Source organism: Dendrobium catenatum, unplaced genomic scaffold, assembly GCF_001605985.2.
Source record: "Dendrobium catenatum unplaced genomic scaffold, ASM160598v2 fragScaff_scaffold_133, whole genome shotgun sequence".
NCBI classification, from domain to species: domain Eukaryota; kingdom Viridiplantae; phylum Streptophyta; class Magnoliopsida; order Asparagales; family Orchidaceae; genus Dendrobium; species Dendrobium catenatum.
Window position 1 is genome coordinate 2,648,000 of NW_021318595.1, and position 63,408 is coordinate 2,711,407.

Here is a 63,408-nt window from a genome sequence, read left to right on the forward strand (position 1 = left end):
CATAGAAAAGGATCTTTGGGGAGTGGGTGTAGATCAATCTGATCAAATCACTATAAACATCTATTTGTATTGTCTTGCTTTTTCAAACTTTACTTTTCCTGCATTTTATTTTTATCACACTAAGGGGTTGATTTGGTTATCTTGGAAAAAGAGGCATTTTGGTGATTAATCATTCGTTCAATCTTATTTTGAAAATCATTAATGAAAAGCAATAAAAATATATTATTTGCCTTCAACAAAATTGCTTCTACAAAATCAAAATAAAGCAAAAAAATATTTATTTGATGTTTTAATCTCTGTTTTTAAATTATTTATTTTTTTAAAGCTTCAGCATTTTAAATTTATTTTTAAGACAAATTTTCAAATATTTGAGAAGGTTTTTAAAAGATAAAATGTGATGTTTAGCCTACTATGGGATGTGCTAAGTCAAAACAAATAATATTTTGAATAGTGTGATTTTTATTATTATATATTAGGATTATCAATGAATGCACAAAGAATGTATTCATTATTAGGACAATAATAGCATAAATAAGCAAGATAAATACTTAAGATCAATAGGAATTAAATTCTTTCGGAATTTCTAGCAAAACAATTAGCAATAAATAGGATATTCTCATGTCAAGTAATATGAAGAAAGGGGGAATAATTTCAAGACATTCCAATCTTCTATCATATTTTTTGGTTTTAACCATTTGATCGTTAAAATTCTTCGAGAATTAAACGTATAATTATTCGTACCCAAAGGGGCTTATAAATGGAAGAATCAATACCAAGAAGTGTGTTGAGCAGCTCATTAATGTTTTAATTATCATCATAAATAAAAAAAATTTGACTTTAACTTAACGAGAAGTTTATGGGAATATAAATTTTAAGAATATTAATATTCATTCTGCAATCCTCTCAAAAAGAAATTATACATCCCCTTATAAGCCAGAATATATGATTCTTAACCTTATTCTTACAAGAATAGAGCCGTTTTCGAATTGGTGAATTCAATAAATGAATAATTATGATAGAAGAATTTTTATAACCAATATATTTAGCACATATAAATTTGGGCTAAAAATATTTTTCAATGTGAATATTAAAAATGAAAGTTTAAAGGAGAACATAATAATGAGATTCAATAATCTCTAAAAGGATAAACCCCCTTAAACAAATGAAAAGTAAATTTCCTCCCCATTGATCTAATGAGTTGGTCAATTACTATTTGTATTACTTAAAAAGAACTTGTTAAAACAACCTTTTTTTATATAAATTAATGTAATTGTATTATCATAGCACTTGAGACAAGTAATGAGGCATAGCACTCAAAAAAAATCTTCAAAAAAATGAAATTCTCCCTCCAACAAAACTTATTTATGACCCATCCAAAAAGTATATTGTTGATTTATTAAGCAAGACATCAAATAAAAGACTATCAACTTATCTTAAAAAATAGATCCTAATTAATCAAGAGGTAAGGGTTTTCTATCAAATTTAGTAATCTCTCTTATCACATTTGTGATTAAAATTTTATTTGGGGCAACTTTTTCATATTGATTTTTTAAATAATTTTTAATAAAATATTTATAATTAAAAAAATTACTAAAAATTATTTTAAAAATAGTAATAAAAATGTCACAAACAAAGCTTAAATTTAAAATTTTATCAGAGGCTATAAATCAAATAATAAGAGCAGATAAATTTTCAAATAAGTTGGGATTGCCATAGAAGCTTTTAGTATAGTTCACTACCAATAATAAGATTAACTAAGCCATCAACAAAAGCACATGGATAACATTAATGTCAAATTAAGCTTTCTGGGTGCACAATAGGATATTGGATAGTCTTTTTTGAAGATTTTTTGTTAAGTGATCAAAAGCAATAATAGATAAAGATAGTAAAATAATGTCATCTTTTTTCTTTTTCTTTTTTTACTTTATTTTAGATGCAAAGAACTCTAGTCTAGCACTTATAATAAGAATAAAGAACAGTTGATAATATATTGGTTGATAAGTTAGATCAATTTAGAACTAAAACCATACAATTACATCACCTTAAACAATTCTATAATAAACCTTATGCATATCTAACTCAAGCTTCAATTGAGACAATTTTTTTACTGTTTCCTACAACAATTTTCTAGCATTTTTTTTTTTAAAGCAATGAAAAATTTAAGACTAAAAGCTATCCCAAACAAAGCTTCAAAGGTAACATTGCAACCGCTAACTGCATAAATAATTTTGAGTAAATCCTTCAAAGGAAAGAAGCGGCATATTTGAGACAGTTTTTTTATTGATTTCTAAAACAGCTTTCTAGTAAAAAAAAAAAATTAAACTAAAAATTTTTGTAATATGGAGATATTTTAGATAGATAAAATCCAGAGCAAAAGTAGGCAGCCTGGACAAACTGTGCTTATTATTATTTATATTGTATTCATTCACAGCAAACATTTTATACAAACCAGAGTTTTATAGATTCATCAAGTTTGACAGGCTATTACAATTGGAGGAATTTATTTTCTTTTTAAGTTCAGTAGAATAAAACCTTGAGAGGATTAGTGCTTGTTCTTGTGCTTGGGCTTCTTCACTATCATGACCGTGCAGTGTGCATGGTGAGCACAGTAGTCATTCACACTCCCCAGCACCGCCCTGCATGGCAATCGATAAATTAAGAATCAGCTCAGGATTCAACAAATTAAAGTTTCGTTTGGAACGGTTTTCTTACAAATTCTTAAAGCAGCTTTAAGAAGCACCGAGAAAGCCGTCCCAAATGAAGCCTAAGGGTAATAAAAAGAATCTTTTCATAAACAGATCTATTGGAGTGCAATAGGGATAAAAAAATCTAGCATTTGATTTTTTATGGAGAAAAAAATATTATATATCAACAAAACTTGTCAAAAAACTCAAATTTTCTCATAATAAATTCACAGCTACACAAAAATTTATGTGATAAAAAAATATGTTCACAATCAGATGAACAGGAGTGGTGGCCATAATAAAGCTGTTGATAAAATTTTTTGCAGGAAATATGTCTCTATACCTACAATAGTTTTCAAAAACCTGACTTTCTCACAATAATTTTACGACTAATTACAGGCAACTATAATCTAATCATCCCAAAAGGAACCTGAACCTTAAACACCATAATTTTTTTAGTAGTTTTTGGTTCACTTTAATTTGAAAATTTCCATTTTTTCTATATGAAAGAACTTCAAATGTAATTTCTCATGTTAAATGTAATTCTCATGGAATATTTACTTTAAACAAATAACTACGAGTGGTGTGTTTTTCAAGATAAGATGTGGCCAATTGGATAAATAAAGCAGGGCTTTAAATACAGATATATTGGAAGAGTCGTGACTTATTTGCTTGGCTATCCAAAGGAAAAGCGAGAAAGTTGGAAGAGTTGGACAGTGGGCATAAGCAATTTAAGTGGCCAAAAAAAAAAAAGTTAGCGCATGAGCTAAGAAAATATTTGGGGAAGATGCAAAGCTTTTAAGCGTGAGTAGGAATCACTTATGTGAATTAGTCATAGGTCAATTAATTAAAAATATATTAATTAGAATTTTTTAGAAATTAATCAGTTTAATCAATGATTAATTAATATCATTAACTTATTAATTTAACTAATTAATGCTAATAGTATTTATACATTAACATGTAATTAAATATGGGTTAAATTGTTAAGATAACTATAGAAATAATTCAAATGAATTAATAAAAGAGTCATAGATCAACTATTTACTAAACTAAGAGACACCCAAGGCCCATGTTGATTTTAAGGCTTAAAATTGTTAAAATTTAACATCCACATGCACGCATAGTCAATTTTAAATTTTGGTTATTCTAGTGATGTATTACATGTATTTGATAAGATAAAATTTATTTTTGGAAAATTTGAATTTTAATATTTTCTTTCATAGAATTAATCTAAATTATGATTTATTATTTTGAATGATTCTTTATCGAGTTCTAATGAGATTTGAAAGGAATGAATTAGTCTTTTAACTCTTTCATATTTTCAATATGCTTTATTACCAAATGTTTTTAAACTTGTTTCAAATTTAAAAACCGGTAAATCAATTTTGGATACTCTTTTCTTTGTTTGTGGGATTTATCAAAAGATAAAGAGAGAAAAAAAGAAGGAAATGCAACAAAGGGATAACTTTGTAAAGCCACAAAAAATGAATCACACGGACAATCCTCCAACAAGATAGATAAGAAGAAGAGTGACAAGAAAAAAAAAAAAGAACAAAGAGACACCCAATACCTACGTTGCATTTGTTCATGAAGTTGAATAAAAGGAAGAAAGGCACTCTCCACAACCTCAAGCACCCAATCATAATTAGACTACAAAAGATAGAATGGTTTACTTAAAATTTCTTTTAGCACTTCTAGTACTTGTTGTCATGATGATTTGAATGATAGAATTAGAACTTTAAAAGATGAGAATACTAGCTTATCAAATGATTTATTATCAAAGGTATTAATCTTTTATATAATAAGATGAACGATTTAGAAGTTGTAAATGTTATCTTGAATGTAAGTTTAACCATTTATCGATTACATCTATCACTGCTTACTTTAGTTCTTGTATGCACACTTCATGTTATAAATCTCACATGCATGCTAGTTCTCTTTTTTAGAAGAAAAAAATAATATAATTGTTAAATCTTTCATGCATGCTCTAACTAATATTAAATATAGTTTTTAGTTTTTTACTCGTGCAAGTGAGTCAAGCCAACTCGGGCTCGCCTCGACAAATGGCTCATGAGCTAAGCTCGATGAGCAAATGAGCAAATGAGCAAAAGCTTCAATCAGCCCCAACTCGCTCATTAACTAGCAAACTGACTTGTTTAAAAAATATTAACATAAAATACACTTAAAACCTATTAGAATTTAAGAGTTTAAGTATAAAATTGTTTAAAAGATTTAAAAATTATATATCACTTCCTTATATCAATCTATTTATTATTGATTTACTTTTAATTTATCATTTTTTATCATTTTATTATAATAATTGGTTGAATCAAAATTATTCTCTCTATCATAATAAATGAGCAAGCTCATAAGCAAACTCAAATTCACAAAATTAAGCTCGAGCTCGAGCTTACACTCGATTAATTAAATAATAACAAGATCAAGCACAAGCAAGGGGTGACTCGAGCTCAGCTCGACCCGTTTACACCACTAATAGTTATTGTAATATATTAGGGCATGTTCCATACATAAGTTTATTTAATAGATCCGTGAAAATGAATAGTTTTATCACACCCCCTTGCATTCCTAAAGGAATAATTAATTTTCAAAACGGACACTTTTTTTAATCTACTATTAGTCAACCCAAACTTGTTGAAATCTAAGGAGAGAGTTTATGTTGTAGGTACGTCTTTATGGAAGATCGTTGAAGATTTGCATTACATGCATTTCAAAATGGTTCAAATCAAAGTTTGAAAGGGATGTCATAAGGTAAAAATTTTGATTAATTTTAACATTTTTCATATGTTAATTTTTATTCCTTTGATTAATGAACTCTTAAAAAAAAAAGCACAAAACTTTCATTGAAATTGAAAATTCATTTACCTAATATTAAATATGGTTATTGTGGTAGATTAGGGCATGTTGGATGCATGAGTTTATTTAAAAGATTCATTACTAGTTTTACTATACACTTGGATTCCTAAAAGCATAACTTAATTTTCACCATTGACACATTTACACAACTTTTTTAGTCTAACTTCTTCTAATGCTTAGACCTTGATTTATTTAGATCTAGGAACAACATAAGTGAGCATTTCTTTTGTTTCATGAAGAATCTTTCTAATTTCATAATGAATTGCTCATTATATATCACAATGAAAAAAGAAAAATGAAAAAAAAAATTTTTTGGAAGACTGAAATTAAAAAAAGATTTTTTGCAATATTAATAAATAATGATAAAAAATATATGTAAAATTTTCTTACCGTCTTACAAACTTTTTATTGCAAATAGATGTAACCTTGTAGAAGTCTCTTTGCATTGCCAAGTTTTAACTATGTTTCATCAAGTTTTGACTATGTACCAAATGATGGAGTGGTGGTAGACTTTGAAGAAAATGAAGAAGTATTATGTAATAAGATAGAGGGTATTGGAAATAGTTTGCCAAAAAATTTTGAGATCTAACTACTTAGGATGGTCGAGAGCAATAAGAAAGGGAAATGAGATTTAGATCTTAGCCGTGAGGGCGGAGCATGGGTGATTGAGTTGCGAAGCTTAGGATGAATTGAAAGCTTAAGTTGTAAAGCTTATAAATGGCTTTGGGCTTGAGTTGACTAACAGTGAGCTTGCTTAGATGACCACACTTGCATGAAACAAATTTCACCACATACTATTTCAACATAACTCCAAATAATTATATCTTACAAAAAAAAAATTGAACCATAAAGTAAAAGTGTTATAAATTTATTTAAAATCGAACTACAAATAAGTTGGTATAGTTGTAAGTGGTGGCCAAGCATCCAACATAATCATTTTTCCATTTTTCACTACCTTCCATAAATTTCATCATACCAATTAAATGAGTGGTGGTGGGGGTGGACTTATGGGTGACTATTTATTTATGATGTAGGTGAATGGAAAAGAAGCAATTGGAAGTAGTTTGATGTTCAAAAGCCTTTTGGAAGTAAAACATTAAAAAGGGGAAGTGGGACTAGATATTGGCCGAGAGGGTGGAACTTGTGAGATGGATATGTGGAGCTAAGGGTGCGTTAAGGGCTCTACTATGGCTTCTTTGGGATGCGGTGAGATATTAGAGATAAGGATTTGAGGTTGTCAAGGGTTGATTAGGTGTGTAGATATGGTGGAAAAGGCAGGGAAATAGATTTGGGCTAGTTTGGGAAGGGTTACAAATGATGAGTTTTCCTTCGCATTGAGTAGAGGGAATTTGAAGAGCAACACCATATCATGAGAGGGGCTATGGAGATGCAATAGATACTAACAAAATAAAGATAAATAACATATAACAACTTGTGGGCTCCGAAAATTCGTCCCCGGCCTCCACTCGCGCTTTTCTTTTGGCGAGGGAGTTTTAACGGATTAAGTTCCAGGGTAAATTTTGGAAGGCATATGGGTTTGTAGATAAGACACTACCCAGAGATTTAGCCCTCATTTTGTGAGGACTTTATGATCTGAGTTCTGGTTTCCTATAGGCGCAAGCCCCTATAGTTAATTACCCCTCCCGATCACGAGAGAGAACTTTCGATTAAGGCTAGTCATCAATCAGATATGTAGAATATACGTGTTATCTGGTATATAGTAGCAGCATGAATTTGGATTTTGAAATTTGGAAAGTATTGAAAAGTTTGATATTTAAAATATGAAATTTCACCACCTAGCACTTAAAGCGGATGGTGGGGGAATGGATGATGGACCCGATCAAGATCCCATGGTTCCGTCGTCCTGGGCCATCGTGATCCCTGGTCTACTTAGTCAGAGGAGGTAGTCGACCCAACCTGACAGAAGGATCCTTGTCGGCAGCCATGGGTTGCTTCGTCCAAGAGGACCTTGTAGACCGGGTGTGAATGTTTGTCTAAGGGGACAAATTTGAATCCACCTTAGCTAACAGAGGGCTTTGTGCCCTATCGATCATATCCTATTGATTCATATCTCAAAGATTTGATGCCAACAAGGAACGTATTGGCTCTGGCCATAACCGCTATCCGTGGTGCCATTTGGCGGCAAAACCACTCGGTTCAGAGGGCCGGACACGTAAGTAAGCTCTCTCTTTCTCTCTTTCTCTCTCTCTCTCGCTCTCTCTCGGCTTCTCTGGACTGAAGGAATCTGGATCGGGAGTGAGGGAGTGGAGCAAGGCAGCGAGCAGTTCGCGTGTGTGGAAGAGCAACAGCCGAATGATCCCTTTGAGTCGGTATTTAACGATGCGAGAAGGAGTGAAATCGAGGCCGTCGTCGCAGGTTTTACACAGGAATTCCGGGAAACGACTCCAACAGCGCCGATTTCAGCGGGATTCGCGGATGTCTTCGACAGATACGAGGTACAGAGCGGGATATTCGGAATTCAACAGAGCGAATGTATGATTTCACTCTCGTTTTCCTTTGGATATTATTCATTGGTCAACACAACTCTCACCAAAAAATTAGGTTCGAGATGACCAAGTCAATCTCCAAGAGTTATCTTTTTTGCTTTAGTCATGGATGTTCTCACTAGACATTTGCAAGAGGTTGTACCCTATTATATGCTTTTTGTTAAAGATATTCTTCTTGTTGATAAGACTATAGAGGGATTCGAAGGTAAACTTGAATTATGGAGATCAACCCTAGAGTCTAAAAGTTTTCATTTGAGTAGATCTAAAACTGAATATATATAATGTAATTTTAGTAGTGATAGTCTGATAGATCTAGTGGGGGTATTGTGACTTTGAGCGGCAATTCATTAATAATAGAACATGTTTTAGATGTTTTGGTGTATTGTTCAGAGTGATGGTGAAATAGATGAGGATATTTGATGGACCGGTCCCTCCTGGACCAGCCAGGTTTTATGACAGGTGGGAATCCCTCCTACCGCTTGGATGAAATCCTACCCCCTTGGGGTGGGACCCAAATGGAGAGGGCTAGGAGGGAAAATTCAAATGCAGAGGGTTGTTTTGGGATTTGCTAGGTTATTATATGCTTTAAGTAGGTTGTTTACCCTATGGTTCAATTTTTTATGATTGGTTTTGCTGAATTTAGAATTGATTAGGTTGAGAGGGCTCTAGCTTGCAGCTAGGGATTTAGGAGAGCAGGACCTTCCTCTCCAATTGAAGATCCAATTATATCTTATGTTTTCCTTTATAGATCTTTCAATAAAAAAATATTCTTGTGTGTTCTTCTTCCTAGCTTTTCTCAATTTTTGCATCTACTTCCTATCAAACTGGTATCAAAGCATAAATCCAGGTATCTATGATAGGAAGAAAAGTAGAATTATTGGAAGGGGAGATCGGACAATTGAAATTTGATTTCAAAGAAAAATTTCAGATTTTGAAACTCAAATTTCAACCGTCCATGAGAATATTGATAGGAAGTTTGTCATCATAGCGGAGATGATGAGGAGGATGCTCAATATCCAAACAAAAATAGCGTCGTCGGAGGTGAGGGGAGCCGCCAGCAGCCAAGGGAACAGAAAAAATCTTAATCCGTTAAAGAGAGGGGAAGATCGAGGTGAAAATTTTGGAGAGAAAAGAGAGAATGCCTCCGCTAAAGCCTATTCCTATGGAGAATATAGGTAGAGAGTATGGAGAGAGGCATGAGGGGTTTAGATATAAGCGAAGGAGTGCTGAATTTGAAAAGGAGGGGTTGATTATGACTGGAGGGGTACTAAATTTGAAAGGAATATGAGGGCATTTTAACAAATGATTTGGGTATGAGAATAGAAGGAATTATCTGGACACTTGGAGGGGCCACCCCCTTGGGGAATGGGAGGTTATTGAAGAAATAGGAGGCACAGAGGAGATCCGAGAGTAAGGAAGCTGAAGATGCCTATTTTTGAAGGAGATGATGCACATGGGTGGACATATAGGGCGGAAATGTATTTTGTTGTCAAAGGGTTGACGAAGGAGGAAAGACTGACAGCGATCGGGCTGTGCTTGGACTGTAAAGTGTTGTCATGATACCAATAGAGGGATATGAGACAGCCCATACAGACCTGGAGAAGTTTAAGCACTGCTTTTTGGAACGTTTTTGAAGCAACAGGGGGGCATCTAGTTATTGGCTCTAACGCAGGAGGAGATAGTGGTGGAGTACCATAAGAGGTTTGAGCACCTTGCCAGTCGACTGGACCAGCTTTCAAAGACCATACTAGATGGGAGCTTTATGAAAGAGCTCAAGCTAGAGATTCAAATTACAGTTTTAGTGATAAGGCCTCGTGATTTGGGAGAGGCAATGGAGCTAGCTCTGTTAGTGAAGGATCAGAGGTACCTAGAGAGAGAAACTAGAGCCAACAGGTCAGGAGGTTCATACATGATGACCATCACCTTTTTGGCACCCAAGGGGCCGACACTGAGTATTCTTAGGGAGAAATTGAGTATTCTTAAGGAGACCCCAAAGAAAAAGACTATAGGAGGGAGACCTGGGGGAAACTTCAAGAAGCTCATTGAGATGGAGTTGCATGAGAAGAGCGAGAAGGGACTATGTTTCAAATGTGATAAGAGGTATACACTAGGGCATAGGTATAAAGACCCAAACTCTTCAGATTCTCATTGTCTGTGATGACGAGAAAATTGAGGGAGGTGGGAGTGAGGTAATGGTGGAGGGGGAAGAAGAGCTGCATTTAAATGTTGTGGAGGTCTCCTTAAACTCAATTGTGGAATTCACTCCAAATTACATCATGAAAGTGAGAGGAAAGATAATAGACAGGGAGATAATGGTGTTGATTAACAGTGGGGTCACCCATAATTTCATCTCCAACCAGATTGTGGTCTAATTGAGGGTCAAGCTAGTGGACACAGGGTGCTACAAGGTGATGATGTGCAAGGGGAGGTCTTGACCATACAAGTGGTCCAAGTGAGGGAGGACTTCCTCCCATTGGAGTTAGGGAGCACTGATGTCATCCTAAGGATGAAATGGCTGCATACCTTGGGAGACAACCAGTCCAATTGGGGTGCACTGATGATGGAAATGATGGTGGATGGAAGGAAGGAGGTGATCCAGGGAAATGGAGAGTTATCCAAAGCCATGATTTCTCTTAAAATCATGATGAGGACCATACGGGAGGTGGGGGGAGTATTTCTGATGGAGTTGCAGAGCTTGGAAGGGATCATATTGGAGGAGAGGGGAGACATCAATCTTTCAATACAACAGCTTACACATCAGTCCAGTGAGGTTTTGTAGTCACCTCAAGGATTGTCATCACCGAGGGAGCAAGAACATGTCATCACCTTGAGGGAGGAGGTGTCACCAGTTAGTGTCAGACCCTACCAATACCCTTAAATTCAGAAGGATGGAATCGAAAAACTGATTTGGGAGATGTTGGAGGCAGGGATCATCAAGCCAAGCATGAGTCCTTTTTCTAGTCTGGGCTTAATAGGTCAAAGGGAACAAAATGCAATATCATGCTTAAACGAATCTTTGAAAATTGATAGTTACATACATCTGATACATGTTTCAAGAATGGACATTTGAATGTGGAGAAAATGGATTTTGAACTTCTTTGGCCCTTTTTTGACTTGCTTAAGTTGACTAGTAGTGAACTTGCTTGCATGGCACCATTGTGTTGAATACATTACACCACTGAATACCATAAATCACAAATATTTCAACATAACAACATATAATTATATTTTTTTAAATAAAAGTACAACAATAAAATAAAATTACTATTAAGTTTATTTAAAATTTAGCCTTGTAAAATTTGGCAATGTTAGCATTTGAAAGAGACCAACCATCCAATCTTCTTAATTATCTTCCACAAATTTCATCATTATGTGATGCATCACCAGGATTCTTCCAAATCTAGCACTTTCATATCAAATTTGATCTGAAACACCTAGGATTTGTAGGAAGATACTCGACCAAAATGTCCAACAACATACAGAATAATAATATGGATTCCTGACTTGAGAGTGATTAATCAATTTTTCTTAAGGAAGAAACTAAGTCAATACAAAGGAGCAAGAAGAAATCATCCTTGAATCCCCTTTCTAGTTTTCTAGTCATTCCTACTCTGAGACTCTCAATAAGTTCTCTCATTTCTAATCCTACAGATTCTTAATTGATTTCAAATTCTCCCACTACATTTATTTATACAGACAGGACATGTTGGATATAATAAAAGAAAAAAAAAAATCTTATAAGATATTATGAGCCAAATTTATGAAAGTTATGAGGTTGGATAAATTTTTTGACAATTGGAGGCTGGAGCCAAGCTAGCATTAGAAATTCACAACAGCAATCTTCTGAAAAACGGTCAAACAGCACTTGGAATATTCTTCCCAGGAAATTCCCGAGTTTCACTCAGCCTCGCCATTTCTTCTTAATTTCAATACATTTGTCGCTGCAGCAAGCAAACTCTTAGGGTTTATTAAATGATTAATTCACAGGGAATTAATATAACTAATTCCTACTCAAGCTTAAACTTTGCAACTTAACCCAAGTATCTTTTGACTTACGCTAGAATAACTTTCTGGCAAACCAAATAGCGCAAGTCTATTTAAAACCTAATCTCCTAAGCTTTTCGCTAAGCTTATTCTTACTTGAATTATATAGATAGGCAAGCAACAGAAGAAATCGAAACCATTTAATTTGCATGTTTTATAAAACTTAAAAATATAAATCGATGACCTTGACTCATTATGTCATGTACATAACTGAATCAAAGACTAATCATTATTTTGAACTGAAGGATTGCATACAAAAGCCAATATACCTTTTTATTACTCCATAGCCATGGCTGCCCACAACAAGCACATCAGCATTAAACTTTTCGACAGCATCACAGAGAACGTTCCTTGCATCTCCTTCCACCACCTCAAATACAGCATCTTTTATCTTTGCATGACAAAGATATTATGAGAACAATATTAACAAAGAATATTAGCAATCAAACAATACAAATAGCACCCAGATTAGAGGCATTGTAGATTGCTAACTAACAGAAGAAAAAGTAATGAGAGAAGACGGTTCAATTTTAATCATTTCAAACCGCAAGGAGAACAAAAGATTGGTTCATACCGAAGCATCATATAATTCATTGCTAGTTTTGTGCAGTTAACTAAGTGCCTCCTATGCAATTTATGTCAAGCAGCTCATTTGTGTTGCTAAAATCTTATTCATATGAAATATTTAATTTGAACAAAGTGATGTATAACTTTATGCTGTATTAAAAATAGTCATCAAGGTTTAAGTTCCAAGTAAGGTAGTTAAAGATTGGCTCATCATTTGGCAATCTACAAGTAACAAGTGTTTTCCATAGAAAAATCCTATAGGTGCTATTTTATAAAATGTCTGATAAATAATTAAATATTTTGGATAGCAATTTTGCATGGGTAAGAATTAGACTATCCTCAAGACAGCTTGTAGGAACAAAATCAGTATTAAGTCATGGTTAACTGCACACCATGGATAGTGGCTCTGTTTTATGACCTAGCTATGATTTCATCCACACGGTAACCTAAACTTGTTTCCAGGTTTCAGGATAAATCCAAATAGCTAACATGCGTGAGCCAAACAAGCCAGCTTGTAGACAAAATAGCATTCTAAAACAATTATCTAAAGTCATGTACATAGATTCCATCAACATTCAAAGATTTTTTAGCATCTTCCCCATGCAGAGTAATTTGCAAAGAATTCGTTCGAGTAGATTACAAGCAAACTCAAGCACTTGATTAACACTGTATTTAAGCATATTCAATTAACACTGTTCAATTGGCCTGAAATGATTAACCAAAAGTCAGAATACATATAACTGTATAAAGAAAGAACTCAGTAGCATACCGAATTAGCAACACAAAGCTCCCTAGCCTTCTCAATCACCCTAGCAGCAATTCTCTTCAAATCTGACTCTACATAAGGAAGGACATTTGCAGCTCCTGCGTCCATAATTATTATAAGAAGAAGAAGAAGGGACTTTATCCAACTCTATATCTCAGAAATAGAGAAAAGGACTAAAATTGTCCCTTTGACTCTTTATAAAAGATCAAAATAGTCTCCAATTATATTAAAAGACTAGTTTGCTCAACTCATTAAAGAGGAACCAAAATTTTGATTCATTTTTAAAAATTTATGGGATTAAAATGATAATTTAATATAGTTGGGGATCATTTTGATCATTTTCTCCTCAGCAATATTGATGATCAAATTGTAGATAAGTATCTACTCATTTGAGTTGCAAATTTAGATAAAAAAAAAATACTACAAAAGAGCTTTAGGTAGATCGATAATTGAAATAGCAAAATTAAAAAACTAATTATTTAACTAGTTTAGTAAATCCTAAACATATCATTTAGTCGATCTCGCTGGTTATGACTAAAGGAAGTTGACTAAATCTAATGGATAACTTCATTAGGAGCTTATCTAATGTCCGACTCAGTATGAAGTTGCAAATACAGGATATAATTAACGACTTACCATCCAATAGTTACTCAGCAATAAGCATACTATATTAACAGTTAAGACTAACAACATCTAAACAAGCGAGTATAGGCCCATTTAGAAAATTTTGTGAGAAAATTCTGTAGCTTGACCTTTTGATGAAAAATGAAAAATACTTTTCTAGTTGCAAATAAATTGTTTAATTTCGCAGTTTTTACAAATACTGACAATAGTTTTTGCTATATTTTGTAAAGATTTACGTTCGTTATTCCCCAGCAGTTATAAACCTCTTCACCAGCACAAGTGGTGAGAACCACACTTCTGTAATTAAGAACAACTATAATAGACCAATCTCAAGTATTTATGCTTGGTTTTCCAATAACGTAAGCAGTAATGGCTAGGTTGAAATCCTACTAGGCTTTGTAAATAAGAACAATGGTTTTCCAATCTCAAGTATTTATGCTTGGTTTTCCAATAAAATAGGCATATGAATAGCTGTGCTTAGTTTCCAGCACTAAGACGTCAACACATCGGGTTTCCAAACACCCAGATATTCATATTAGGATTTTGCGAAACTAGACATTACTTTGTCTAGGTTGCAACTCAATCTCAATGTTTAGATTGCCTCCTCAGAACCAAGCCATTGCAAGTTCATTGAATTTTTAATCTAGATCTATAACCATAATTATTGCAAAGTCACATCCTCAACAGCACGCTCAAGAGGAGGAAAACAAAACAAGTAAAAAAGTAACTGAAGCCCCTCACTGTACATAAATGTAATTGAGAACTCATCAGCCTTGATTATCACTGTGCAAGTCCGGCCAGCTACATAAATATTTTTTTCTCTATTTTGTCCTGTTAAAAGTCAAATTTTCATTTAAATCTAATAGAAAATTGTCATTTGTAATACTTTCTAACCAATTATTTTTTGATCTACCTCTACCTTTCTTAATATAGATTAAATCCAATAAATCTACTCTCATAGCCGGATCATCCGAGAGTCGATGCTTTATGTGACTAAATCATCTGAGATGACTCCCTCTAATATTAATTGCCATTAGAGATACTCCAACATTTTCACGTATATAGTATATACTCATTTCGCATTCTGTCTCTAAGAGTGAAGAGCCACTCATCCACCTGAGCATCCTCTTCTCTGCAACACTTAACTTAATTTTATACTTCTCTTTTAATGGCCAACATTCTGTGCCATAAAGCATTGCAGGTCTCACCACCATCTTATAGAATTTTTCCTTAAGTTTGAGGGGTACTTTTCTTTCACACAGCATGCCTGATGCATTCCTCCATTTCAACCATCTAGTTTGAATTATACTAATAATATCCCCATCTATTTCACCACCATTTTGAACAATAGACCCAATATATCTAAAACATGTACTCTTATTAATAATTAGATCACCCAAAATCACAGTCCCCCCACTAGATCTTTTATTACTAAAATCATACTCCATGTATTCTATTTTAGATCTACTCAAACAAAAACCTTTAGACTCTAACGTTGACCTCCATAATTCAAATTTTCCTTCAACTCCCTCTCTTGTCTTATCAACAAGATTAATATCATGAGCAAAAAGCATACACCAGGATACATCCACTTGAGAATGTCTAGTAAGAACATCCATGAGTAAAGCAAAAAAGATATGGACTTAATGCTAATCCTTGATGTAATCCAAATGAAATAGAAAAATACTAGTCAAACCACCACCTTGTGTTTGAAAACAAGTAACAACTTTTGCATACATGTCCTTAATGACTTGATTATAAGCATTATTAACTTTTTTCTTTTCTAGGGCTCTCCAAAGCACTTCTCTTGGAACTTCATCATATGCTTTCTCTAAATCGATAAATATTATATGTAGATCCTCCTTATTCTCTCTATACTTCTCCATCAAACCTCTCAATAAATATATGGATTCCATTTTAGACCTACCCGGCATGAATCCAAATTGATTTTGAGAAATCTTAGTATCATGTCATAACATATGCTCAAAAACTCACTCCCATAGTTCTAATGTATGACACATCAACTTAATTCCTCTATAATTCAAACACTCTTATACGTAACCTTTTTTTTCTTAAAAATAGGAACCAATACTCTTTCTCCACTCATTTGGCCTCTTTTTAGTCTTCAAATTAATATTAAGATGTTTTATAAACCAAGAAATTCCTTTGTCTCCTAAGCATTTCCACACCTCTATTGGAATATCATCAAGTCCAACAAATTTTCCACACTTAATTTTTTTAAAACCTATCTAACTTCGATTTTACTAATACGATAATAAAAACAAAAATCTTTATTTTCATTTAGTATGCTAAGTTCACTAAAATCAATTGTATTCTTACATTTTTCATTAAAAAGTTTATCGAAATATCGCATCCACCTTTGTTGAAAATCCTCTTCTAATAAATAAATATTGTCAAACAACAAAAAGAAAAAAAACTTAAATACACAAAAGCTTAAATCAGGTATTCTTGGTTACCCCCGCTACACAGTAGATCACGGATTTACTAAATCCCTCAATTGGAGCAAATTTAACGAATTTAAAATAGGAGAAACTCGCATCTATGACATCCTCATGATCCCCTCATGAATAGTGTGCCTCCATAAAAAAGATACCTCTGATCTTCCAAGCACACCACCATCTTGAACCCACTACCTTCCTACTTTCCTTATCGGTTGCATCCCCATATCAATCGCACTCTTTGACTCCTAAATCAGTGCTGCTTCAAATCTCGTAGAAAAACAATGAAGTGGCCGCCATCATATCAAAGTTATAAAAGATAACATAAAATAAAGTTGGCACTTGGCTCAATAATGACGAACCAACATTAGTGCGTGCTTGAATGAGAAAGATTTTGTCACTACTTTACATTCGAATTGGGTCTAAAAATGCCAGATGGCAATAGAATGGAATTAGAAAATATATTCATCAATTCTTATGTCTACCAAAATTTCACTAAGAAAATGATCCAAACGCAGATATTGAAAATCAGTTTTTCTTTTTTTTTTAATATGTCGGTAGAAAATAACCTATTTATATGCATTTGCATTCATATGAACAATGATGCCTACATACATAAAATAAATATGTATAATATTTGTTTAAAATATGTTTTATATTCTTACAAAGCAATCTCAAAGATTTTACCGATATGCCTAAGGCAAACAACTCCAAAACAATGCCTTGGAACACCCACCAAAGATTCTTATTTAATTTGCATTAGGTTTTTTTTTTTAAATTTGGATCACTGTTCTGTTGACCTGAAAATGTGAGTTGGTTCAAACAAGTATAAGAAACTCACCCAATATAGAAACATGCAATAGAAGAAATATACAAGAATTGGATGCTTGTTACACATGATGTACCTTGCATTCCTTTCAAATTTATTCGGTATTTTTTTTAGCATTCATATTCTAATAGAGAACTTTGCTTTCTGTAGTCATCATGCTAAAATGCATTGTATGTTAGAACAGATTTTTATCATGTATCCTTGATGAGTTGCAATAATGTTGTTCGTTGTGAAAAGGAGAATGTTATTAATGTTTTAATTGTCAATCTCACAATCACATAGAATAAGCAGCACAACAGTTTAGCACGATTTTATTGGATATAATTAGACCTGTTAAGTCAAACAATTTTCAGGATTTAAACCTCACAGGATTTATTAAGTCGGAATTTACAAATTCCAACTTGAGCTAAATCCTACTTGCAGCCAAACAACCCCTGAATGTAAAAATATTTAGCGTCCTTGACTCACTGCTTATTTAGCTAGAAAATTGGCATGGCAATTTATAATAAACACAATAACGCTATCCCCCAGCATAAAGATCGAGAGCAAAGCACGGCTTATTTTCCCAACATATTCGCTAAAAATTAATTAAGAAAACCCGGGGAGTTATTTTAAGCTGAAGAACTCTTTCAACAAAAACCAACACAAATCATAAAAAAAAAAAAATTCTCATACCGTGATCTTTTAGATCAAAAGTAGTAGAAAAACAGTAAATAGCCGATCAAAGCACGTCGTAATGATTTAAAAAAAAAATCATATCGAGCAGCACTCAAACAAAACTGCAAAAACCAGAGCCAAAAAAATAAAAACCCACGGCTTATGAGATTTCACCAAAAATAAAAATAATAATAAAGCACTTTCGATTAAACTGAAGAAAATTGACACATGAATCCCACAATGAAGAAAGAACAAGTAATCAAACAAAATAAACAAAAACATATATAAAATAGCAAAATATACCAGGGCCCCCGATGCTGACGACCGAGGTGGGGTTGGGCTTGGCGTGGACGACGAATAGCTTATAACCAGCGCCCCCGCCGGCGAAGAAGTGGCCGAGTATCCATTGAAGCGCGTAGAAACTGTGCTCATTGTCATCGATTCCCACCACAATCGCCCCTCTTTTCAACTCGCCGGCATCTACCGCCGCTTCAGCCGCCATCCTCTCCTTTTCTCCGGCGATCGAATCACCAGCCGATCGGGAAGAAAGGGCGCTAAAAAGGAGAATTTATTTGGCACCTTCTCCATTCTCGCACGTAATAATCTCTGGCCTAAGAGGAGAGTAAGGGCATCTCCAACCGAAAAACTTACATCAAAATGGAGTAACCAAATCCTATTTTTTAACAACAAAAAAAATCTAATATATTCTTTATTATATTTCATTTTATATATTTTTAATCATAAATTTTATTTATCAAATTTTTAAATGAAATCTATTATAATTATATATTAAAATATTTTTTACTCCATAAATTAATTAATCTCTTTTTAATAATTTTAATTTTCATTTTAATTTTAAATTTGATAAAAATATGTTAACCCATATTTCTTCAAAAAATATATATATTTATAAAAATAAAATTGAATTTAAAAAATAATGAATTTATTTATTGTTGATAAATTAAAAATTATATTATATTTATTTTAAAATAAATTCAATGAATAATTAGGTTGAAGTTCAATGTCAAAGTCTCTCTCAATAATATAAAATTTGAAGATCATAATTAATTATTTCTTCTTTAAATTTTTGTTTTGTAATTAGCTTAATTGTATCTTACCTTCCAAATGACATCACTTTCTCATTAGTTTCATTAGTTTGATAAAATATCTTTCTCTTATGCAATTCTATTATCAAATACTTGTGGTTCATCTCTTATTATAATTTATAATATTTGGTATGAAAGAAATGCTTGATTAATTATTTAATAATTTTGTTCTTTATTTATGGACTTAATTTTTTATATTAGACTAATTGTTACTCAATAATAATAATTCTTAAGCTCCACAATTTTGAGGAAATTTTGTTGTTCCCTAATGGAGGATATTAAATTTGATACTCTAATCTTATATTTGAGCTTAATGATTCTCTTGATTAGTATTATTTATTAAGTCTCTTCATGTCAATTCATGTTGATACAATATGTAACGTAACTGTTTTCTTTTTTTTTTTTCTTTTTTTTGGCATTTATGCAAGCTTCTTGCTTGCGCGTGTAATTTTAAGTTTTTAAGTATTTATTTCTTTGATTTATGGAGTTCTCCCTTTACATTTTGACATTATAATTTTGTATTCTTGTATTATTTAAGATATTGAGCTAAGGCTCTCAAATTTAATAAATTATTACTTGTGGAGTCTGGACGTAGAGTTACGTCAAGACTCTGCTCATTTACTGAGTATTTATTGAGTTTTTACTAAGGATTTATTGTGTATTTACTGAGTATTAAATATACAGTAAATACTCTGTAAATATGCAATAAATACTTAATAAATACTCAACAAATACACAGTAATATAAAAAATTATATTTTGACAGCGTGTGAACATTTCATTGGAGTCTGGACACAACTCTACATTCGGAGTCCGCATGTAATAATTTCTCCTCAAATTTTTCCAAATGAAAGAAGCTTGAACTAACTTTGACTTATAATGGATTTGAAATCAAAATTGATATGCATACATGTTTTAGCACATTGTTGTATTTTAGATCAATTCAATTTAATATTGAATTAACCTACACCAAAATCTCACTTATGCTACATCATGTATGTCATATGTTACAATATCATGTATGCCATAAATGTTTCTTATAAGATCATTTATGCAACCTCGCTTGCATCACAATTTTTTCCACATCCAAATTAGCATTGTAGCCTCACTTGTAAGGTAATGTGCATCACATTCGTGACTTGTAAGAGTTTAGGTTGAGAGATATAAAGAGGTTTATTAAGGCTTGGACTATGTTCCTCATAAAAGAAATAGAGCTCATCCTTTGATTCAATGAATGGTGATGCCACATATCATGGTTTGTTAAAAGCTTGAGAAGGCTATACTTCAAAATCCTCTAGATTGGATTGGAAGAAGGTTCCATGGGATGTATAGCATTCTTCTTAGCTCCAACTACCATAAAACCTTTTGATTAGACACGTCTCTCACTTCCCCTAATTTTGGGTCAAGATTTTCCAAGTATGATTATTCATTACAGTGGTTGCTCAAATTAATTGAGGTAGTTAATAAGCCAATGAGTTTTAATACTTAGCTTCCTCATCTTATTACATTTTTTTACTTCCAGTCTTCAAAAATGATGCAAACATAACATCTCTCAAATTTTCAAAGCTATATAATCAATAGAGGACTTCCTTGGAGCAAAGAGCTTTGAGTCAGGTTTCAATTTAGAAGAATTTTTTCAATGAAACTTTTTTTATAATAAAGAGAATTTTGATCAATTGTTTAATATTCTTTGAAATTTTGAGATTTTTAATATGCTATGACATATTTAGTGTGGCCCTGTCCCTTCTTCGCTTTTCAAGGACGAAATTTACAATATTCATCTTTTTTTATGACATTGATGAAATTCTTAATGAAATTTTATTTAAAGCTTCACAAATACTTCAACTAAGTCATTAGGTAACTTAACATATCATTCAAAGATAGTAATAGTGAAATTGTTGATGAATTAGCAAAACAACAAAGCATCATTTCCACCAATGTTGCCTCAAGTAGCTTTGAATTTGGCTAAATATTGTATGAGATTTTATATACCAAAGAAAGTATTAATTTTTGGCATAACTACCCCTTGGGGTATTAAGCCTAATCATATTTGATCATGTATGATTGCCCTTCACTAATCAAGCCTTGTTAGTCTTTAGAAGTAATGATTGCAATAAGTTTTTTTTTTTATTGGACATTCAATTTTGTTTTAGTAATCATTTCAACTTCTTGATAAGTGGTTTAATTTATGCTACTACTTGTGAGGATTGTTATCCATTTCTTGGAGAAAATTGATAAATAATAAGTACAGCCTACTTGAAAGTTTACGTGGTGTATGCAATAATAATTCTTTTGTTATTGTGCAGAGTAAACTGATATACTTGTGCTTAAGGCTTTATTTGGGATGACTTTTTTACTATGTTTTGAAGCAACTTTCTAGTCTAAAAATTTCTAGTTCAAGAAATTTTTGTATGGGGCAGTTTCTTATTACATTTAAAAATAATTTTTTAGTACAAAAATTTTTTAAATTAAAAATTTTTGTACTAAAAAGCATCTTTAAAAAGTAACAAGACAGCGGTCCCAAGCAAAGCCTAAATTGCTATTGCTCTTACTCTTAGTATAATCTTAATCATAGTACTAATGTTTGTGTTTTACACTTGTTTAACTATTAGTGTTAGTGAATAAATCAACTTTTTTTATCCTAAGTTTTTATTATTTTTACTAAATTTGTTAATTTCAATTTAATGTGTTAATCACAACATTTGTCTTGAAATTAAGAAATTTATGCTTAATTTTAATATCCATAAGATTATATAATTAGGTGCTTTCATGTAGCACTTTCTTGTATTTTATATGGTTCAAGCATGTCATTAAAAAACTAATAATGTTAATTATGATTAATTAGGTGTTAATTACAATAAGATAAATAATAATGTTATGCTACATAAAAGCTTGGTTTTAGTTCCATTAGATTTCTTAGATTACTTATATTCAAAATCATATATAATATAGTATTCATATCTAGATAGCATCCTTGGTCGGATTTAACTCAAGGGGGCAAGGGATCCTAAAAAATTTTATATTTTTTATTTTTTTAATTTTTATTGTTAATATTTATTCTTTGTTAAAATAAAAATCTAATTAATAATCTTTATCCTTTCATTCATCTTATTGTAAGCTTGACTTTTATAGAAAAATAAATTTTATTTGGATATTATAATCAAAATTTTATCATCGATAACATCAAGCCTTTACACTGGCAACATCTTTCTTTTTTCTCCATTGTGTCTTGTTAAAAGTCAAATTCTCTTTCAATTCTAATAAAAAATGTCATTTCTAATACTTCTAGCCAAATCTTTTTAAGTCTACCTCTACATTTCTTAATATAAGCCAAATATAATATATCTACTTTCATAATCGAGTGATTAGAATCCTATGTGATCAGACCATCTTAGACGGCTCTCTCTAATCTTATCGGCAACTGGAGCTACTCCAATCTTTTCATGTATAAACTCGTTTCGCATTATGTCCCTAAGAGTAAACTCACTCAACCACATGAGCATCCTCATCTCTCCAACACTTAAACTTATTTATATGTTTCTCTTTTAATGACCAACATTTTGCACCATAAAATATTATATGTCTCACCACTTTCTTATAGAATTTTCTCTTAAATTTGAACGGTATGTTTATGTCACACAAAAGGCCCGATACATTCCTCCATTTCAACCATCCAACTTAAATTCTTTCAATAATTTCCTCATATATTACACCATCACTTTGAACAATAAATCTAAGATATCTAAAATACATGCTCTTTTTAATGACTTAATCGCCCAAAGTTGCAATACCCCCACTAGATCTTTTACTACTAAAATTATATATTTGATTTTAGATCCAATCAAGATTTTATCATCATAAATTAAAAAATTTAGAATTTGTTATAAAATAAATGCAGTGCAAGTCGAAAGAACTTTTTTCCATTATAATAATTATAAAATAATAAATTCAAACACTTATTTTTTTTAAATGTCAATATTGGTGTCAAGTTAAAATGAAGAAAAATACGCACTGATTTTAGCTTCCCACTATGGTGCCTTACCATGAGCATTGAATGTGAACCAAATTCCTCGCAAGAATTCTTATATGTGGTATATGTAATAATTTTTTATGTGTTATTGTGTAGAGTGAAATAACATACTTGTGCTTAGATGTTTATCACTCTTAAGTTTTATTTGGAACAGCTTTTGACCGTTTTTTTTACTGCTTTCAAAAAAAAAATTGTAATAAAAAATTGATTTAAAAAACACTAAAAAAGCTGCCCCAAACAAAATTTTAATCGTAGTATAATCTTACAACCACCATACTAGTATTTGTGTTAGATGGTAAAGTCTGCAGTATTTATAAGCAGAGATTATTGAGTCAGGTCACTGAATACAGCTTATATTCGGTACTCGGTACTGTGAAGTATCGAATATCGAGCTCTATACCGAGCACAGTACCGAGTAGGAGGTGATGTGACGCATTTTTATTAGACTCCGAACACATTCGGTGACCTGACCTAGTAATTCGTGCTCATTCTGAGAGGTTCACTTGTTGAACTTCTGAGATCGTACACAATTCCTCATAATGAATTCTCCATTGTCGGACCTTGTACTACAGTAGAATCAACTGTTTCTTTGAAGCTGGACCTTGCCAGATTGCTGTGCTCGCATGTCTCTTGCTCATATTTCTATAAATTTTACTCAAACATTTACAACAAAAAAAAAAAAAGAAATCTGTATGCTGTATGCGACTCATTTAAGATTTCGTTTGGGATAACTTTTTGTTGCTTTCTAAAACAACTTTTTAGTACAATTCTTCTTACAAAAAGGTAAGCCCAAGGTTTCGTTTGGTAAGGCTTTCTTACTACTTCTTAAAGCAGCTTTTTAGTACAAAAATTGTATTAGAAAACTACTTTGCTTTAAGAAGCAGTAAGAAGGTAGTCTAAAACGAAACCTAAATCAAAGTTGAAGCTTCTCCTCTCGTTCTTTCTTTTTTTCGTGCTGCTTTGGTTGTTTTTGGCTTTGAAGTCCCTGATATAATCAAATTATTATCGAGCCAGGCACAATTAAACAGGACTTTATTCACATCTGACTCGTTAGATACTCGGGTTTATAAAAACTAATTGAACTCCAGCTAACAAACAAGTAGTTTTTTCTTTTTTTTTTAACAGCTGCACTCCTGCTCTTAATATTCAACTTTGAACGTTACAACATGGGATAATAGAAATAATGGCTGCAAGATAATAATGGAATACAATTTAAAGCTCTTATCTGAGAATGACTTTTAACTTGCTTTGAACGGCCTCCCTCACATCCCCCTGCACTCACGAAGAGAAAGGAAATTAGTTCCAAATTAAGATTTCGGCTTCGTTTGGGACGACTTTTTTACTGTTGCTTCTTAAAGCAGCTTCCAAGTATAAAAATTTAAACTTTTGTATTAAGAATCTATTTTAAGAAACAGTAAGAAAGTTGTCAACAGAGCCTTCATTTTATACTAAAAAGCTGTTTTATAAAGCAATAAGAAACCTATCCCAAACGAAACCTAAATCATTTAAAATTTTACTTTAAAAAAAAATTCTACAGACCTGGAGCTGGTTAATCTCCTCATCTGTTAGTGAGCGTTCCATTGACCTGTAAGCAATTCTGTAGCAGTGACTGGTCATTCCCTTCTTATTTGTGAAGTTATCAATCAACCGCACCTGAAACCTTATATGAGTAATCATTTACTTCTAATCTATTTTAACAAAAACAAATGGAAAGAAGATTTTATAAAAATATCTGATGTAATTTATATCACTATGGTAAGACAATATTTACAGGTATGTGTTCAAAGTTAGGAAACATTTAAATAGAAATAAAAAATAATATCGTAGATTAATTTTGTGCCAAGAATATTTAGGTGTGTCACCTATGCACGCAATTATCTGCCTGCCTAATACAACATTGACCCAAAAGTTTGCAAAAGAGTATTTAACAGTTTGTTGGGAATTCTCTACTACAAAAAGGGTACAAATGCTACTCATCTATTGCTTGTAGCTTTTTTAAATGAGAAAAATATCCCAACTCATCATCAACAAGTAGATGTTCTCACAAAAATACTAAATAAACATGCTTTTGAAAGTATGATTGGCAAACTTGGGATTATAAATATATATTCCTAAGCATAAGGGGGAGTGTTGGCAGATTTGGAAGGTCTTCTTGGTATTGAAGTGGGGTAAAATCAAATATTTCATAGAAGGAACTTGTGCCGATTCTTGGGGTTGTCCGCATTTTGCTTGTGGGGAAAATAATGACTGCATTCAATTCTCTTTTTTCTACTTGGTTTTACCAACTTCAAACCCAACTGGCTTTCCATCTTTGCCACAACCGACAATCCATCGTTGCTCACATCTTTAGTGTTTCAGTCTTATCCCCTCACAATTTTATGGAAAGAAAAATGATTGGCTTTACCAATTTTAGAAGGCTATAATCAACCAACCTTGTGTGTAAATTTAGATTAACTGTATTTTTTTTGTCTTGTTAGACTTGTTTTTTTGTACAAATGTGAGTTGTAATTAATAGATGGAATAATAATTAGATAATATTATTCCACTCTGGTTTTTACAAATGTAAGCCTGAAAGATCATGACTAAAAGATCCATCACAAACATTTAAATTTGCCTGTGGAGCTAGCAATTTCTCCTTATTTTGATATCAATGTTACAAACTTGTTGGCATGTTTCATCAAATTCATAAGCATCTAAGTTTGGAGCAATTTTATGAATAACTTTCAGATTTGGGTAAAAAGAGGCTCATCGTCAGTATAAAATTCACAAATCAAGTACAATGTTTAGTGGAATATTGTCTGGAGGTCTTACATGAAAATATGAAATTGTTACGGGATCAAACAGTTATTATGTATGACTCAAATGATTACACATATGATCATAATTCTTCTATGATAACTATAATGGATTACAATGAGTCATATTACAATCACAAATATCATTTTAATCCTTGGGAATCTCATACATATTATAACTTAAAGGTACACCAATATTCCTATGATGAGTGGTTGGCTCATTAAAAAACAAATGATATCACCAATATAGGCAATATGATGATTACAAATATGATTTTCTCCCCCCATCTCATCCAAAAATATATTAGCATGATGACACCACATTATAGACCATTTTTCAAAATTCCAAAAGTTCGCAAATTTTTGTCAATTCAAAAAATTAGCCATCTGTGGAACCTACACCAGTTCAAAAGCCTAATAGTTATCTTGACTTGGCCTTTGAGGATTACTATTGAGAACAACACATTTTTTACATGTGCATAATCATGTGTGATTCATCATCTGTAGTTATAATATTCACATAAAGAAAATATAGAGATAAAGAAGTTAAGCAAGCAGAAAATGGCACTCAGGCATACCTCCTCCACAAGATCTCCGGCAATTCCTCTCACAACTTCGCACAAATTATTCTCCGTGAATGAGTCGCTTATCCAGAAACTCATATCCTTGTAACATGGAGGATACTGCAAAGAGAAAAATGTTCACATAGTCAGAAAGAAAAGTGAATAAGTTCTTGGACAATTAATAGGAAGATAAATTAAGTTTAATATCATATCAAACTTTACTTTCAGAAACGTAAGGTAAGAAGTTCGAATAATTTGCTTATTTCCAAATGGAAATTATGGTAAAATAACATCATATCAAAGCTAAAAATAGTAAGTGAGCTCGACACTTGCTACAAACCAATCCTTGCTGTCTTACAGAATAAATCAAACTTACTGGAAAAGACAACTTAGGGCTCAAAAAATTAGGAGCAATATATGAATGATTAAGTCCCTTACAATATAAAGTCTTCCCCATAATTTTACGAGCCCTCCAGACAATGTTTCCCGCAAACTTTCTAGATACAAGCTTTTGATATTGCTACTACAAAATTCAGATATTTCTCCTTGTTGAGAGAGTATTACCAACACTTGTAGCTGATTGTGACCAATAAATAGAATGGAAAATGTAGAAAAGATAACTTTAAATGTAAAATAAATTTTCCCACACTCGAAAAACCTGACAGTAATGTTAGTATTTTTTTTTTTTTCTCTGATTGGAGCCCATTTCAAGATTACTGTCTCATCAAAAAGTCCCTTTCATATTGATGCGAACCCCAGTAATCTGAAATGTTAGATGTAATGCTGGGGTGTTTGGATCAATTTTACTTCCTATTTTTTTGTTTTTGTTTTTTATTTGTTTTGTTTAGGCTATTACTTGAAGTGAAAAATTGTTTAATTTCGATCATGCAATTAATATTTTCAAAAAAAAAAAAAAACAAAACCGTAATGAAACAAATACAGTTCAACATAAATAATTTAAATTTTCAGTTGCCTTTCTTTTGATAAATCTTATAGTATTATGTACTTTATATTTTAAATGCTTAATTATTATCAATAATCATATAAGTTGATGACTCAAACATTTCACAAGTTTTTTAATGAAATGTATTAAAAATGACTAGTTAGAAGTAGATGTTATCATTTCAATATTAATCTACAATATTGTTTTCTTACAATCATTTCAATAATGTTAAAATCATTAAAATAGAAGTAGATGTTATCAATTTTTTTCTTACAATCATTAAAATAAATACAAAAATCATAATGAAAGTTAATCATATTTAACTTCCATTATGATTTTTTATTTATTTTAATGTGATAAATAACAAAAAATATAAAAAATTTATATAATCTCATATATACAATAATATCCAAAATGCCCTCACATTGAACTATTGGGGTTAATTTTAACTATTACTTTTGGCTTTGAGATCAAATTGAACATTTTCTAATAGTCCGAAGACTAAATTGGATCATCATAAAAGTTTGGGAGTAAATTGGATATTTACTAATAGTTGAAGGACTATTTTGAACTTTTATTTAATACTACTTACAATACACTGGCTTACCTCAGATTGAAATGCTACTCTTTTGGTCATCCCTTTTTGCCATCAAAATTGAGGCTTTGGCTCTCCACATTCCTGACAATTTCACCACATCATCATTAGTGAAAATGATTCTTCTTAGCCTCCTCTTGCCTTGGCCTCTTTTCAAGGTGCTTTCTAATAATTCTAATCCAAGCGGCCTTAAAACTTTTAGTGAGAGTAATAAAGTCTCCTTTGCTTATTTTCCTCATGCTTGTCTTCTTTGGGACCACAAATTGAGGGATCTACTGTCTTTCGCTGCTTTGGTTAACTTAGTTCTCCTCTATAGTAATGGTCTTGGAGCTTGCCTTAGAAATATTCCTCAATGGAAACTTCATTTCTCCTTGATTCCATTCAATCCTACTATATATTCCATAAAAAAATAGATTTCTTTTGCAAGGTAACCAAGGCAAATGCTTGCCTGAAGAACTCAGTGGTATGCTCCTGTACAGATTGCTCGCATATATATCTCAGTTGTGCCACTTGATCCATTGACTCTTCATAGTTGATAGGATAAAAAAAGATTTAATTAGTCCTTTAAAGTGTAACCATGCAATTCTAGATAGGTCATAGCTCTTAGACTCAAAGTTCCACTACATATAAGCATATGAGGATATTTTGAGAGATGCAAAAATAATAATTTTGGGAGCATGTCTTCTAAATGGCCATTCGCTTAAGGAGATGAAACATAATTCTCCAAAATTTAGTAAATCTATTTTCCAGACTCTCTAATGATGACTCAAAAGATTCTCTTAATCCTGTTATCAGCTTTTTAGCATTAACAGAAATTTGGATTGTGGTTTTAATTTTAGCAATTATCTAAAGAAAGAAAGGCCTTTCAATTCTTAAACTAGGAATCAATGCTGTGATACTAATTTGTGATCCAAATCCATCAAAAGGTATTAAAGCCTAGCCATCTGACTGGGATAACAAAGTTCATGGACTTAATATGATACTGGAGTTTAGAATGCAAATATTATCTAAGTTGTGGCTAGAAGAAGGCTGCAACCAAATCGTCCAAGACAATCAATAATCTAACAAAGGAATAATAAGAGATTATTCTTCGCTGGTTGATGGAATTAGCATTAACAAGTTTCCAAGGGATCTTTGTAAAATTTGGCCAACCAAAGGAAAAGGGAGAGAAATTGATCTAACCTTAGCAAACACAGGGATTACATTACTACTCAGAGAGAGGTTGGAGATTAATATAACGGTTATTTGATGTTCTCACCACTTATATAATCCTCTCTTGATAAAGCTTCGTCCTTCACCTCTTTGAACTTCCCATGTTTCAATATCCTCTTGCACCTCTCAGTTTGGAGAGGAGCTGATAAAGAAAGTTCAACATGGGTTTTGAGAGAGAGGAGAGGGAGCATCCTCGGATAAGGAAAGAAAGGAGGCAGCTTGGATTTTTTCGGAAAAGAAATGAACTTTATTGATGATACGATTAATGATAAAAGGTTATATAAAAGACCTTATGGATTCACTCGATAAAATAAAGAAAATCTAATAAAAAGATAATAACTTCTGATAAGTGGTCTATCTCATATGATAATCCCTCCCAACAAACCCTATCTAACCAGTAACCACTAAATATGATATTTTCTATTTTGCAAATATTTTTCTTATGCTCTATTTGTTTTTCAACAAGGCTTCCTTTTCTTATATTATGAAAGGTATGCCTAATAGTTTCGTTCAGTTTTAGTTTGTAATATTTTTTTTTTTCATGATCTTAATGCAATTTGCATTTCTTCAAAAAAAAAAAAAGGTAGCATTCTGCCTCATAAGGTTGCATGCAAAGTATGTTGCTTGAATTGAGCGAATGTTCGAGTGCAAACAAAATAGCATTATAGAAGATCATGACATTAATTCCAGCTTATGGCTAACTTGCAACACCATTGGTTTGCTATTTCAATGCCAAAAGAACGAATTAACTAATTAAATTCCAAAACTGAATGCAAGATTGCACAGCTTATTATATGCCATACCTTGGAAAATGGTTTGAACTTGATTCCAAGCTTTCCCTCAGAGAACTATACTCAAGAAAAGCTTGGTTAGAACTTAGAAATTCAATGCAAGTAAATAATTCTTGAAATTTTTCTCGAGAGACAGAAAAAGATATTGTTAAAGAAATAAAAAAGCTTAGAGTACCTGGGAAGTAAACCGCTGATCGGTTGACCAAAACAACCTAATATCTGGAATATCAAAAAGAACCATTGCTAATCGTTCCAAACCAAGACCAAAGGCCCAAGCAACAGAATGTATTTTTCCATTTCTTTCCAATATCTCCTGCTCAGTCACTCCACATCCCAATACTTCCATCCATTTCTCCTAAATGACAATTAAAGATCATATTATTTCCCCTGGGAAAGTTAAAATAAGAAAATATCAGATAAGAATGGCAAAGGAAATAGCAAGAATAGTAATTGTACTGATATACGAAAAACTTAATAAACAACAACAGAAAATATAAGATAGAAGACAAGAAGAACCATCCTGAGTTCTAAGTGCACAATGGAGGGAGCTCTTGAAGCGATGATTAAGTTTTAACTACACAAGTACAAATTAGCCACAAAAACTGCTTTTGGAAAACATCTGTTGCTAATTAGCTACTACTTTGGTACCCATCGGCCCAAGATTGACCAAAAAGTACAAAATTTACTATACTTGGCAGCCGATTTTCTGCATTTTTTTTTTTTTTTTTTTTTTGGGTATAGATGCAATATCTGTAGAAATGTTGTAGCTCACTAATACGCCAAATTAATAGACTTGTGGTTTTTTTTTTGGGGGGCGGGGGCTATGACATTTGCAATATTTTTGCTACAAAATTTTGCCACTACATCGATAACACTAGCAAAATTACAACTCCTTGTGCAAAATTAATAATAATTAGCAGGTTATTTTTCACTATGAAATTTGTAATTGTTTTTTATAATTTAAAATTCATGGATGACAAGAATTTGGGACCAATGGTTGAATGTTTCATTCCAACATTTGTGCATTATTTATACAATCTTATGAGAGCTTCTAATAGAAAACATATAAAATCAGGGAATGAAAATTATAGAATACAACAACAACAACAACATCAAGCATTTATCCTACTACGTGGGGTCGGCTACATTAATCATTTTTCTCCATTGTGTCCTATTAAAGGTCAAATTATAGAATAATTACAATAATTCATGGATTTATGAAATGGTAAAATAATAATCGTAAACAATTTAAAATAATCCACGAATTGATGAGATGGCACTAATAATCCTAGGGATAACTGAGGTAACATAAAGTGACTAAGGAAAGTGAAGGACGTCTAGCTTAGTGGAAGATTGATGGAAGCAAAATTGACGGAGAGAGATTAAATGGAGGTGGAATTGATGGAGATTGATTTTTTCATAAAGATTAGCTTATTTAGGCATTAAATTAAATAAGAAAGATAGGCTATTTTTAAACAAATTTGTTACAAAATTTTTCCACAATATAAAAATACATAATAAATCAAAACTCGGTAAGACAAACAAATGACGAACGAAGTTTTATGATAAAACTTAAAAATACTATTTTCGTTCTCTTACCCTCCATTCGCTACTCATTTTGCAACTTGCAATTCACCGACCCTCTGCAGCATGAAACATCCTCTTCTAAACTCAACATCTTTCTCACTAAGGCCAATGGCCTATGAAGAACAGCCACTTCAAAAAGCTTTTCATAATCGTGTATGGCACAAGCATTTCGCGACATATGTTCAACATGATGAAAATCATGTCTAATATATTTATTCCAACATTAAGGCACGTGATGATGATGATGATGTGTGTTTTTTTAGCAAAATTTTGGAAACTATATTTTGTTATTGATGATGATGGCTTTATTGATTAATTGTTAAGTGATAGTGATCATGTTTTCAAGTGCTTTGGGACAATTAGTGATGTATAAATGTGTTTTTCTTTGAGATCATTTTGAAGATTATGTACACTTATTTTTTATCTTTTTATGCGAAAAATAAAAATTGGTGATAATAAATTGTTGGCTAAAAAAAAGGCACGTATGCATAAAACCCGCTTTGTAGCTATAGGATTCCATTTCCCTTAAGTCAGGTTGCAATTAATCAGATTTCCTGGAGTCCTTACTTCCCGTGAGCCCAAGCACTCATAATATTATATAACTTTATATGATATAATATACATATAACATATAAGATATAATATAATAGAGAGGGAGAGAGGAGTCCAATAGGGCATGGTTGGGTTCGGCTAGGGTAGTCGTCGAAGGATCGAAGTCGAAGTGCGACAAAGGAGCAGAAGAAAGACTCATGTAATCTCTATACCTCCTGGTAAGCAACGAAGTTAGAAAGTAAAAGGGAGTCGAAAGAGCGAAATCGAATGGCAACATAGAAGTTGAAGTCGAACAATCACGAAGGAACCAAAGAAGAGGCGGTGCAATCTCTGCGCCTCCTGCGAACCGAAGCCGAATAGCAACGAAGGATCGGAAGAAGCGACACATGCAATCTCTGCACCTCTTGCAAAGTGACAAAACCGAACAGCACCGACAAAAAGAGAAGATGAAAGGTGAACTGATGCGGACATCCGATCATGAAGATTTTTAAAGGAGGAGATGACGATCGACGGCCAAGATCATTCCACCTTATCTTAATTTGTTATTTGTAATATTTATTTTTATTATGAATTTTCCATTTTTACCCTTACTTAAGAGGGTCGTTGATGGGGACATCAGATCGTGGAGAGTCTATCAGAGACGTGGTCGTTGATCTACGACCACAATTGAGTCATTGTATTTATGAGTTCTTTTATGTATTTTCTTATTTATTATGTCATATTGTATTTTCTTTATTAGTTTGCTTTATTAGTTTCCCGTTGTACCCTTTTATTAAGGGAAGTCGTATGTAAGCCCTAGGAGCATTGTCATCCTTTTATTTTTCTGAGTTTATACGAGAGTATTTATATAGCCCTAGTGTTCTTCTTTTGAGGTGAATGAATGATTGTTTGAAAACTTTACTTCTCTTTGTTTGAACTCTCATGAGCGCTTGAGAGATTGGAGTGAAATCCCTTGGTGAGGGAGAATTGTGCATCACCCACCAACCAAGATGAGTCGGGTTCGTGGTTCTACCTTCTATCTCTTTCTCCCCTCCTACCACCACCAGCCTTACCTCCCCTCCACCACCTTTTCCAAAACTTTCATCATCACCCAAACTCCCTTCTTCTCGCCCACCTAATTCCGCAAACCAGCTCCACCTAGCCGTCGGTTCCATTACCCGAACCCCAAGCAAGCCGCCGGCCCCTTGCCCTCTCTTGGATTTGTTTCATATTCTAGATTGTCATAATTTTGGTCAGATTTTGAATTCAAATTCACCCAATTTGAAATTCAAAATCTTTCCTAAAATTATAAAATCTATTTTAGGAAAGTTTCCAAATTAAAGCCTATTTGAATTTCAAATTCATTTGGATTTAATTAATGCTTTTCCTATTTCTTAAACCCAAATTAAGAAACCCTTAATCCCTCCCATTAATTCCCCCATGGCCATCAATGCCACCGGTCCCCCTATAGAGTTGGATTAGGAATTCTTTCCTAAAACCCAATTCCCCACTTTGGAAATAATTCCAAATTTCATGCTCCCTCCTTGGCCGAAATTTCCAAATCCCATAACTCCTAATTACTTTCCAAAATCTAACAATTGATTTTGGAAACAAATCCCTCACCCCCACCTCTCACCTAATTCCCCAAACCACCTCCACCTAGCCGTCAGTTCCATTACCCGAACCCCAAGCAAGGCGCCGGCCCCTAGCCCCTTGCCCTCTGTTGGATTTGTTTCATATTCTAGATTGCCATAATTTTGGTCAGATTTTGAATTCAAATTCACCCATTTCACTTCCCTCTCAATTTCAAAATTTGAAATTTATATTAGAATTTTGAATTTAATTAGCTCCTCCAACCTAACCCTAACCCCATGTGTGGCTCCCCCTTTTGGTTGAACCCTTCTCCTCTCCTTCTCTCTTGTTTCATCTGAGGACCCCCTTTCTATCAAGAGATCTAGGAACCGTGAAGGACGTCGCCAATACTACTACACACAACAAACAAATGAATGACCGATCCGGAACTTGATTACAGCCTCTCCTACGACGAGCATGGATTTGTTTAGATCCTGCACTCGACCTTCTTTGACGTCAACCCGCGCATCGACCACACCGTAGAAGAGTACGTAGAGCGCATCTTGGACACCTTGATCAAGTCTATTGAAGAGCAACTTAGTATCGTCCAGTGGAGGATTACAACCGATCCTTGATGAAGGTCTTCTAATCTTCCTCTTCTTGCATTTCTTAAAGTCTAACCCTCTTCCTTGTGATTTGATTTTAGTCATGAAGATCGTGTTCATCTAACTCAGCCGAGCTTAGTAAACGTAGGGATTGAGTGCACTTCATTTGTTTATAATCTTATTGTTAGATAAAGAATTTTCGTTGAAAGCTATTATATTTGCATGTTGTTGATTTCCTATATTATTTTGAAGATTCAAAGCTCTTATTGTGCAACTTAGCCTAAACGGAAGTGACTGCTCTTACGTTTTATTTTGTCGTTTTACTTACTAATAATTATAATATTTATTATTCTAATCAATAAATCATGCAAGTTCTTTTCAAGTTATTACATGCATTGTAGTCCTACATCAGTCTTCCTATGTAAGCCCTAGGGGCGTATGTGTCTTGCTTTAGTTTCTTAGGCCTCTATATAGAGGCCCTTGCTTGTGTAATGTAATGTTGGATGATTAATAAAATTTTGTGTTTGCACTTGTGTTCTTTGGAAAGAACCTTGGGTGAGATTCCTACGGGAGGAATTCGTAGCTTCCGTCAGCCGCAAAATGTGTCCGGGCTCGTGGCCTGAAATCCTTTGGTGAATGGAAACGTAGTACCCGTCAGCTGAAGGATGTGTCCGGGCTCGCGGTTGTATCTTTCTTTTCCTAAAACCTTTTCTCCACCTCCCTTGACCGTCGGTCAAAATCCCCCACTTTCCACCAGCCGATTCTCCCATAAACCCCTCCACTTCCACAAAACTGGCCTCCGCTTCTCCCTCCCCATGACCTTAGCTCCACCACCACTCACGGCCAAGCAACAAGCCGCCGGCCCTCCCCTTAGTTTCTTCCCATCCCCACATGACATCAAGTCTTTCCTAAATTAGTTTTCATATTTTAGGTAACTATCTTAAAGATCAAATTCAATAGATTTAAATTTGAATAGTTGTCTAATTTATAAATCCTATTTTAGGGAACTTACTAATTCATAGTCTATTTAAATTTTGAATTAAAATTGGGATGAAATCTTTCATTCCAAATTTAATTTCTTAATTTAGAAAAGCTTTGAATGCCTCATTAAACTCCCTCTTTTTCTCCTTCCTTTTCATGCAAAATTAATTTGGGAAATATTTCCATTCAATTCCCGCAATCCAAATTTGAATTTGAATTGTTTCCTTAAATAGGATTCTATTTTAGGAAACTCCTCCAATCTAATTCAAATTAACAAATAAATTAGATTGAAATTAATTTACTTTCCTTAAGTTGGGATTCCTAAAGAGGCAAGTAACAAAAGCTTTCCCCAATTCCCCCTCTCCCTCTTCCTACCCGCCGGCCCCCTTCCTACCCGCCGCCCTTTCCCCCCTCTTGCTCTTGATTGAAGCCAATTTTCCTTTTCTATACACCCTCATTTGGGAAGCTTTGATATTACTTATTCAATTCAATTTTGAATTTTGAATAAATTCCTAAAATAGATTGATCTATTTTAGGAAAGTTTTTAAATAAAATCCCAATTAATGACCTCCACTTATGGTCGGCCCCTCCCCTTTCGATATTCCCTCTAATTCCCCTCCATTAATTAATTCTCTAATTGGAGATCCCATTATGGGAATTAATTAATTCAAATTCCAAATCTCTCCCACCCCCATACCCGTTCTACATCATGAACCCTAGACACCTCTTGTGAAGCAACGAAGTCGAACAGCAACGTCAGAGTCGAAGAAGCGAGGTGTGCAACCTCTGTGTCTCGAGCGAAGCAACGAGACCGAACAGCACGAAGGAGTCGAAGAAGCCACGCAATCCGTTTCTCTTTTTTTTTTTCTTCGATCGCTCCTACCGATCATTTTAAAGGAATAAGCGGGTGGTTACCTTATTTTGATCGAAGGGTTGCTTCATTTGGAGGAAAATCGTTCGAGGTAGGGCCGACGACAGGTAAATTGCTTCATATTGCTTTGTTTTGTTTTTTTCTTTCTTTCTTCTTCATTTTTTTTATAGTCAACATAAATCAATCATGATGATTAATGATGATGTTGGTATGTTGTCAACAATCAAGTACACCTGAAAAAATATTAAAATATCTGTGTAATTTAATCAATAACAATTTTATTTTTATTGGCCCTTAAAATTTTTATGATATTTTATTTTACTGTGTGATATTTTTTATAGAAAATTTTGACACTACTTTTATTGATCCAAAACAACAACAACATTTAGTTCAAGACCATCGCATGAAAGTACACTCATCCATCATTACAATAGCCTTTCATTGAAAATGATGCCAAGACAATAGCCTTTCTTGATCAACTTAAATGAGTCTGAGGCATATAAAACCATGCTGAAGGCTAACTACAAAAAATGTTTAGTCATAACACTTCATTTGAAGCATATTTGAGCTTCGCAAGTCTTGAACCAAAACATTGTGCTGGGACATGAAACCATTCAATCAAATTCAACCAAAATATAATCCTTTTTAGGGAATACTTTTGACGATAAAACCTGTGGTTCTTAATAGAAAACCTTCACACCACGCACCAAGGTTCTCTAATAACCAAAAAAAGCTGCTAATTAACTGGACTGGGCAACTGAACGACAAAATAGGACCCTGATAGGGTTTATTACCCAACTTTGACCGTTGGATTACTATTTACTAGCAAAACAGTGTACCAGAATAAATTGATATCAGCCCTTTATCAAAGATACCCTTCACTTGTAAGGTGACATTAGACAATACCACATTAACAAAAGCCCAAAAAAGTAAAATATGAAGTTACGCTCACAATTTAATACAACAACAACAAGTCTTTATCCCACTGTCGGGTCAGCTACATAAATCCATTATCTCTATTGTATCATGTTAAAAGTCAAATTCTCATCTAAATCTAATAAAGCAAGGTCATTTCTAATCTTTTCTAACCAAGTACTTTTAGGTCAACTCTACCTTTCTTAACATAAATCAAATCTAATACATTTACTTTCCTGATCGGGTCATCAGAAGGCCGCCGTTTATGTGACCAAACCATCTAAAGCGAATCTCTCTAATATTATCTTCCATTGGAGCTACTCCAATCTTTTAACGTATATGCTCACAATTTTATATATACCTAAAATTAACTAGTTGAATAATTAGTAAAATGTTGGACAACAGACTAAAGCTTAAGCATTTTTTAAGTCCAACAGAGTGGAATCCACATATGATAACCCATATCAACCTTCCAAAATCATAATTGGAGTTTGGAATTAGCAGAAAACTATAATTCTTGACAAACCTGAAAATATATCTCCAGCTCAAAAGATGGGTTTGTGAAGGGAAAATAAGTATCAATCCACCGCATCTCCACATCACCTGCAAATTACAAAAATTATAAATTTTAGAAATTTAAGAAGATAAAAAGTTGCAGCCCAAAATGTCAGTCATGGCCCCTCATATTTTATCTTACCAAATAATTTTTTTGCCAAACCCTCGAGAGATTTCTTTAAATCCATAGCAGCATAAGATGTTCCATCCAAACCAGAATCAACCCACTCATCAGAACAGAAGACACGAACCCCTTCCATCTGTTTGCATTATACTTGAAACATAGCAAAAAAAGTGCAGCATATTTCTAAAGGAAACTACTAGAAAGTTGGTAAAAACCTGATGGAATACAGGATAATGGGTTGAGTCGATGGAATCCCTTCGATAAACATCGCCAGTCACCAGAAAATGAGAGTGCCCAGTTTTCAACAACTCTGCTTGATGCGCACTTGTATGGCACCTCAAGACTGTTTGAGCATCAACATAGTATGTATCATTATTACTCCTGCTAACATGATCAGCAGGGACCAAAACATCATCAAAATTCTGCAAAATGGAATTTCTTCACGTTATCATAATCATATGGAACGAAAGAAATCTTTCTAATGAAAGAAGTAAAAAGGATGACAAGATAAAGATGAAGTGATAAGACCAACCACCGTATTCTTTATTTTTTTAGTAATCGTGTCACTCTAACAAATTTATTTGATGCCTCATCCTACAAGTTACAATAAGCTGATCCTATCTAAGCAGGGAAAAGAAGCCAATTCCTAGGGCAAGAGCATACAAGTATTTCTTTAGGGTATGTGGTCCAGAAGAAGATCAAGCCTCTAACCTTAACAAGATTCTTAAGCAAAGCCTTCATATACGGTTTCACAAGTCTTGCGAGCTTCTTGTTACGGTCGATCTTCCCAATAGCATCAAAGATAATTCTATCTTTGTCAGCCCCCTTTTCAGGCTATATTAAATATGTAGTCAATGCTAAAAACACTCTTCTTACAGGGAATAACCAAGAAGTAGTAATTGAAACCAAACACTAATTCAAAATTATTTTATATCAAAGAATCTGAGCCATCCCAAATATTTTGCCTAGGAATTCGATTTTTTGTCAAGAAGGTAGTGTTTATATTATGACATTCGTGCATCTATCTATATTGCAAGCAATCCATATTCATGAAACAATTAAATATATCGAGGTTAATTGTAACTTTGTTAAAGCAGTTGTGTTATATCCATAGTTAATAGGAGTCAGTAATTGCATAAAACCAAAGTTGAATTTTTACCAGCCTACAAATCCCTTATTACAATTTTTTTACATCCCTATGAATCATAACTAGACCCATAGTAGGTACTTTTTACAAAATTTTGGAAATAGACTAAACAATAAGTTTCTAATTTTAAGAACCCTAATTCCAATAAATTGCGAGCTGTGCCAATATTGCAAGATTGCCCTAGGTATTTCCCTCACTGGCAGTTCCCACCCATCGGTGACCCTTTGTGGGCGACCCCCACATTCTTTTTCCTCACATGCTGCTCTAATCCCTCGCCCTTAGTTTGCATGATTGAGCTCATGGCGCCTAAAGCCAGCAAGTTGCCTCAGCTTTATCCATGGCTCTGGGTTCTTTGTCGCAATATTCAGCATCTGTCACTCGCTAATCAAGTTAGTTGACTCCCTAGATCCCTATACCTATCAGTGGGTAGACGACACTTCTAGGCATCATGTTTCTCCTTGTGGTCTCTAGCCTTGACACCCTAGATGGCACCCCTACTATCTCAATTTAGTTTTTTAACTTTTAATTTACTTTCACAACACTTTAGTGGGAAGGTACATAATTGTTTATAGGTGTTGACCTCTATATATGTTTTACGATTAACTGAGTAAATCGAGGAAGGAACTATCAGATATGTCGCTTATCAGAGCATCGGGACACCTCGATCGCCATCACTCAAAATCCTAACCCAACACAAGGTTGACAGCCTTGTTGTTCTCTTCACAATTGCAGCCAACAACAAACCATCTCCTCCCTCAGCCCACTTAGCCCATTCCATCTCCAAATATCAGCCAAATAACCCAAACTCATCTCCTCTACAGCCCATTATACATCCATTTACACATTTCAATAACAAACCTACAACCCATTCCACTTCCAAAATTCAGACCAAGCAACCACTTATAACTACAACATTCCAAAATCAACCCACTTAACGAAAATCAGCCCCCCAACCCCCCTCTATTACTATTATGATTACTAGTATCATTGTCGTTGTTTAAAAAAAAAGTGAAGAGGAAAAGATAAAAGAAAAAAAGAGAAAAGAGAATTTTCTAAAAAAAAAAAAAGAGAAAAGGAAAATTGTGTACCTTAATATTTGTGCGCATTTTTACCGTCGACCCCCATTGCTGAGGTATAATGATTTCTGAATATGAAAACTCCCAAAATCTTATTTTTTGATGCTCGCAGTGTACCGCGGGACCACTTATACACGCTTTCTCTAAAGTGGTGGGAGGGAACCCGGTGCGGCGCTTGCGACAAGGCGGGTAAGCCTTATGCACACTTTTCTTAGCGTGGCGAGGTAAAAATTAAGCACCCATGTATGAGCCTTAATGCCTGCGGGAAAAAATTGGATTTTCAAACATGTACCCCTGAAGACTCGTGAACGCCTTTCTCTGGCGTGGTGGAATTGAAGACCACGGCCACAGTGTCATCCAACACCGACCATACACTTCTTTCTCTAACGTGGTCAAGCTAAGACTCTCTAAATTTCCCCTAAACATGGGAGACGCCGGGAGGCTGCCAAAATTTCATCTGAACAATGAATTAGCTTAAGAAATTTTAGGAAAAATTAATTGCACAATAAACAATGCAACGAGATCCAGACAAATGAATTTATAGGGGACCAAACTTTTAAGCAAATAGAAGACTTGACTTCAACAAGACTGCACAGAAGCTAACTTGCATATTGAACCACAGAGAACCGGACTTTAATTTGACAAATGCACAATCAAAATGAAAATATACATGCCAAATAATAATTTGAGTCCTTCATATGACCGTCAATGAACAAGCAAAGGCAACAAATTTGTAACACGAGCAAACACTAATAAGTAGCTACGACAATTGATAAATTGTAAATATAACGGATTCCTTACGAATATGATTAAAAGAATTGTTATGCATACAACAACTTGCCTATGGGTAGGACTTAGGAGAGATTCGTAGTGCAAATGCCACAGTTCATTAAAGGACAAGAGCACTAGACCTTCAATGAAAATATCAATGTCACTATACAACTATAAGCAACAATCACCGATGGGTCATGAAGTACTCTTAATACATGTTTGACAAATGTTCACAGATGACAGTGAAATGCATGCAAGCTAATATAACAGTTTGCTGACCGACATGTATGAAGAAATCAGCAGTGCACACAGCTCAACCGATAGGCAACAGTAAGTTGCAAGCAAATACACTAACTTGTCTACATATGACAACATTGGTTGTCATCCTACAAACATATACAAGAAGATTATAAGGAATGTAACTATATCCTACAATCGAAAACACAAGATTTCACAGAGTTATCATGTCCACTGAAATGCAATCATCAACAAGCAGCGACAATCGAACATGCAATGAATTGCCAACTAAGAGGTGTTTGAAAGGATTGAAGCAAATGTAGCTCGCATACAACTAATGTCATGTGAACAGATAAATAATCACCTATGAATGATGATTAGCTGATGTACAATGCTCATGCTTGTGGAAGAGGCATGATAATTGCAATTCATGGGAGAAATATGAAGAGCCTGCAGTGAATGTTGCGACATCCCTGCAATCAATGTCAGTTCCCTTGTAGATGAATACAATCATTCCCTGTGACTGATGATGACTGATATGATCTATTTGTGGATAATAACAACGGATATGTCATGAGTACAGAGGATCCCCTGTGGACAATGATCCTTCTACAATGTACCCTTGGACGAAGCAACCCACGACTGCCGACAATGAACCTTCTGTCAGGTTCTATTGACTACCTCCTCTGACTAAGTAGATTAGGGATCACGATGACCCGGCATGATGGAACCATGGGATCTTGATCGGGTCTATCTTCATTCCCCCCACCATCCGCTTTAAGTGCCAGGTGGTAAATTTTTAATTCTTAATATTAAATTTTCAAATACCTAAACACGTTGCTACTATACGCCAGATATCATGTATCTGTTTGATGACTAGCCTTAATTGAAATTTTCTCTCACTATGGGGAGGGATAATTAACTATAGGGGCTTACGCCTATAGGAAACCTAAACTCATATCATAAAGTCCTCGCAAAATGAGGGTGAAATCTCTGGGTAATGTCTTATTTGAACCCAATATACCTTCTAAAAATTTGCCTCGCAACATACTTGTTAAAACTCTTCACGACGACCCATAAAGAAGAAAATAAATGGGCCGCGAAGAGGCTGGGGTACGAATTTTTTAAGCCCACAATAGGTCATGTTGCCATCTTCTTTGCCTCCTCAAGTTATTTTACATGTCAAGGTTGCTCTCTTATTATTGTAGCAGTAGGAAGATATTGTTTCCCCTATGTTCCATGCCTCTATATCGGGCGCTTCTCCTATTGTCGACGTTCCATGATCCTTTGTTGAAGTTGTTGGAAGGTTGATAACTTTAGAAACTCAACGACCTTCGTCTATCCAATTTTTATTATTTTTTTATAAAGGTTCAAACTCCCATCATCAAAAGCAGCCCTCTACCTTTAAGGGTAAATCAACTCTTCTCTTCATTGAATTAGAGATATTAGATCTAATCAATTCTCCTTCTCCATAGTGCGAAAATTGTCAATATGAAGTCCCAGTCTTGAGATTATATATTCATTTATGTTAGATTTTTATATGTCTGGAGAATATTCAATTAGGCTCCTCAACCCTGGCCTAGTATTATTAGATTATCAGTTGAAGCATATAACTTTCTACTATTTTCATGTTGATCAAACTATGTGAGTTGCTTTCTAATTCAAATTTTAAAGTAATCTCTTCACTTTGACTCGTTTGTAGAACCTCCTGTCTATTTGGTTTATTTTCCTCAACTTTGACCAAACTACTTCAATCAATCTATACTATATTTTTTGGATTATATCTTGGGAAACCCTTGTAAGTATATGCTACAATGCCTTTGGATAGAGAGGTTTGGATTAGCTCTTCTTCTTGTGTTTATTATGAGAATATTATATTTGAAAGTATTCATTAGTATTGTACCTCTTACAAAAAAAAAGTAAAACTACCTGAGTGCATCAAAGCTCGTTAATAACTAAGCAAATTATTTTTTATCAATCCATACAACCTGAAACAAGGGAAACATGCAAATGATCAAAATCTCTATTCAGATGAGATAAAATTAGTTCGAAATTCTTCAATTCAAACATGCCTACAAAATCTGGAACAAACTCTAGATTGTATTGTGAAATCAAAGCCTTCAAAACCTACCCTTATTGTGAAAAACCTTGTGAAAGATAACATAAAATGATTTGCACCCAAAATCATTGCTATAGATCCTTTAGAAGAGCTAGCCTCTCATCTAATCATTATTATAGAGGATGTTGACGCCACGGAGTCACAGTAACTTTCAAATTTGGATGGTAGTTTAGCAAGTATAGAAGCTCGAGTGGATAGGTGATGTAGAACGGGTAGGAGGCTTTGCTAGGGAGAGGATTTCCTCCTCAAAAATATGACAGCAAGCCTAGGTGAGGCCTTGAGAAATTTCAGCCTACGGGAGTTATGGTTAAAATTCAGCCTTCTTCTGGTGCAGGACAGCAAACAGACATTTGGGGAGAGTAAATCGTTCCAAAAAATTCTGACACAATTCCTTTCAGGAATTCTGAAAAGTTTCAGATTTTTCTCACAAGATCTCCTCCCCTATAAATGGATATTGTGTTTTTTGCTTTAACATTTTAATCTAGCAATTCCCTGTTATAGCCACTTGTGTACCCATTTCATCATATAATAATAATATTATGTTTCTAAAATATATATATATGTTAGAGTGCAAGATATGGATCTGTAAGGAAGAATTTTTCTATTTAACAATTGTACCATATACGAGGACATTAGAAAATGCATCATTTGATTTCTTTACTAGTACCACAGAACCAAATTTTAGCAAATAAGGAAAGCACCCCACTCCAACACATGCAAAGGCAGCAATAGGGATTCCCAAATTCATGGCAAGTCTACAATAACATGCTACAAATAACAACAACAGAAAATTCACCAGAAAAAGATAATAACAAAGCATTGACTCAATGCTACAACAACATCAAGAACATCAAGCCTTTGTCCCAGTACGTCAGGTCGTCTATTGATAGGCCGGTTCATCCAAGGCCGGTTTTTGTTTATAGGAGGCGGGCTAGTTCCACCTCCTCTATACTTGCCGCCCACAATAGTGGGTCCCACAATTCCAATTGAGTTCAAATTAGAAAATGAGGGGGCGACTAGGGCTTTGGAGGGAAAATTGATTCGGAAAGTTTATGTATTAAATAGCATGAGGTGTTTTAGGGTTAGGGTTATGCTTAATTTGTTTCTCTTGTAGTTCCTTGGCGTCTTGGGCTCTAGACTCCTTGTCTAGAGATTGGGAGAGAATGATCCTCCTCTCGAATTGAGGATCACTTGTCTCTTGTTTTCGTGTTTGTTTGGCTTTAATTCTCTTATTGCAATCCATCGTTTTGGGGCTGATTTCACCTAGATTTTGCATTATTCTCGCTGTTTTCACCAATTAATGATAGATTTGCTTGCGAACACAAGTATTTTCTATCAACTAAATAAATCTTTTTTCTCCATTGTTTGTCCGGTTAAAAGTCAAATTCTCGTTTAAATCTAATAAAGAAATATCATTTCTAATATTTTCTAACCAAGTCTTTTTAGGTCTAGCTCTACCTTTCTTAACACAAGTCAAATCTAATACCTCAACTTTCCTAACCGGGTCATCGAAAGGCCTCTGTTTAAGGAACTGACTCAATGCTGCAATGCAAAAATCAAGTGGGGCAATACTATAGTAGCAATTCAATGAACAAGTAGCTGGAGATTCAAACCAATATGGAAAACCAAACCAAACAAAACCAATTGTCATTTTAGATAACACAATCCATTCTCTGAAGAATCACTACTATTGACTTGTTCATACAAAAAGAATACTAGAAACAAAAACTAAGAAAAAAAACAAGCAAGGCAACATAAACTCTAGGAATGGCAATGTGCCCGCCTAAATGTTTACATGTATTCTCAACAAGTACAACACTCCAATTTCCATCATCTTCCTTAGGGCAAATTATTATGTGCTGACACCAGACGCAAGCTTGCGTCCGGATTTGCTGCGCTTTTACTGCGTTTTTAATGTATTTTTACAAAATGGCAGTTAATACACAATTTTAATTGCATATTAGTTGCCCTTTGTTGTCCTTTTACTGAGTATTTGAAAAGTGCAAATAAAGCGTAGCAAAATGACAGCAAATACTCAATGAGTAAGATATTTATAGCGCTTTTGCTGCATTTTTGCAAATACTCAGCAAAATGGCAGCTAATATGCAATTTAAATTGTGTATTAGATTCCCTTTTGTAAAAATACATCAAAAGCGCAGCAATTTGGAAGCAAGCTTGCGTCCGTTGTCCACACAGAATAATTTGCCCTTCCTTAGACCTTTAGGATTTGGACAGGTAGAAAGAGTAAAAGAGAAGAAAGACAACTAGAGAAATGAAAGAGGGTGGAGGTGGCTAAGAATTGTGTGATTTAGAGATTGAATTCACTATATACTTAAAGTCATCAAAAGTTATTGCAATAAGGTTTGCATTAAAATGAAAAATATAATCCTAAAAAGCCTAAGGAAACTTATAATGTATGATATCAAATAGGTAGCACCCAAGATGATTGTGAAACCCTGAGGAAACTGATGAGGACATCAATTATTTAAGTGGTGGAAATAGTGAAATCCCTTAAGTCGAATAAAACTAAACTCTCGAACATCGAGGAGCCTTTTGGTGTAATGGTGAAAATTTCAATATAAACTCCAAAATTAAATGTGCTCGTATAAGAGTAGTCTTAAGATGGGTGACCTCCTGAAAAGTTATACCAAGAGGACAAAATCATGAGACTATTAGGTCAAAACAGACAATATCTTGAAGGTTGAGAGTTTAGACTAATACAAGTGGTATCAAAGTAATATACCAGCAAGAATATGCAAACTCTATCTTTAGAATCCTATCTTCTTGGTGAATGATTCTGAGCTAATGAAACTGACAAGGATGTAAATTATCTAAGTGGGAGAGATTGTAAAATCCTAAGAAAACTATTGAGGATGTTAGGTATCTAACTGGTGGAGATTGTGAAACCCTTTAAGTTGAATAAAACTAAAATCTTAAACATTGATGTGCCTTTTGGTGTAACAATTGAAATTTCAATAGAAACTTCAAAGTTAAGCGCGCTCACCTAAGAGCAGTATTAGGTTGTGTGGCCTCCTGGAAAGTTATACTAAGGGGACAAAGCAATGACTAATGACACTACTAGGTCAAAACGGATAATATTTTGACGATTGAGAGTTTGGACTGTTATAATAATAGTAATTCCTCCTAACTGAATGAGCGTCAAATAGACTTTTCCTTCCACCATAATGTGGTTGGCCATCCTAATGAGGAATAAGTGGTTTGAAATATTATAGCATCTAGAAATTCCCCATCTTTATCATGTAACCACTTATTATTGCTGAGTAGCCAACCATGCTCCATGTAGCTAGATTAACCATTTGGGCTTGATCATGGCTCAAATCTTTGTGCTAGATATTGTATTTGGAATTTGGACTTGAGCTTGATTTAAGCTTTATTGATGTATGAGTCTCTTGGATCATAATTAATTAGTTAATTTATCTTTTAGCTCAATACTTATTTTCAAGTAATGGAATGTCCTTTTAATCTCTAAATCATATAAAACCGGCCAAACAGTTTGTACAGATTAGCGCGGAATTAACAATAACTGACCCAAACAATTTCTAGGACTTAAAACCCTCCGGATTTGCTAAATTCCAATTTAGAGGACTTACTAAATACTACTTGAGTTGCATCCTAATAGCTGGAAATTAACTTCAATCACAATATTAAGAAATTTCAACTTCCAACTTCTTATATAACTGGAAGTATTTATCTAGACTAGGATCCTCATTCAGTTCTCAATGAAATTCATGTCAGTACCAAGATTTCTGAAACCAGCAAAACATCAAACAGCTTATCTACATTAAAAAAACTAACATGCTAGCAAGCTATAAACTCTTACCGCTTTAACGGAAACAATGGGGCTGAGGTCATCAAACTTCACAAACTTCCCTGAGTAGTTTGAATCAAAGTACTCATAAATAGCATTCTTCAAAATTCCAATTGGGTGGTTATCTCTACGGTGAAGCTGCATCCCCAGCTTGGAAAATATTGCATCGGGAACATTGTTAGCGGGATCGTTCTCCCTCACAACATCTAAGGAAAGAGTTTTAAAGAAAAATACCCAATAACAAAAGATTAGAAGAATACCATCTGAATTCAATTACAAACTACTTATTCTAATGAAGAATTTGAGAAAAATACCATCTTTAGTGATCTTGACACCGCCAACTTGGAGCAGGGCAGCGATGGGTTGCTTGGATTCCTTGCCAGTAGCCGCGAAGGAGCCGAATGGAGGTGTTGACATAGGAAAAGGGAGGGATTGATGGATGAGAAAGAAGAACCGACGGCTGTAGATGGGGAAATAAGAGTGAGGTCGGATTATAGAATTGTGCGCAAGAGAAGCGGTCTTCATTTGAGTTATGGCCCGATGGAAGGAGAGAGAACGGGAGATGCTTCTTTGGATAAGCATCGGCGGGCTTTGTTTAAAAGTGCGGGCGATTGCTTGGTTCCGTCGCTCTCCGAAGCAAAGCCGCGGGTTTTTCCTCCAGCTTCGAGCTGATAGAGTTACTGCATGAAAAATGGCCTCCTCGCACTGAGAAGCTCTCTCGGCAGATTTTACCCCTAGGCACCGGCAGCAAGAATCTCACATGGAAGTGTAGTACATTAGAGAAAGAAAATTAAAAAACAATGGGCTAAATATTTGTTATTTATTTTAAATACAATAAAAAATTTAAATCAAATCAAATGATTATTTATTTTAGAATTAATATAGAAAAATATTTGAAAATTAAATTTTTTTATATGGTCAAAATCTTTCCAAAGGAGTTGATCAAACTTTCAATCAAATAAACAAGTTGTCCAATAATTTCTCTTCCAACAAATTCTCTATCTCCATAAATTTTAGATCTTGTAAGCTTCGCAGTGATGGTTTCCTCTTTCCAATCATCATTTGGTTAAGGTTAGTGATGATTATGTTTGAATGTGTCTTTCTCAATATAAACATTAAACTCATCACAACATTGTACATAATGTTAATTGTTAAAAAGATGGTTGGAAATTGTTCAAACAATTTTTAAATAATGTTCAAGCATTATATGAAGGAGGTTTGAATGAGGTTCAGATATGGCTGGAGCAATGTTTAAACATAATTGGAACAATATTCGAACAAGATTCAATATACGTTCAAACATGATTCAAACAATATTCAATCAAGGTTTGAATAAGGTTCAAATACAGTTTGAGCATGGTTTGTTTAGCTCTCATTACTTATATATGGAATTGACTCATTTGAGTTGTAATATTTTTTTATACATATGTCGCTTCTAGTTTAAATTGAAAGGCATTACATTGATTAAGTCACATGAAGAGTTCAAGTATGGGGGAGAAAATTGCTAGATAATTTGTGTCTTTGATCTAATTGGAAGGGAAGTAAAATCTTCATTTGGGCAATTATTTAAACTCTTGAACTACAATTATGTGACCCTAATTAATTAACTATTTTTTAATGATGGTTGATGATGAGTAGAATGAGAGACACTCCATTAGGTTCAAAATTGGAGGTAATATTATAATATATTGAGTAATTGAATTTGCTCTAATCATTGGATTGGAACTTGAAGAATTTTCATCTTTTGTTGTTTTTTAAAGAAGATGAGCACAAGTAGTTGGCTAATAAATAACAACTATAACAAAAAGTATTGAGCAAAAGCATTATTGGAATGCACTGGGAGAGAGAATGTGAATGCCCTAGGATCTACTGGAATGATTAATTTGTTTAAAACTACTATTATTTAATTTAATCATTCGATAATAACAACTACAACTACTATAATAACCTACCGGACTGAACTGGTCCGGGTTCTTTTGCACAATCTGAGCCTCACGAGTGCTCCCGCTCCTCCCTTTGCCCGGACCGCACACGATCGGACTCAACAGTAATTGTTGCATGCATTTTTTTTTCCTCTTTCTCTTCGCAATCACGATTCTTCTTGCTCCATTTGATTCTCTCTCTCTCTCTCTCTCTCTCTCTCTCTCTCTCTCTCTCTCTCTCTCTCACACACACACACACATTTAAGGAAGTAAAGAAAAACCCAGGGCATCATATTTTCCTCCCTCCCTCGCATAGCATCCGTCAAACCACTTCCATGTACTTCATTTGCATTTCTCTCTCAATCGCAGTAGTTGTTGTTAGCAAAGAAGACCTCTCCATCTTCTACCTCTTTGAACGAGGTGGAGTTTTCCTCCTTTCTCTTTGATCAAAGTTGGGTTTTCCTCTTCCATTTTTTTCATGTTGACTGAGATCATTCATCAAAATTAAGTTCTTTTTTAGTGATTGTTTAGGTTTATAAATTTAATTGGTGGCTTTAGATCTTAATTAAATATATTTTATTTGTTTCATATATTTGTGGGTGGCACTTATTCATGATTATATATATTTGTATTAGAATTCTTTTATAATCATTTAAGTTGTCAGTTCTATTTTACATATTTGTTAGTATTGTGCATGTGAGTGATTTTGTTTATGGCTCACATAGAAACCATCATGTAGTAAATCTTTGTTGTTGCTTATAATGAATTAGCAAATTTCATAAAAAGAATATTCTTGAATTATTGTTGTATAACCTTTTATACATAAAATTTTGTATCTTCATGCATATTTTTATTTGAATGCAATAAAAATATTACTGGCAAATCATATCAATTTTATTTTTTTGTAGTATATGATACTCATGTTATATATCAAGTTGGTTATATAAATTGTGTTTTGTCATATTGAGTTACATAACACCTGCTGATTATTTGTAACAACACTTGCATTATATGATTATGCGTATGTCGGTATAAGACTATTAGTTTTAGGCTAGTCCAGGTCAACGGCCCCCCCATAGTGACGACTCTATATGAATCACTGAATTTTTTTGGATTGGTGCTTACCTTCTTGATTGGTGCTTACCTTATATATATATATATATATATATATATGTGTGTGTGTGTGTGTGTGTGTGTGTGTGTGTGTGTGTGTGTGTGTGTGTGTGTGTGTGTGTGTGTGTGAGCAGATATAAGTAAATGCGAATTGGAAATAATAAATGATTGTGTGTTATTTTGAGGTATGATGATACCTAGTGTGATTGCATTTTCAAATATTAAAATAATTATATTGATAGTAATTTTTTACATACATTAATGTCACTAGCATAGTATATTCCTATTGTAGGAGAATATGGTAGTGTCTTTACTACTTTGAACTAGTGACTTTAGGTTGTTACTTTCACTAATTGGTTGTCCATATTGCATGCCCTATTTTTTTGTCATTTATGATTTGATATATAGGAGTTATTTGCTGAGCAAATTATTATTTTTAGCAGGTCCTGCAGGCGTGTTTGGTTGACCGGCACCTCAAGAGTAGGGTTACTAGCAACAGACTTTTTTATATTTCTTATTTTATAGTAGCTAGTTATGTTTATGTGTTTCGGGGGTTGAGTAGTTTCTTTTATACTTTTTGTTCTATTTATATTTCTATTGGCTTGTATCAAAATTATTATTATTTTGATGTATTTGTTATTTGAACTTCTATTAATTAATTGGCTCTTCGTTTGTTTACTATGATGTGTGTGTGTGTGTGTGTATAATGATGTATCTATTGTATATGTATCCTTCTCTTTGTGAATAAAAAAACATGTCTTTCTATCGCTTTATTGCATCCCATATTGTCAAGGTGTATTGCCTCCTGGACCGAAATGTGACAGCTACTAACATTTGAAACCAAATATATTTTGACCTAAGTAAATTCATATAATGATCTTCGACATTACTTCTCAAAACAGTAAGAAAATAAAATGAAGTCTAAGGTTTCACTTGGCACAATTTTGTTACTGTTTTTTAAAGCAGTTTTTTTTATTATAAAATTTGTTAAACTAATTTTTTTTTGCTAAAAAATAATTTTAGAAAGTATGAAAAAGATATTCCAAACTAAGCATATGTTTACATTAAAATATTTTCTTCTATATTATATTAAATTTACTAAATATAAATTTTAAAAAATGGTAATTTTACAAATATATTACCCATGAATGTGTACAGACACACACCCTCACCCCATCTAGAGATTATTCTGTGCAGACACCGGACAGAGAGAATCATCCGATTTCTCTCTATCTACACTAAAAGCGCAGTTCGTAGAGAGAAAATCGGACTATTCTTCCGTCCGGTGTCAGCACAAAATAAAAAGTCCCTTCGATGGGCAAATTATTCAGTGTGGAGATCGAAAGTAACCTTATGTTCATACGCCAATAAAAATGATACACATGAAATTTTTTTAAATAAAAACCTTTTTTTATGTCTTGTCAGCTCGAGCAACCCGTTTGACCTTAAAAATTTGTCTTTTTAAAACCCTGGATTTAGGGTTGGCACCTCAAGGATGTAATATCAGTTTTTGCTCCAGGTTCGTCCGGGACGAAGTTGGATCGTCCGGGACGATCGGTACAGGTTGTGCAAAAAATCAGTTTTGGTTGTATGATTCGTCGGGACGAAAATTGGATCGTCTGGACGACTGGATTTAGGGTTGGCACCTCAAGGAACCCCGCGAAAGGTCCTAAATCGAAATATTTAGGACCTCAGTTAGCTGCTTAGAAAGGAAAAACAAGAACTTGCTATTTTTGCAGAGCTATAATGCTCACAAGACACAAATGTTGAACGCATGTATGGAAACTTTCAGAAATCGGAAGGTATTTTGGCTGGATCAGCGACATGTTTCAACTTATCAGTAAATTTCTACCTTATCCTAAAGTTTTCGAAAGGTTTCAAATGATGTATAAAATTTGTTTGTGTTCTTATTGCACTTTCAATTAATGTATTAAATGCATCTTTCAAATATAACTTTTACTTTGTTTTTACTTTGATATTACTGCATTTGGCTGTTCATTAACTTGTGTTTAACAAACATATCTTATTGTGCTTTATCTAAGTTTTTGTTGTGCTTTTACTGTGCTATTATTTATTGTGTTTTTACTGTGCTTTCATAACCCTTTTGATGCACTTTTATTGTGCTTTTATTGTGCTTTTTATGCGTTTTTACTGTTCTTTTGACTATCTTCTGTTTGTTCAGGTTGTATTTAAAAATGAAAAAGAAGCTTATGATGCTTGCTACACTTATGCTCATAATAGTTATTTTAGTGCGCGCAAGGATCATCATAGTTACTGACCAAATTTTTTAAAAAAATAAATTCAAGGACTTTATCTGTTCAAAAGCTAGTTTCAAGAAAATATTTGATCTGAATTCTCAAAAGAAATATAGAAGATATGATACCAGAGCGGGTTGTCTATCTTTGATCAGGTTTTCAGTAGATAAATCTGGAAATTGGATTGTGAAAAATTTTATTGAAATCCACAATCATTAATTTGTTAGGCCAAGAGACCAGCACCTCCCGAGATCATGAAGGAAAATCAATGATGATAAAGCTTCTGTTATGAAGTCAATTACATAAGCCATGAATATAACCGTTGATGCATTCTTCTACATCGCTGAAGAAGTTGGACGGGTTCAGAATGTTATATTCTTTAAAAGGGATGCATACAACTTCATTTAGAAGGAGAAAATATTAAAGATTGAATTTAAGGACAATAATGCTTTGATTCAATTATTTAAATATCGACAAGTTGATGACAACATGTTTGCATGGGATGTCCAATTTGATGAGTTGATAACTTATTAATTTTTTTTGGGTTGATGAGATTGGTAGGATAGATTATGCCTGTTTTGGATATATGGTGATTTTTTATATGAGCTATGTGCTTACTAACTATATTTAGTCTGTGCCCTATTTATCGGTGTAAATACTTATTTGCAAAACATTTTACTTGGTATGACATTTTTTGTCAGAGGTAACAAGTAAATCTTTTACATTATTATTTATAGCATTTGTATGAATAATAAGTGATAAACATCCAATGACAATATTTACTTATCAGGACTAGGCAATGGCTAGGGCTATCGAAGTTACACTACCCCACACTCTTGATAGACGTTGCTAATGACACATCTCTAAAAGGTTCCATCAAAAGTTGAGTGCTTCAATAGCAATAACAAAGTCAGATGACTATTCCATAAGTGTATGACCAAGTGTGACTCAGAGGAGAAGTTTGAGAAAATATTGAATGAAATGATAATGGAAGTGAACCTCTAAAAGCATGAATAGTTGGGGGATCTTTATAAGACAAGGAGTAAGTAGTCAACAACATTCAATAAGGATTACTTTAGCATGGGAATTCTATTAACGCAGCGTAGCGAGTCAACTAATAATATGTGTTATGACATTTCTAAGCCAACAAGTTAGATAATTGATTATTTTATTGGCTTAGAAAATATGACGATGACCTGGCGCATGAATGAATAGGATGAGGACTACAAATGCAGTCAGTCCAAAATAGTACATGTAATAAAAAGTAACTCAATATTAAAACAAGATGATCGATTTTACTCAAGAAAATTATTTTATTTTTTGAGGAAGAATTTCTTCAAGGTATGGGTGAAATGAGCACAGACTATATGTCAAATGATTCTTCAAAAATTTTAGTTAATTACACAAATAATAAAGACTAATTTATAGTTCATTTTTATGCAATAGAATGTACCATTTAATGCACATATAAGAAGTTTGAAATAATGGGGTTGTTGTGTTCTCACTGTATGAGAGTTTTGAGGTAGTTTGATATTATGAAAATCCCTGAGAAGTACCTATTATTGCGATGGTCAGCAAGAGCTCGAAAATGTATATATTCATGTCACTTGGGCAAAGGTAAATGAAATAATACCTATAAATGTGGTTGTTGATTCATATTCTGAAATCATATTAGCATATCAAATAAGCACACGAGCTCAATAGAATGAATTGACTGAGCAGTATATGTTGGATGCAATGAAAGACATGGCTGAAAATATAGACTTGCTTCTTGACGGGAAAATTAAAAATTATAAGTTTATTGGAAATACACAGGGGGTGGCGCCCCAAATGCAAAATTTAAATATCCACTAAAGCGTAGGCCTAAAGGCATATCTAATGCAAGATTGAAGGGCTACTGGGAAAAGAAGAAGCCAAAGAGTAAGATTTATAATCCGTCACAGTTTTACTGTGCTTTTACTGCACTTTTGTTGTGCTTTTACTGTGATATATTGTGTTTTAACTGCACTTCAATCTATTATTATTATTATTTTATATATCCTAATTTTATTAATAGAGAGATATGCATTGAATGAAAAAACAACATAAATGAAAATTCCTTCTGCAATACATGTGAACTTCCCAAGCATGCTTGAATGCTTCACTGAGAATTGCATAACTAAGGCTGCAACAAGAGAGCCAGGGCTGTGTACACAAGAATGATGATGGATTTCTTTTCTTCAGAATTGTAATTATAATATCATTCTATTAAACTCAATTTTATATTTAATTCATTGTAATAAATATTTTAGTTTTCTTATCACAAGCATAAGAATTATCAATTATTTATTAGTATATATGATTTGAATTTTTTATTATGGATGAATGCTTCAAAAATTATGTTATAGTAAGTTCGAGTATATCACTTTTAACTGTGCTTTTACTACGCTTTTATTATTCTTTTGCTGCGCTTTTTCAGCGCCTTTACTATGCTTTATTTGTGCTTTTAACTGCACTTTTGTTAAAATAATATATTACCCATTATAATTGTGAAATTCAAAATGTACATGAGAACTACATTTAAATATAATAAATGACTATTTTTTCATTGAAAGAAAGAGAACGTAAGCGAATTCAACCCTAAACTTTGGCATTTCTTCTTACAATATTTTTATTTCTTCCAGTATACTTTACGTCGAAGAATCACTTTTTCCATATATTAGAAGATGAACATTCCGCTGTCAACATTATTCGTCTGGGTTGGAACTCCACAGACACAATATAATTGTCATTTTGTTAAGTCACTTTCAAAGTATTCCTTCATTTCATTATATAGGTCATTTATATGAATAAAATAAAGAACAAATATTAGTTCACTTCGTTATCGAGAGAAGGCCACATATCATAAAACTGAAACTTACGACATTTAGACAAATTTTCTTATGTTGTAGATTGGGTAATGAATCATAATATATATATATATATATTTCAGTCTACCTATAAGAAGTGTCCAGTGCATATTGTGGATGATGGTCATAATTAAAAGATTGTTTTTCTTCACTGTATTCTTGTTGATATGTTGGACAAATAAATTCGAATAACTTTTGTATTCATTATATATTCTACAGGAAATAAAAAAGGATAGTGCTAATGCATGAGAAAATAATATTGATACGTCGTCAAAAAATTATCTTAATCGGGAGCGAATCTCGATGCAAAATCAAATTGGAAACTTTCAAAATTAAAATTGGGACCATCCAAACTCCGATTTTAGCAAACTTATAGTCGAACTGAGCGTCTTAGAGATACGAACCCAACGGCACCAATTTCGTCTCAATCCGAGCCCAAATGAGTCCAAATCAATGGTTAGAAGTGCTGTTGGAAGGTTCGAACAGCAATTTGGATTACCAAATGGTCTCGAAACATAACGAGCTTATAGTTGAATCGAGCGGCATGATGAGACGAATCCAACGAGCCCAAGATCACTGAATTCCGACATCAATAGACCTTCAAATGTCTGACGAACTGTCCACAATCAAGGGATTCAATATCGACCGTCCATCCAACCACTCCTCATTTGCCCTTGATCTCTCACCTATTTACGAGCCATGTCACTCCAGAAAATCTATAAATAGACTGCTCATTTCCCTTGAGGAGAGACCGAAGCCTAAGGAAAAAAGAGAGAGATCAGATATCGCTCTTGCTTCCTTGCTTCCTCGACCACCACCTAAGTTACGTCGGACCACCACCGTTGCTTTGTCGGACCACCACCAGAGGCCCTCACCTCCGCCGGACCACCGCCTGACGCCGTTGTTCCGTCGGACCACCACTTGAGGCCCTCACCCTCGCTGGACCACCGCCTGACGCCGTTGCTTTGCCGGACCACCACTTGAGGCCCTCACCTCCACCGGACCACCGCCTGATGCTGTTGCTCCGTCGGACAACCACCTAAGGCCCTCACCTCCACCGAACCACCAACTGAGGCCCTCACCTCCGCCGGACCACCGCCTGATGTCGTTGTTCCGTCGGACCACCACTTGAGGCCCTCACCCCCGTCGGACCACCACCTGACGCCGTTGTTCCGCCGGACCACCACTTGAGGCCCTTACCTCCGTCAGACCACCGTCTGACGCCGTTGCTCCGCCGGACCACCGTCTGACTCCATTGCTCCGCCGGACCACCACTTGAGGCCCTCACCTCCACCGGACCACTGCCTGATGCTGTTGCTCCGTCGGACCACCACATGAGGTCCTCACCTCCGCCGGACCACCACCTGAGGCCCTCACCTCTGCCGAACCACCGCCTGACGCCGTTGCTTCGCCGGACCACAATTGAGGCCCTCACTTACGCCAGACCACTGCCTGACGTCGTTGTTCCGTCGGACCACCGCTTGAGGCCCTCACCCCCGCCAGACCACCACGTGACGCCGTTGTTCCGCCGGACCACCACTTAAGGCCATCACCTCCGCCGAACCACCGCCTGGCGCTGTTGCTCCGCCAGACTACCACTTAAAGCCCTATGCTCCACCATGTAAGGCACGGATTTCCACTGGACCACCTCCTGACGCCCAGATTTCTTCCGGTCCCCCACTTGACATCGAGAGTCAGGGGCGGATCCAGCTTCTTTTTTTAGGGTGGGCAAAAAAAAAATTTGTGAGGTATGGACAAATATACTTAGGATTGATAAAAGTATGGCAAAAAAATTTTTTTAGGGGGGGCAAAATGTCCAAAATACCCAAAATATTTCAAAATCTCCCCTCTAAATACTTTTTTTAGGGTGGGCATTTGCCCACCCTAAGCCATGGGTGGATCCGCCCATGCCGAGAGTTATCATGAAGTACCGCTCTCCCACTACGGTGTTTCAAACTCCTATTTCCTGCCGACTACGGTCTTCCCGACCTCCGTCGCTTACTATGGTCACTCCGACCTCTATCACCAGACAACGGTCTTTTAGACCCCAGTCTCCTGCCAACAGTAGTCTTTCATACTCCTATCTCCTGTCGACTACGGTTCTCTCGACCTCCCTCGCCTACTATGGTTACTCCGACCTCCATCACCACACAACGATCTTTCTGACCCCAATCTCCTACCAACTAAGGTCTTTCGAACCCCGGTCTCCTGCCGACTGCGGTCCTTCTGATCTCCATCGTCTACTACGGTCGTTCCGACCTACATCGCCAAATAATGGTCTTTCTGACCTCTGCGGACTGCGATCCTTCCGACTTCCGTAGCCTCCAATGGTATTTCCGACCAAATAAACATGTCTATGTTGATTATTGTAACTCCCACCATGTAATGCGCTCTATATGACGTACATCGGGCCAAGGTCTTCTCCCTAAGAAGGGCCTCAATTGTAATCGATTGCAAATACTAGTGGATTCATTCAAACTGGGCCAGGCCCCGTGGTTTTTCCCCCTTTTCAGGGGTTTCCACGTAAAAACTATGGTGTCTCTTATAAATGCTGCACCCTCTCTGACTTATCTGATTGTGTGCTGGATCCTCGTACAATGCTAAGATATTAAACTTTATAATTCTCTACCGCCGCGAATACTCCATGACGCAACAAATGTTAAGTACTATATTAATACTAATTATGTGCATTGGTAAGATGTATAAGAATGGTTGATCCATGTCAGTTATAAAATTATTATTTTCATATAACAAAATAATAAACACATCAACATGATCATTATCCAAGTACTGATCAATAAGTAACTAATCAATATCAACTCTCGATACCACGATGTTACCATAAGTAAATATAGGGTCATCCCTGAAAAAAATGATAAGTTCAGTATAAGCGCAGTACAAGCGCAGCAAAATTGCAATAAAAACATTTTGAAAGTGCAACAAAAGCTAAGCTAAAGCATAATTAAAAAGAATATACTTGAACTTACTTGTAATAAAACTTTTTGAAGCATTCATTTATAAATAATCGCTTTTCAGGACTAAGGAATTTTTTCCTTCATATTCCATTATGGTGTATGTAGGACGAGGTGAGACTTTAACTGATTCAACACAAAAACTTTATGTAAACTTTTGTAGGTTTTTTGGGTTTTGGGGGCAACACTGGTGGGAGGTTTATGTACATATTGAATAGATGAATATGAAGTAGATGGAGGAGTTTTTTCAAGATCTAATTTACATTGGAGATAATGGTTAATGAGCTTATATTGAAGATAATCGACCTTTGGTTCAAGTTGATCTAAATTTTCTTCAAGTTGATCAATCTTGTTGCCCATATTTTCTTGAATTGTACTGCAAACTTTTTTGATGATTGCCAATTTATTTTCAACACTAGCCAAATTCTCACCTTGAGCTAGTGGGGGTCTTGATGGGTTGTATGAGGGAGGGCTTTTTCGTGGTCTTGAGGGATTTTGATCTAAATTTTCTTTAATGTTGGTGAGTGGATTTGGTCAGAAGATTTATGAGGAGGTTGATGAGGAGATTTAATATGGAGGTTATTAATAGCAGTAAGTTATTATTTGCATTTTTTATTTCCTCTTGAGTAACAGCCTGTTGGACATGAAAAATCTGCATGGAATTTACATAAATATTTGTAAATTTATAGGATATGAATCACTTTATATTACAGTAAACTACGCTTTTATTGTGCTTTTTTCCTATGCTTTTGTTGTACTTTTACTGTGCTTTATTGTGCTTTTACTGTGCTTTTGTTGATATTTCTTCTATTTAACTTATCTTTCATTTAAAACACATTCTTATACATTACTCGCATGTTTCTTTTTCATGTTAGCAAATAAATTGATTGTTTTTTTTGCTAAATAGAAAATATATGTATTGACTCCCCATCTTAAATCATGGTACTTAGGTCTATTTACAATGAAGTGCTCAAGAACCATACATGCATTAGCAATGACAAGTAATATTATATTATGAAATAACACAGTGAAAAAAGCGCAGCAAAGGCGCAACAAAAGAGCAGCAAAATGAAAGCGCAATGAAAGGTTTATCCTCTCTTTTCTGACATTTCAATCTTTTCGAAATACCAACAAAATCAACTATTTACATCATTGAATAGAAAAAAAATCATTGAATAAAAAAGTTTACCTAAACACTGTGCTAGCACATATGAAAACCTAGAAAAAATAGGGAAGAAAACAATACATAGTGAAAGCACAATAAAGGCAGAACAAAAGGGTACCTTTTTTTAGAACAAAGATGACAAACTTGTGCAAACCGGTTACGTCCTGGAGAATGCCAAATAACCCTAAAAGCAACATCTGGAGAACCGGACGTAAAGAGAGAAGATGAAATGAGAAAAACTGGGCACCGTAAAACTGTTGGGTGAAAATTAAAATGCTCCATTTCGCATCTTTCAGCATTCAAATTTTTAGAATCGGTCAGATAAGTCAGGTCGCTTGGACTAACAAGACATAAAATAAAATGATTTATTAAAAAAAATTACATAAATGATACAAGTGGTATCATTTTTTATTGGCACTAGGAGTTGAGTTAAGGTTACTTCCGGTCTCCGCACTGAATAATTTGCCCTTCCATGACCTAGGTCTGTATCCCTCCCCGCTCCCCCTCTGCTCAAAGCTGCTCATTTCTTCTGAACCTCGGCACTCGGCAGCAGCCATTGGAAGAAGAAGAAGAAGAAGATAACAGTCTCTGGACCAGGAAACGATTCCTTATGATCCATCTTAGAAATCTCTCCGGTTAGCTGCTCTAACTAATCCGAAATGAGTGTTTCTTCCATTATTTTACCTTTTTGATATGAAATTTCGATTCGCAGGGCATGGCCGACGGGTGCTACCTGGGTTGTTGGGCCACAGGCCGTACTCCGCGGACACGGCGGAGTACGCGCGGAGAAACTATGCTAACAACGTCTCTGAGTACAATACTGTTATCGGATCTCTCATCGCCCAACGAAGGTGAGCTTTCATTTCTTCACCTTCTCCGTTTCACTTTCCTCTTCGCGGCATTTTCCACTTGAAGTCTATATGGGAAATGCTGGTCCAGGGGAAACTTACTCCGGGATGTTTATGATGACATGATGCTCGATGCCGTCCAGCCGCTGAGGGACACTTTCCACTTGCTCATCGTTGGAGCAATGAAGGGAAGTCGCTTACAGGACGCCTTTTTCTTCCGAGACGAGATGAAAGCCATGGGCTTGCCGCCAGATGTTAGCTTTGATTCTCTTCCATCCCTCCTTTCCCTCCAGTCCAACCTATATAACCGATCCTTTCTTCTCTATGCAGGTTAATCTCTACAACTTCTTGATATCAGCATGTGGTAGAACCAAGAATTCTGCCACAGCCATTAAGGTTACGCTACCGCCCTTCCTGTTTTATACTCATTTGTTATTATCTGGATTTTTTATGAATGCTTCATGTGATGTCTGACATTTGAATTATGTGGAAAATGAAGCTTTTGGAGGAGATGAAGAAGCACGAGGTTAAACTGAAAGGAGAGACTTACATTTGTCTGCTCAATGCCTGTGCGGCAACGGGACGAACCGATCTAGTGTATGCTGTTTGATTGAGGTTCTATACTTTATTTATTTTTATAATATGTTCAAAATTTGGAGGAGCTTTGAATAATTGCTCAAGAAATAGTGCATTTCAAGGTTTTTTCTTGTTAACATTGCATCAACTAATTATTTAGCCTTCTTGATTAAACTCCCTGCCTTAGAAAGAGCAAGTTTATTTTATTATTTGAGTGTTTTAAATGTTGTTCATGTTTTCGATAGTTTTTTTTTTCTTGATTTCCAATTAACCTATGAAGCTCAATTTTCAACCTTTTTTGATACATATCAGTTGCCATAGCTGTTAACCTATCCTAGCCCTGTAAATTATGGAAGCATAAGCTATAGCTGAAATTATATCAGCAACACATGAGACTGCAAAATTGTGTTTTCGAGTCCATGGTTTTGAGTCATTGCAAAATATATAGATGGCCTTACTGAATCATCAATTAAACTTGACTTTTAAAAATAAAGAGTTCATATTTTTATGATGAAAAAGGTGCGGGAAACTTTCAGATTCTGAATGAGGTGTCCAAAAGCTTGTTTGGTTGCACGGAAGAAGTGGGAGGTTATACCTCTTCGGCTATTAGGTTGATAAGGGAAAAAGAGAGATTACTTCTTAAGCAAAAAGTAATTTAGATGATTCTTTATCATTAACTTATCGCTCATATACTCTGAGGTCATTTTTAGAAGTAATTAAGTGTGATAACTTTTACCTCTCCCTAAAACAACAATTCCATTCACAGATGCACAAAATATTTATCTTCATACATGCACACAAATAATATTTTTTAATAAAATATATTTGACGTACATGAATATTATACACATAATACTAAGAATTAGTTATATATAGAATTATTCTATTAATAATAGTTTAGATTATAGATGATAAAATATACTTAATGATAATCTATTATTAATTTCGTATCTATAGATTTTGTTACAAACTATTAAAATAACAAATATATATATTTACCAATTTTTTGTTTGTAATTATTATAATGCATAAATATATTACATTACAATTAATTTTTGAAAAGTTGTTTATAATTTTTAAGACATTGTATTGTATTTGTTTAGATATTTACATAAACAAAAATGCAAGACGAAGAGGAGGGTCCATAAATATGAATGGAATGTTTAAAGAATGTTCAGAGCAACAAGCATGCCCATAGGAAGTTGGCATGGAAGATGTTATCTCAATATCCTGTTTTGACATGCATTTGGATATTTCCAAAGTCTGGGGGCGAGGGATGAAAAAAAAAACAGGAGTTGACTTATTATATTGTGAGTCCAACTTTTCGAAGGCATTACATTTACTTTAATGATTTTGGCGTGGACTATATCTTATTGCACTTGAAAAGTTTAGTCTCCTTTTCTTGTTCTTTTTTGATTTCAGTGATTGAACATGATTACTATGAATTATATATCAAAATATATCAAACAATATGTAAATGCATTAAATTAAAATAATAAAAAGCTGGTATTATAATTTTAATTATTTATATAATAACTATATTTAAGTAGTATGAATGTATAGAAGGCAAAGCAAAAGTAGGTTAACTGCCTATGGGATGGCTCACAGTGTAATGAGCAGCAATCATGACCATACAAACTTGGCACAGAACTCATTCTCGTGATAGCAAGATTTTTTTTCTTTTTCAATTGTAATCAAAACTGGATGGAATTTTGCAACTTGGAATGGGAAGACGAATTAGTTGACATAATAATTAGAAGTATAGATTTCTTGTTTTTAAAAACTAAATAGAATGTAGATAAATGTAAGAACATTAGGGAAGTTTTTATGTTACTATTTGTTAGAAATGTGAATGATAGCATTGGGGTTGGGATGCTAGGGAATAAGGAGTTGAAGGATATAACTACTGAGATGAATAAATTGTGATATATTGAATGCTATTAAGTTTATTATTGATTTGGACATTATAATTGTAGTTAATGTTTGCCCTCTCCATGATGAATTTGAAGATACTTTAAAAAATCAATTTTGAGAAGGGATGAATGAATTATTACTACGCATGCTTGAGGATAAAATAATATTTTGTTAGTGATGATTTAAATGGATAGATGTGTTTTAGTAGGCTAAGCTATGATTGACCTCATGGTGTTTATGAAACAAGAATAGAAATGCAATGGGAGAAGCTTACTTGATTTCACAATAGCTTGTGATCTTGCAATAACATACTTTAAGAAATGAAAATATTACTTTATTAATTTTGAAATGGAATTGCCAAATCACATGTAATTCTTTATTTATTTAAAAGAAAAAATGCATTTTACAGATATTTTAAAGCAATTCTAAGGGTATGTTTGACCACACAACATGCAATAATTATGGATGTGTATCTTAGTAATAAAAGAAATAGGGAAAAATATCAAAATGGTCCCTCAACTCTTTGTGAGGGACCAAAATGGTCCCTAACTCTTTTAAGGGACCAATGTGGTCCCTCTTAGGGACCAATGTGATCCCTCAATTCTTTAAAATGGAATATTTTTGGTCATAACATACAATTTTGGAGTTAATGGTGTTAAATGTAAAGGTATTTTGGTCATTTTTTAATTAAATATTTATTTAATGTAATTTTCATGTGATTATAAGTTTTTTTTTAAAAATTAAATGTTTCTTTAATTAAAAAAAATATATCTAGTTTAATTTTTAA

The 63,408-nt window shown here is 34.1% G+C and overlaps 3 protein-coding genes across 3 annotated transcripts; 1 reads left to right on the top strand and 2 right to left on the bottom strand.

The window, feature by feature from the left end:
• Nucleotides 1-2,379: 2,379 nt before the first annotated feature.
• LOC110101109 (universal stress protein PHOS34) lies at nucleotides 2,380-18,606 on the bottom strand. Its single transcript, XM_020828890.2, has 4 exons — nucleotides 18,318-18,606; nucleotides 13,449-13,543; nucleotides 12,382-12,503; nucleotides 2,380-2,636 (listed from the first exon to the last, which is right to left on the bottom strand). Exons 1-4 carry the CDS (start codon nucleotides 18,514-18,516, stop codon nucleotides 2,543-2,545), a joined length of 510 nt encoding a protein of 169 aa, XP_020684549.1. The 5' UTR covers nucleotides 18,517-18,606; the 3' UTR covers nucleotides 2,380-2,542.
• Nucleotides 18,607-24,140: 5,534 nt separating this feature from the next.
• LOC110101112 (phenylalanine--tRNA ligase, chloroplastic/mitochondrial) lies at nucleotides 24,141-47,721 on the bottom strand. The gene is made up of 10 exons (XM_020828894.2): nucleotides 47,283-47,721; nucleotides 46,981-47,174; nucleotides 38,005-38,211; nucleotides 37,808-37,925; nucleotides 37,637-37,713; nucleotides 30,224-30,403; nucleotides 30,061-30,105; nucleotides 26,523-26,627; nucleotides 24,689-24,802; nucleotides 24,141-24,421 (listed from the first exon to the last, which is right to left on the bottom strand). Exons 1-10 carry the CDS (start codon nucleotides 47,548-47,550, stop codon nucleotides 24,371-24,373), a joined length of 1,359 nt encoding a protein of 452 aa, XP_020684553.1. The 5' UTR covers nucleotides 47,551-47,721; the 3' UTR covers nucleotides 24,141-24,370.
• Nucleotides 47,722-59,712: 11,991 nt separating this feature from the next.
• Nucleotides 59,713-60,746, top strand: LOC110101113 (pentatricopeptide repeat-containing protein At4g35850, mitochondrial-like). The gene is made up of 5 exons (XM_020828895.2): nucleotides 59,713-59,918; nucleotides 59,996-60,134; nucleotides 60,223-60,385; nucleotides 60,462-60,527; nucleotides 60,631-60,746. Exons 1-5 carry the CDS (start codon nucleotides 59,894-59,896, stop codon nucleotides 60,739-60,741), a joined length of 504 nt encoding a protein of 167 aa, XP_020684554.1. The 5' UTR covers nucleotides 59,713-59,893; the 3' UTR covers nucleotides 60,742-60,746.
• Nucleotides 60,747-63,408: the final 2,662 nt, after the last annotated feature.

Coding starts and splice junctions, on each gene's coding strand:
- LOC110101113 (XM_020828895.2), top strand. CDS start 59,894: ATGATCCATCTTAGAAATCTCTCCG. Junction 60,135..60,222: donor TCTCTCATCGCCCAACGAAG/GTGAGCTTTCAT, acceptor ATGCTGGTCCAG/GGGAAACTTACTCCGGGATG. Junction 60,386..60,461: donor CCATGGGCTTGCCGCCAGAT/GTTAGCTTTGAT, acceptor TTCTCTATGCAG/GTTAATCTCTACAACTTCTT.
- LOC110101109 (XM_020828890.2), bottom strand. CDS start 18,516: ATGGCGGCTGAAGCGGCGGTAGATGCCGGCGAGTTGAAAAGAGGGGCG. Junction 13,544..18,317: donor CGTCAGCATCGGGGGCCCTG/GTATATTTTGCT, acceptor TTATGGACGCAG/GAGCTGCAAATGTCCTTCCT. Junction 2,637..12,381: donor GGCTATGGAGTAATAAAAAG/GTATATTGGCTT, acceptor ATTGCCATGCAG/GGCGGTGCTGGGGAGTGTGA.
- LOC110101112 (XM_020828894.2), bottom strand. CDS start 47,550: ATGCTTATCCAAAGAAGCATCTCCCGTTCTCTCTCCTTCCATCGGGCC. Junction 30,404..37,636: donor AGCTGGAGATATATTTTCAG/GTTTGTCAAGAA, acceptor ATTGTCATTTAG/GAGAAATGGATGGAAGTATT. Junction 24,803..26,522: donor CCGGAGATCTTGTGGAGGAG/GTATGCCTGAGT, acceptor ATAAGGTTTCAG/GTGCGGTTGATTGATAACTT.